Source organism: Lotus japonicus, chromosome 5, assembly GCF_012489685.1.
Source record: "Lotus japonicus ecotype B-129 chromosome 5, LjGifu_v1.2".
In the NCBI taxonomy this organism is placed as follows: domain Eukaryota; kingdom Viridiplantae; phylum Streptophyta; class Magnoliopsida; order Fabales; family Fabaceae; genus Lotus; species Lotus japonicus.
The window spans coordinates 3,038,329-3,103,208 of record NC_080045.1 but is presented as its reverse complement, the minus strand read 5'-3'; the positions used below and the strand labels follow the sequence as shown (position 1 = coordinate 3,103,208).

The following is a 64,880-nucleotide window of genomic DNA, read 5'->3' as shown; positions in this document are numbered from 1 at the left end:
TATTCAGCAATCTGTCCACTAGCTATTGCTCCAAGCATGGCACCCACATTGGACAGAGAACCAAACAAAGAGAACTGAGAGAACAAAAAAATTCCATTGTTAATATATAAAAAGCAATGAAACAGATCAAAATGGGAAAAAAATCAACAAAGAGAGAGTCATTATTCTCATTGATGATTCAAACCTCAGAAACTGAGAGTCCCAGATCAGAGATGATAGCAGCTTGGGTAGGTGATGTATAACCCGCCTGCAACAAATGGTGAAAATCACAATGAAGCTCTGTTTGAACTCTGAATGAGTAGAAGAAGTAGAAAATAGAAGAATTTGATTACAGTGAAACCAAACTGAATAGGACCCAGAGCAACAATGAGAACACATGCAAAGACAGAGATGGAAGAGTCACGAATGGCTTCATGGGCAGATGCAAACAAATTGGATTGTTGTTTGCCACTCATACGATACCAGCTTCCTGTGTGGAGGAATGGTTTCTTGAGATCCCTTCCTTCTTCATTCTCTTCCCTGTAACTCATTATTTCTTCTGCTTCTTCTTCTGCTATGATTATGATTATGATTATGATTTCCTTAAACTCTCTCTTTGTTCATTCGATCACTGAAACCTGCTATAACTATGGAAGGAAAGAAATAAAGAGTGAGTTGACTTCCATGGATAGCCAGCTTGGCATGAAGTTCTGAATAAGCAGATGAAACATACTATATTACAGCACGAGCTTGTAAGAAAAATGTTTTAAATCTACTACTAAATGTGTCCACAATCCACATGTCCTTGTCCACACTACGATTTTATTTGATTAATTAAGTAATGTAATTTGATTTTTATGTGTCAAAATATTGCTTCAAGATTATCTCTTTGATTTGCATATATATACTTTAATTTATTGGATTATGATTCATTCATACATTACTTTTTTCATCTCATTTTCATTTTCAAATTATTTCTTCTTTTCAAATTACTTCTTATTATTAGTTTTTAAAACTAAAATCTCAAATCAGCTTAAAAAGGTTTTCTAACTATTTTTATTTTTTAAATTATAATTTCCTTAACGTTTGAAAATACTTCATCCAAATAGTATGGGTTGAGGAGGGAAAGGTCCAGGGATCAAGAGATCATCAATCCTTGGAGGTTATAATTCATATTTTCAGTGTAAAAAAAATTCACTAAAACTAACTAAAATAAAATGCATAAGGGCTATTTCACAGTACAGTAAAAAGTACGACGCCTTACGATTAAGTGTATTTAATGACAAATCATATTTTAAAAAATATAATAAAAGAAAGAGAAAATAATTAGCCCAAAACCAACACATAACATGTTGATTGTGCCTTTCAGCATTATCCAATAAAATGTGACATTTTAACAAGGCTAAAATGCATTTTTGGCCTCTGATGTTTCAAGTTTGTGCAAATTCTGCCCCTATCTATTTTTGTCGATGTTTCTACCCCTCATGTTTTCAAACAGTGCAGAGACGATGCACTGTTTGAAAACATGAGGGGTAGAAAGATCGACAAAAATAGAGTAGGGGCAGAATTTGCACAAACTTAAAACATCAGAGGCCAAAAGTGCTTTTTAGCCTTTTAACAACTAATAACTTGTCATGGCTAGCATTTTTTATGTTGATGTTTGCTTTCCGAAATACAAGGTCTCCTTTTTGTGGTAAGCAATACTGTAAAATATAAAATACAAGGTCTCCTACGACAAGCTTACTTGGGTCTAGTCATGTGTTATATTGTATTTTTTTTCACATTTGCTAATTGAGAGATATTGGCATGAATAACTAACCCAAAAGAAAAATGAAAGGTAAAAGGCATAATTAGCAGTTTCCAATTCCTCCAAAAAAAAGTTTTTTGGCTAAGAATGGTCAATTAATGTAAAAATGGTTCAAAAATAATGTAAAAAATAATTAAGAAAAGCAAGAAGAGGTTGAATTACATTATTGTTTAGTTGTTAGACTGAGTCTAATCCAGAAGGTAGCCTCCATTATCATATTCACAAAGCTGTCAGATTTAATAGCATCAGCATCACATTAGATGCCACATATTTCGGATTTTGTTGAATTAAAATATTTATAAAATAATACACGGCGTGCCACACACACTAATTATTTTTTTTGAAAACGTGTTTCACATATAATAAATATACCTTTGAAATACACATAGAAATCTATCTATCTATCTATCTATCTATATCTATACTTGAAATTTGTATATGGGTATTTTAGTAAACATACTAATTATTTCACTCAGAATCAATCTCAGCCGTTCATTCCCTTTCTTTGAGCATGTGAAATCATAGATCTACATGCTCTTTGCACTTCCAATAGTCTTGGCGGCTTTTATTCTTCCTATCCTATTCAAAACGCACATTGCATCTGGTGAGAAGTGAGAACGTTCTTCTCCTCCTCTGTTTAACTTTTAACAACCCGTTTTTGTATCCGAAAGGAGAATGAATAGCGAAAGAGATGTAGGGTTTGGAATCAGAAGATGGTAAGACTCTTACTACCTCATTTTATCTTCTCTGTTTCTTTTAATTTACCTCCCTCTTTTTGTTTTCCCAGTTGAGATTGGGGGTTTTTCCTTTTTGCTCTATGTCAATTCATTTTTGTTCTTCCATTCAAAAGCCTTTTATGGTTTCCACTGTTCACCATTTCGCATCTCCATTCGCTTTCTAACTCCATATGTGTTTCTCTTATGGTGTGCTGTGCTTTATTGTTACTTTTATGAGCTTCATTAACATGCCATTTCAGACCCTTACATTATGTTTTCCTCGCAGTGTACATTCCAAGTTCCAACGTTCTGCATATTTTTGCATTCGGGTTTTGCTCGCAAATTCCATCTGATGGTGATTACGATGAAGACTTTGTTTCCTTATTCCCACATTCTGTTCCTCACCAATCTTATTGAATGTTTTAGGGATCCAATCTCTATCAGTTAAGGTATTCCATACTTAAACTTTCATTTAATTTATTTACTCATTTGATTTTCCTTTTATGTGTTATGCATAATTGATACTGCATTGCGACTTAGGCTGCCATTTGCTCTCCTCCAATGTCAAGGTAACATCTTTTTACTATTTATCCATTTGGTTAGTGTTAATTCCTTCCAACATTGCCTTCTATGTCATGAGATGGCTTTTTTGTTTTTTAGATGTGAAAGAATATCATAGGTCATAGCTCTCCCACTAAGTCATGTAATGATTGTGATATACTGAATGATTATTAGAGTGATTTTTATAGATGTAGTGTCATTGTTTAATTTTATTTAATTTGATTCGTTGATAATCAAGCATGAGCTGTTTGATTAAATGTTTCAGCAACTGACCTTTGTTTAGAGACTCAAATTCACCTAACAGTATGTGTATTTGAAATTACCAAATTTCTCTAAATTTCGAGGAAAGGCCCAAGTAGCTGTAAACTTTTCATTCAAAGGTATAGCTTAGTACCTATAAATACAATAACTATGATACATGCACATTATGTTCTTTCAGGTTGAGAATGAGTATGGGAAATAAAATAAGTTACTTGGAGCTCCTGGCTAAGATTATGGGAACTAGGCTGCAAAAATTGCTGGTGAAGTGGGGTCTGGGCTTCCACACGTAATGTGCATGGAACATGATGCGTCAGTGTGAGAATAGCAGATCCTGTATTTTTTTCCATAGTGCTTTTTAATACAATTTTATTAAATCAATGCTCTTTGGAATGGCTTCACAAACACTCTTCTATTTTATTCCTAAAAGTATCAAGAAAGAGTGTAATTTTAAAAGGGTTTTACTGGGTTTTGCTTGTAAGACAAAGTGTAGCTGGCTTTTAATTAGGGCTTCTTCTTTGCCTACTTCTTATCCAAAGAGTGTAATTTGTATGATTTAATTTTCTTTCTCTTTATTGTTGGGAGCAAAACCAGGGCATAGGCAATTAATCAGACATGATAAAAAATCCATAAGGTAACTTAAAGAAAAAAAGGGAAAGCGTGGTGGGCATGCGGTCAGGAAAAATAATCCTTATCATATTCTCTATCTTACCTAAAAAGAAATTCAAAATATTTCATACTATTTGGACATTCTTTTAATTGTTATGTTGCTGCCAAATATACTCCCTTCCTCTATGTTTCTCTTATCCATGTTTCTGATCTATTTTATTAATTTTAATGTAGCACCTAGGGCATGTACAACACTTAATTTTGGTAGTACATGCTGGATTAACTTCAGAATCAGATGCAGAGCCACTGAGTAGCTTACAAGGTTTTGAACAACATGGGAGGAGGAAGTTCTAAACCATCAGTGGGAATCTAATTTTACACCTCAAAAAATGATGGTCAGGTAAGAATGGTATGTCTTTGGCTTAATTCGCTTCACCCTTAAATTGCTTCATTTACATTTTATAAATTTCTTTCTTTATTGCAGCAAGGTTTCTTAATGTTTGTTACTTTTCACCGATTGGAAAGGTTAACTTTTGTAGGATTCTAAATTTTCCCCCTTTTCTCTAATGTTTTGGGTCACAAACTCTTCACAGGTTCACCATGGTTCATCTTGATCTGACCCTTTCTAGAATTCTGTATATTTGGTTCGGATAGTTTGCCTCGAACAGTACTGATGTTTTTACCCATGTGAAGTTATCCTAGGAAGGATTCTTTTACTCAGTCACTGGCAACATGTAATTAGGAAATTGTTAATTTTACACATTGCTTGAATCGAAACAAGGTCTTCTTCTCTTCCCTTCTTACAATTCTCATCTTCTCCTGCTACTATTTTATGTATTATTTCAGTTTCTCTTCTTCATTCATCTGCTTCATTAATCAATGAATTATTAGCTTAGGAAACATAATTAGAATTCTCCTCTCTGGCCACGATAAGTTCGTGGCTCACAATTACATATATCTTTAAGAATTAAAAAAACCATAGTTTTTCCTCTTCTTCCATTAAAAATTGTATTGATATTTAATCATCATGACTTGTGTTTTGATTACTAAATTTAACCACTTAAACGAGAGTTACAGTTAGAAATAAAGTCACTTCTTATCATAAAATGAAGGTTTCAGAGTTACAAAAATGATTTGTCATGAGTTATTATGCATTAAAGAGCCATGTTTGATGAAAGCAAACTAGGAATAGAGCCTTATGCAATTCAAGAGTAAGTTCTGAAGACCTTAAGAGCAGTTGAAGGTGAAATAATGGCAACATCAAGTGTACAAATTATTTTAGGTCTTAGTCAGTCAAGGGTCATTTATTCTAAGTAAGCTCTTTACTTTTATTGATCAAATTGTCTTGCAGGTAGGGTACTGCATTGAAGAAGCGGAAGAGAGAAGAGGGACGTACCTTGGTGAAAAAGCACGAGCTTGAAGCTGCTAAGAAGAAAAGAGCCGAGAGTAGTAAGCTGATCTACAACAGGACTAAGCTGTGCGTGAAGGAGTGCAATGAGCAGGAAAGGGAATTGATTCGATTGAAATGTGAGGCAAAGCTGAAAGGTTGATTTTATGCTGATCCTAATGCTAAGCTCTCTCTTATGTATTGTTCGCATCTTTGGTATTAATGTCATGCATCCTAAGACAAGGAGGATTTTGCAGCTATTGAGACTGAGATAGATTTTTAATGGTGTTTTTCTTAAAGTTAACAAATCAACAATGAAAATGTTGCATAATGCATAGTTGAGCCCAAATCTCAAGAGTTTAGGTATAGAAAGTTGAACCAACAGAGAGGATATGGAAAGTTGAACAAGTAGAGAATTGCTATGACTGATAACTTTGTTATTGAGGGGGGCTTGAGTGAGTATGGCATTATGAGACCTTATCCATGAGATCATGATTGGTGGGCCTGATTTTAAGGAGGCAAACAACCTTCCTTTGGCCATTTTAGCTCAAGGCTCCTTTGGCACTTGAAGAAGAAAAGAAACCACTATGTTGAAGGAGGTGATGCCGCAATCAGGGAGATTGAATTAAGCAATAGTGATTAACTAGGGCTAATAAATATTTCGTAGTCTTTAGAACAAGATCAAACAATTTCGTAGTTCAAATTTTTGAAATAGCACTTTTTTGGCTCTCAAAAATCATTTTGCTAAGATTGAATTTGGTTTTCATATTTTTAAGTTTGTGTGATGACTGATGAGTTTTATTTGTTATTATATGTTTATGAGCATTAATAATATAAACATGAAAACTATTGGCTAAAATTTATTTATAAATAGTCAAAATCCAATGATGTAATGACAAATAATCATAAAATTAGAAGAAAAAAACTATGTTGAATGTGTTATATAATGAATAAAAAATAGCAATAGAAATTTCCATAACTAAAATAAGGATTAAAGGTTTGTGCATTGTCATTGTAATTTTTTGTCTATACAAATCTCCAATGGTTTTTGCCAAATTATGAATAAAAACAAAAGTTATGATAATGTTATTAAAATTAGTCTTAAAACTTCATACTATTTCCCCCCTTTTTTATTTCAAGAAAATCACCAGGGACGGGAAAAAACTTACAAATTCATGTTTTCTTATATTTTAAATTAGTTTTGTTCTTTTAATTCATAAATTATTTTTTAATAAACATAACAAAAATAACACAATTTCTTAACAAATCACATGATAAACAAAAATGAACATCACCGTGCATCGCACGGGTCACAATACTAGACAATAACTATAAGACCTTCGTTTGATTCTTAGATCGATTTAAAAAAAATATTCTTAGATCTAAAATAAATTTAGTTCTCTTTTGTCTCAAAAGGTTAGCTCAAGTGATAGGAGGGGGTAAGAGCTGAGAGACAATTAGGGAGAGAAAGGTCTAGGGATCAATATCGGGGGGGTGTAATTTATCTTTTCGATGTAAAAAAAATCAATAAAATATCTTTTAAAAATATGCACAATTTTTTTGAAAAAAAACCACAAAGCTAAAAAATGAATATCCCCGTGCATCGCACGGATCAAAAGTACTAGTATAAAGGCCTAAAAATGCAGATGCTACAGACCTTGCATAAATAGAAAGTCTAACAACCAAGTATTTATATATTCAAAAGAAGTTTCAGCAATCCATTTTCCCTCCAAAATGAAGGTTAACTTGGTAGTAAATCACGAAAAAACCCGGAATAAAACATATTCAGCAGAAATAGAGATATAATGATTATTTTAGCTAATTTCAAAACGATTTCCGCCTAATTCCAAGCACCAATTCAAAAAAACCTGACAATCTTATGAAAGTTGAAACTCCCAAGCAAAACGTCCATGTTGTCCAAAAATTTTTGTAAAGCGGGAAGTAGGGGAATATGTAGAGCATTCAAGAGCGACAAATGACTCTCCGTGTTCTAAAATTTTGGAATGTTGATCCATATTTTTTGCTTCCATAACAATGTTTCAGATCAAAGAAAAAATGACTCAAGTCTTCATAAACAGAAATTTTGGAAACCACAAGTTGCTTTTAGAAAGCACAACCAAACAAGCCGCAAATTCCCAAGCAACTCCAGTACTTTATGTTAATATAATTAATACTAACAAGTTGAGGTTTTCATAACATTAAATCTCACGTCATTAAGCAATAAACCAATATAAGTTTTACTTTTTAATAGAAGCAACAAAGAAAATAAGAACATTGGTCTAACACAAGAAAGTTCCAAAAGCATGATCAAGGCACGAGAGATGTAGTCGCTGACTCGAGCACTCTCAAGTGTCATGTATATGCTCAAAGCATCCTTGAAAAGCTGTTTATTGAAATATCTGGATTCACCTGCAAAACCATGTAAAGCAATTATTCAACTTAGCAGCGTCTGTCTGTTAAAATGCCTCTAAGTAAAATGAATATGATGCACGGATAAGAAGAATATAACATGAACGAACAAACACAGGACAAAATTAAAGAGAACACAGGGCAATCCAGGCTTGTCAATCTGCGACCGTCCCAAAAAACGCTATAGCTGTATAGCAAATAGCAGAATGGCCGCTACACTGAAAAAGAAGGAGGATGCCGGAGAAGTCACCAGAAGATGGCTGGAAGGTGGTCCAAGTGGCAGACGCGCAGGAGTAGGGAGAAGAAAGGTTGAAGGGGGCAGCACCAAACAGACTTTCAGTTCAACTTTCAAGGCCTCTTGAGTATTATAAGATCCGAAAATACCTTAACTAATAGAACCGAAAAGCAAAAATGCCCCCAACTAATAGCCCTAACATTCTAATTTTGAGGGGATTTTTTACTTTCTGGGACCTTCTCTTTCGTTTAAAAGAAATAACCCTATCCCTAAAGCTGCTAAATAGCGCCGCCATGGCTGTGAATCTGGCCAAAAAGCGGCTGCGATGGCTGCGGCTGTAAACGCTCAGCGAGCGGCTGAAGGCCGCTCCGCTGCGCAATGGCGTGATTGGCAAGCCTGGGCCAATCATTAAAGAAGGAATGGATGGATGTGCATCATCGGTGAGAAGAATAGAAAATAAACAAACATGGTATAAACTAATCAAAAGAACACTAGCCAATCATTATTAACAAGCAAATGGTCATTTGCTTACATTATCATATATAGATATAAAAATGAATCACCATCATTATGATTAGTAGAAACCACTCAAACCAGTGTCAATAGGAAAAACATTATAATTGTAAACAATTTCTTTTCCTTGCAGATTATAATTATGAAAACAATTACTATTGTTGACCATCAAACACCAAATATTTTCTATTCAGTGATAATAAAGAGCTGTATTAGCATTAAAAATCATCAGTTCAATAGAAAGAGGTAACAGCAAAATGCACCTTAGGCAGCATAACTTGGTGAGCGTACTCTTCATCAAAGCTTTGCTGGGTTACATAGATAGACAGAACCAACAAAGACTACAATGCAGAAGAATTTTCAGTTTGTTTGTAATTTCATGATATGTAAAAAAAGAGCACCCGAAGAAGCACAATAGAATATAAACTGCCATCTAAGTTTAGCAGTCAGAAGTTTGCAACTAAGTCTATAGAAGAATGAATCTTTCATTTCTTGTTGTAAGTATGTAGGACAAGACAGATTGGTATTAAGTATAAACATGTACAAATATGAAGAAACGTGGGTTCATCAATTCTTAGATCAGAGAAAGATGTGTTTCAATTAATGAAGCTATACTTATGGGAGTATTAGAAAAGATCAAAAGAACACAAAAATCCATCTAACCAGTCTATGAGCTATACTACTGAAAGCAGGTAACGCATCTAGCAGCTAAATTCTATTTTTGAGCTGTTGAGAAAAGCTGAATTGGAAAATAAAATAAAAAGAAATAAAAAGTACATGTATAGATCTGTGTTAGCTCATTAATGAGGACTGACCTTCATTGACGCTAGTTCGTGTTTCTTTGGGAAGCATAATTCTGTTCTTGCCTTTCTGAGTGCAAGCAGATCGCAGGGGAGCTAAAAGGTAAAAAAAAACCAACAAAATGACCAACATAAGCATATGTGAAGAAAGAAAGACCACTATAATAATAGATTTAAACATAAGAGGAAATAGGAGATTTTCACCAGCTGTTGCGAGCAATGTTGCTGAAATTTGTAGTGCCAGAGATTGAAAGATATGAGAACAAGAGAGCAACTCATATCAGAAAGCAATTTTGGGGCAAAGCATCTGAAACAATATTGAAACAAAAAGTTTGAGAAACTCACTGTAAGTTCTTTGAAGTAATTTCTAACAAAACAAGTAAGCACTAAATGTAATGTAAATCCTATGCTTGAAAAGATAAAAGAAAAAATGTAATAAAATTGAAGCTCAGTTCACAAACAAACCTTTCATGCAACACTACAGACAGACGTGGAGGAGGAGCAGCAGCAGCACGTGCAACCACCTCCCATACTGGTGCAGGTATTATGACCTTCCCTTCCTGCACCAGCAGTAGGAAGCATTTCATTGATTGCTATTCAGAATCATATACACCCCCATCATCAGATAAATCATCAAATGTTCTCATATCAAGCTGGTAACGCAAGACACCACCTATCCCACCAAAACCTCTGCAAAACTGTGAACCTTCTTGTGATTTATTGGTGACAAACTCAAGAGTGCAACCAAATCGTCTGTATTCATTTGCAAACCACTCCAACAGAGACAACTTTTCCTGAACCTCATAATCAGCAGAGCTAACAGGATCCCTAAAATTGCTCTGGTTGGCATCCTCTTCCTTGTTATAGTGCTTAATGACAATCTCACCGGTAACACTGTTTTTTAAGACATACCTATTCATATCCAGATTTTCCCACACAATAAGTGTCTCAACAGCTCCCATCTCCAGAGCTTTAAGGGTATCATCAACACCAAAAACATACTTTCCAGTATCTTGGCTGATTTCCTCAAAGTACTTTCCAATCAATTTTTTCTCCTGAATAAACTTTACATTGGCCAGAATTTCAGCAGACAGTTCAATAGCCTGATTAAACCCATTCTCCCCTCCATAAGATACATCCACAACATTGAGTATTTTTGCCTGAAGTCGAGGATCAAACATGTCTGACTGGCTAAGCTCAGTTTTGAAATCAGCTGAACCAGCAAGTATTAATCCTGAAACATTGGGCTGGCTGGTAGCAGGGTTGATATAAAACTGGGTGGCAAGCTCTGCAGTCTTCCTCACATAGTTATGACGCTTCTCCATACGAAGACGGGCAAACCGTAGAGCAGATTGCCCTCCTCGCCCATGTTTCTTTGGGAGATCCACGCTAAACTTATGAAGCACCTCTCTTGTATTACCACTCAAGGTCCCAAACAGAGTGCCATTGCCATCCATGATAATAAATCCAAACTTGTCATCAGATTCCAGGAGCTCGTTCAAAGCTTCGGTGTGAAACTTATTGTCACAAAGATAGAGAGAGGCGTTGATTGGTCTGAATGGCTCAAAATCAAAGGTGACCTTCTTTTCCTTCCCATCTTCAGTGACAATTGTTCCAGTATACAAAACAAGCCCATTAGGAGGAACCTTGTTATAAAGCTTAAGCCTTTGCTGAGCAGAAGTGATTGCACCAAGCACAGACTGTCGATTGACCCTGCTTTTGATGTTTGAAGCCGTTCCAAACTCATCACCAAGCATCTTAGTAACACGAGCAATTTGATCACGTGGAGGCATGATAAGGGAAATCATGCTGGTCCCATTTCCTCTAGCAGCCTCAAGAGCCTTGATCAATTTCTTGATTTTCCATACCTCAATGTTCTTATCAGTGTCATGAGCATCAGCCATATTTATTTAAACGACGATAAGCCAACAACAACCTTTAAATAAAATAAAATAGTGTAAAACATGAAACATCAATACCAGGGGGGAAATAATTCAATTAAAATGAATGCACTTGAACATAAAGATATAGCAATCCAATGAAGTAAGCAACAAAAACATGCAACACACAAGAATGAGCATTAGGTTAAAATATAAAATGCCAACAACAACTACAAGATCCAACCAGCAAGAACAACAGTGAACAATAAGAGAATACTGAATTAGGGTAACTATGCTATGATCAGTATCAGTATCAACCAGCAAGCACCATACTGGAAAAGAGATGCAAACAACACAGCGAGCGAGGAGGAGAGATTACCTGAGAGATACGATACGACGGCGACGCACAATCGGTGATGTCGATCGATCGGAGGGTCGAGTCTTGGAAAACAGCGTAGAAATGGATTGAGGTGGCGTCGGTCAAATTGTTTTTTACTTTAGCATTGGGCCTCTCGCATGCTATGTATGGGCTACGACTGTGCATTCAAATGTTTTTCACATAACATATATAATATTGACAAAAACAAAAACAATAACATATATAATTAATCTCATGTATAAAAATGTGAGATAAAAAGATAGATAATAATAATAATAATAATAATAGATTTACTAGTTAACATATTACAACTAATTAAAAATCTTAAAAGAATTTGACATATTGAGAGGCGTATAATCCTAGTCTCTTATTCTATCCCACATATTCGTTCCATTCATTGTTCGCTTTCCCTCTTCAACTCCAAGATTTGCTAGTCCAAGGTGTTGAGCAATTTGTCTTGGAGCTTCTTATAACTCTCAAATCACTTTCACATAATAGCTTTCCTCTACTTGAATTAGTCCATAGGTTCGTTGTTGAGCAAGTGAGGCCCTCGTGCGCATGAGATTGGGTCTCATTGGCCCAACGCAGTGCAAATCGGAGGCTTTCACCCCTCCCTGCGTGCACTCACATGGGCCTCACTAGTCTAGAAAACCCTTGAATATACAAAAGTTAGTCATATCGATCGCTTGCCCTATTTGCGTCAATCAGACTAAATGAGAAGGTTGGCATGGTGCGTTAAGTGTCATGTTCGATCCTACATGGCTTTGAAATTGAATCACTCCCTCTCAAAAGTTTTGTCTGTCAATATAGTCCCTACATCGGTTTAATTCCCCCCACCTTCTTCCTTCACCCTTCGCCCGCAACAAAACCTAAAGTGGTGGAAAGTAAATTGAAGAAAAGGCTGGGAAGAATTCTTAATGGATTTCGGGGCTAGGTTTGTCTTTATGGATTTGGCAATAGTGGAAAAAAGCCTTCCTTAAAAAGTAATTAGTGTGTGTGATATTTGACAGATAGAATGATAGTGCCGCAAAATGTATACCTTTAAGGAATAAAAACTAAAAAATAGTTTTAGAGACTAAAATCAAAATTTACTATATTTCCGCGATTAAAAATATTTTTTATTATATTGGAAAAGGAAAAAAGACACAAAAGAAAAAAAACTAACAAATCCCTAATCAAGATGAGAGTAAGCTCTTGAGGAGGACGAAGTTGCATTGAAGGTGTGCACCTAATCCGGCAAGACAATCAGCTGCATTATATTAATACATTGGTAAACTGATCATTGACCTTGACCGGTCTAAATCTTTTTTTTTTTGTCAATGGATGATTATCATTAAAAACAGGCCGAAGGCCCAAAGAAACAAAGCTGATAATACACAACCCAAAGAAATATAACAAGAAAATACAAGGCTATGCCAGTAGTGAAATGCAGTGAGGGAACAAAGTTTAACAAGGGACAGCATCTGAACTGGGGAATCTAACAAAGGCAATAAGAGCCATAAAAAATATACAAACAGAGGGTCAAACTTGGTTGGCAACCGAGACAAAAGACAAGAATGCTAAGCCAACCACCACTCTCAGGAAGAAACTCGGTTCTTCACTGTACAACAGGACCACAACCAAGATGCCAAAAAATGTGATCCTGCATCCAGCTTCCAGAAAACTGTCCACTAAGAAAACTAAATCCTCAACAAATGTTCCCTATCCCTTCCATGACATGAATTATTTTCTTGCTATGTATTATTGGCTGCAAAAGCCTTTAAACACGCTTACTGGGCCCGTTAGCACTAAGCACTGTGGTTACCCTTTTATATTCTTCTTCTTGGACTCTTTCTTATGGTAGCTTCCTTTGTTGTCACATTTTCATTTCATATAACTGTTTGGGTGGACGTTTACTTCTTCTGATTAATCATCATTGTTTTATTTAGCCAATCAAATTTGTTTGTTTGGTCTCTTTTTTGTCTTAATATATTTCTCTTTTTCTATTTGTCAAAATTAAATCATATTTAATTTGTTTGAGGATGGTTAATGGTTATTAGCTTTTCACCTGGACTGTTCTGGCGGCCATGTGCAATTTCAGACTTCAGTGCTGAATTGTTTTTCTTGTCTTCTTTCATTTATAGTTTGAGAAATAATTGAAGAAGCAAATAGTGGCAATAGCAGATTTGGCAGCAATATATAGTTCATATGTATAATTTCAATCGGAATGAATGGGGTGAAAGTCAATAGTTTTTGAGAATCCAACTCTTAAAAAATTAAACTTTCAATCTACATATTCAAACAATCACTTTTAACCATTTCAATTGACACCCATAAAATAGTTTTAGTTCCTTATATATGCTAAAATTTGTAAATATAATTACTATAAAAATTCTATAATAAAATAACAAAAATTATTGATGAACATGTTAGTATCACAAAATTGCAAAGTTTATAAATTATGCTGGTAGTGAAAATGTTGGGTGTTTGACACTATTCATATGTTCACTAATCATTGCTAAAAAAAATGACATCAGGTGATTAAATATATTTGTGCACGTTGATATATATCATGACATTTGACCATGGAATTATTTCGTCAAGGTGGTGGAAATGTCTCAATTTTGATTTTTTTTAAATAAGTTTTGGTCCCAGCAAAATACATTATTTTTGTTTTTCGTCCCTAGAAAATATTTTTCTTATCTAACATCCTCCCAAAATTATACGTTTTGTTTTTACTTTTTAATTAGTCATTTCATTCATAATTTTCATTCAAACTAAACAGAATAAACACAATTAATTGAAGAATATAAATGAATAAACACAATAATCATTTAACTCATGCTACGTGTAATTCTGTTTAATTTGGATGGAAAATGTGGCCGCAACGACTAAAAACAAACATGTGATTTTTGGAGATGTTAAATACAAAAAATATTTTACAGGGATGAAAAACAGACATGATGTATTTTGCAGGGACCACAAACTTATTTAAGCCTTTTTTTTTTTGTCTAATTAGGTATTTTTTTGGTGAGACCATTATTTTCAAGTTGAGAATATCTACTCGTGAGACTAGTTCTTCTGATGGAACTCAATGCTCAAACACAAAAAATTTGATTAAGAAGAATAAACATGTATCACTTAATTATCCATTATTCAGTAATTAATGATATTAAAATTCTAGCAACGTCCTCAGTCCTAACTAACACTTCATTTCAATATTTTGTACGATCTACTAAAAAATTTGGGAGTCTCACTAGCCACATAAATTTTTTATCCAATGGAATAGAGAGGATTAAAAAGAGCTGCTAGACTGCTAGTGCTACAAACAATCGATGATTGACAATAACGTGAAAACAGACAGAACCGTGTTCATAGTGAAGTCAAAGACATCTTCAAACAGAACTGCACGATGATGCCTCTTTTCACTGCTCCCCATTGACCTGTCTGTTGATTCAACAAATATATTCACTTTAACTTTGCAAGCTAACCCATTAGTGTGTTTCTTCTTCTTCTCTTCCTTGGTCCATACTCCATTGTTGTCTCTGAGTTCAGATCAAAAGCTATGATGATGACCAAAAACGGTGCTACAACTTTGCAGATTACAATTCCAAGCTATTGTGAAGTTAAGGTACCGTCAAGTCTCTGCTTTAGCCATCAGGAATTAATGACACCATCATCACCAACAAGTTTTGATTTTTAAGTAAAGGGTGTGTCAAAGTTATTGAATTTAGGAGTACCAACATGCTTAAATGGTCTTCTGATCATTCTAAAGTAGCTTTCAGGAATTGATTTTCTAGGCGTAGAACTAGAATAGCAAAATCCAAGGACCATCATTGAATCTCTTTCACAAGAGGAAAAAACTTGGCTCAGACTTTTTGAGTTTGACTTGTGTGTTTTAGTTGAGTTATGATTTATTCATACTCTCACTTGTGCAGGTATACCGATCATTATGCATAGAGCTTCATGGATTCATTGGTAGAATTTTGCACTTATTATTGGATATCGAATCTGCCAGACCAAATTGTGCTTTAGCAATGCAGGCATTGTGCTCATTGCACTTCACTTTGGATAAAGCCAAGTCAGTCATCAAACATTGTTCTGAGTCAAGTCAACTCTACCTGGTACTTTTTTAACTTGAAACTATGACTCTCGTGCTGAGAGATCATTTTTAACTTAGTTTAATATATATAATTGTCAACTATAATCATTGAATAATGACTTATTATGTTGAAACTTTGACTCTAGAGCTGACATGTCAATTTAAACTGTATATAGCGTATTTGCATTTATTTTTCTTTTGTTAGAATCGATTCTTACATTTAGATGCTATCCACAGATGCTTTTTCTAGAATTGATTCTCTCACCAGAGCCAATTGTAGAAGGACATTGAAATATGCACATAATTGTCTACTAAAATCTTTGAATACTGACTTATTGTCTTGTTTCTTAATATTCTTTGGATGGTATCAATTATCAAATATTAATTTGAAGGAACTAACCTTCTAATTTCCAAACTGATTAGGTAATCACATCAAACAAGATACTTTCAAGATGTGAAAAAATAAGAAGTGCTTTTGAGTTGTACTTGGCTCAGATTCAAAATGCAGTTCCAATACCATTGGCTGCTGAGGTTGGTTTATGCTTACTAATTAGCCTTATACACAGAATTGATTTTTTTCTTTTATAGAAACCCATAATTGGAATAGTATTTATTGCACTAAAGCATATTTGGGTCACCTTTTTGGCTTTTTCAACCATGTTTGGATTAGCTTCTCTTCACTCAAAGTCATTATGAAATCTAGAAGTTACTCACAGAAGTATCTTCCCAGAATTGATTCTGACTCCAGATTCAATCATAAAAGAATTTTCAAACATGTATCATAATCTATTTTAAAACTCAAATTCACGGAATCTTTTCCATAGAATTGATTCTGGTTTCAGAATCATTGTAGAAGGATATCCAAAACATGCACAAAATATTCCAAATGCTTGAATTTTTGTGACTTGTCATTTGTGCAACTTGGTAATTGAGTCTTGGGAATTGGTCAACAGATATCTGCAATACTTCGTGATCTGAGGGACACAGAATTTTCCCTGGAATTTGCAGAAGAAGAGGCTAGGAAAGTAGTGTTGTCCATGTTTGAGAAGAATTTTCCTGATTCAGTGTCTATGGAGAATGCAGAACTTGAAGCTATTCAAATTGCAACTTTGAGGTTGAATATCAAATCTTCATCCCATCTCTTAGTAGAGAAAGCAACTCTTAAGAGGCAACTTAAAAATGTCAATGGCACAAACCAAAAGGAGAAGGAACTTCTAGAATACCTTTTGTATTTGTTGATCAAATATGAGAAACTCATTTGCCAGGTTCAAAATGGAAGCCAAACCAGTCCTTGAAACAAGAGTGTCATGACTAATCCTTTGAGCATGAGTTGGTTGTGGATGAAGCAATATGTAACAATCAAGTCAAGGACTCTATTAACACACAAGTTGAAGATTTATGATTATTTAGGACTTGAGAGGTTGTTTTGCTTTTTTACTTATTATTAGAATTTAGAAGTATTTATTTGAATTTGAATTCCTCCAGCCAGGTGTTTTAATTCCAGTGTAAAATATTTGTTACATCCTTGAAGTTTTGGCACATTTTCACTACCCCAAGTCAAACTGGTACATGTTGTTGTGCCAAGGGGCCGTTATGCCCCTTGCTAAAGCATATGACTATTTTTTTTGTATCTATTGAGCAAAAAGTTGCAATTGTATAGTACATATACATAATACATAATTTACACAACAAAACTTCTCCACTTTTCCTTTGTCTTATAAATTTTATTTGTATTGGCTCACCTCTTTACTATAAGAGGAATTATATTTAAAATGTGTTTTCTCCCTTTTTCACAAAAATGAGGATCAAATTTTCTTAGGTTGTGTTTGTAATATAGTTGGTTTTCAACTGAAAGTTCATTCATCCCACTTGCTTTCGTGCTAGTCATTTTTTGAGACCATGTAACAAGCTGCCAACTAAAATACAAACAAGCACTTTATGATTAGGATTTCAAAAAAATATCATAATATAGCATAAAACTTTCATTCCAATTTTTTTTTATCAAGCCTCTCGATCTCTCATTATACCTCTTTGAAATAGAAACAATTACAATATGGAAACCTCAAGAAATTAGAGTGGATAATTTTTTCTTTGTTTAATCAATTTATTTTGGTCCATGAGGGAGTTCATCAAAACTTACCCTAACTAAACAACTACTCTTAATTTTAATTGAAGCAACAAAGGATGGCATAAATTATTAGGCCCCTCATCAAAACTTGCACAAAATTTGGATTCTTTTTGGTGGTCAAAATTTGGACTCAATTTGACAAAAAAAGTAATATTGGGCTCAGCCCAGTACTTTAATGGGCCTATGACAAATATTTTGGGCTCATAGTTTTTCATTTCATTTCCTGCATCATCTTCTTCTTCTTCCTCCTTCGTTACATGACTGTAAACAGTGTCAGCCATAAACCTAAAACCCTAACTCCATTGATGCAGTAGATTCAATTTCCCCAAATCTCAGAAACCATGACTTGGAGAACCTTACTCTCTCGCTGCACTTCAATACACACCATCAACAAGCTCAATGCAATCCCCAAATCCCATTTCCACGCTCGCTCCATCTTCAAACCTCTCCTCATTCCGCCACCCACCGCCACCGCCACTCGCCACCTCCATTCTCAACCCACCTCCAACTCGCTTGTCGACCCGGCGGCGATCCTCGCTCAGCGAAACGACGATGAGGACGACGACAATGGAACCACGAACGAGTTCCTCTCCCGGTTCGCCTGGATGATGCGGAAAAAGGTGAAGGAAGCGTACCCGGAGTCTGATAAAGCCACCATTGACGCCATGCTTCTTGTGATTGTTGACAGGGTTGTGTCGGAGATGGAGAAGGGCGGGTTGGGCGGCGCGGCGGCGTCGTCGGTTCGTCCTTCCGGGGATTTCAGTGAGGATTTGTGGACGACTGTGTGGGAGGTGAGTGGTAAGGTGCTGGAGGATATGAATAAGGAGAGGAAGAAGGAGAAGATGAAGGGCTTTTTGCAGTGTGAGGAGGTGAAGGAGATGTGTAGGTTTGCCGGCGAGGTCGGTATTCGCGGGGATATGCTTAGGGAGCTGAGATTCAAGTGGGCACGTGAGAAGATGGAGGAGCATGATTTCTATGAGGATTTGGAGAGGATGAGGAAAGAGGGAGATGTTGAAGAGACTGATGAACCTGAACATCATGTGAAAGAGGGAACTGAGGAGAAGGGTGAGGGTGAGGGTAAGGTTGCTGAACTTCCAAAGAGGAGGGGGAAGATGAAGTTTAAGCTTTATGGGCTTGATCTCTCTGATCCTAAGTGGGAGCAGGTGGCTGAAAAGGTCCATGAGTCAGGACAAGTGCTTTGGCCAGAGGAGCCAAAGGAAATAACTGGGAAATGCAAACTTGTTACTGAGAGAATCATGTCATTGAAGGAGGAGGAGGAGGAGGAGGATAACTTGACAACCCTGTTGGCTGATTGGGTGGAGCTTCTACAGCCTAAGAGGGTGGATTGGATCAATTTACTTGAACGATTGAAAGAGCAGAATCGTCCTTTGTATTTCAAGGTAGGCCGGTGGTTTGCTATTATTTAGAGGAAAAGAAAAAAAAATTGAAGATCTTGATATGATTTCGGTTTCTCTAATAAGTTGAAATCACACCCTTCAACTTTTGCAGAAGCTCTCTAATCTAATTTGTCAATAAATGCCTATAAACTTCTAACTGTTTTTCCTTAGTTAGAAAGTAAATACTTTTAGCTATCTCTAATGAAAAGTCCCCCATAGGGTAGAAGTTAATCCAAACCGGGCCTTTAGATAGATCACCTTACTATGTGTGTGTTTGGATACCAGTTGAGTGCACTATGAACAAACTTTTATATTTTTGAATTGTAGTGCCTGCTAACATTGTTTGCACTAGTACCACTAGATATCGAAACATACCCCACGTTGCATATTTTCAGTTTTTAACAGTGCTGGGATTTTCCTAGATGAGTTGTGCATATGAATTTGATCTGATATTTTAGCAGATTATTATTATTATCATTATTGTTATTATTATTATTATTATTATTATTATTATTATTATTATTATTATTATTTATTAGGACATGCCAATGTTTGGACCTAAATGCTGAATATCTATTTGGAAATGAAGGTCCGGATGGGGGACATGCATATGCATTAGGGAAATGGCATAACTCCATCCTGTTAGTCTGCCTTTTGATATTTTGGTTGGAGATGTTTGAATTCCCGATATCAGCGTGATTGCGGAATGGATCAATTCTTTCTTGCATTAATTTGCAAAACTGGGTATATGTTGTTCCTTGAGATTTATGTATGATCTGAGGCATCCAGCCTCTTTATTTTTTGTTACCTTTTACTTTCTCTGGATGAGAGCTTAGTTACATATCCATCCTCTTGTCAAAGATAACATGCAAGCTGTTGAGTTGTCTTGTTTTTTCTACATGGTTCTTTGCTTGCATTCTTACACTGTATCTGTATGATATAGTAAGGATATTGTTTAATAGACCCCTAGTCAGTTGACACATGCAAATCATTACCCTGTCACAAAGAAATATTTAAGCAGGAATTGTACAAGGTGATGGTGAATTATTCATTTGATCTAGGATCTGATCCTACTTGTGCACGACATTTTATGGATAGTTTGTTTATGTGCTAATTACTTATTTTAAAACACAGATGATTCTAGGAAGACATTCCAAGAGGCTGGATATGGATTTAGGATTTAATTTTTGAAGTGAATTGCTGATTCAAATTTTTTGAATGAAGTAAGGCCTCTTTGGATTTAGGATTTAATTTTTGTCAAACCGTTTGCTTTTACAGGTGGCAGAAATTATACTGACTGAAGATTCGTTCCAAACAAATATATCTGACTACTATAGGCTTATTGATATCTATGCTAAAGAGAACCGCTTTGATGATACTGAGAGGATCCTTAAGAAGATGAATGAAAACCAAATAGGGCTCGATGCTTCAACAGCCAGTGCATTGGTCCACCTGTACTGCAAGGTAGGCAATCTTGAACGTGCAAAAGAAGCTTTTGAGGTCTTGACTAGAAAGGGCTTTCAACCAGACATTAAAGTCTACAACTCAATGATCATGGGCTATGTAAATGCTGGTGATCCTAAGGCTGGTGAGAGTTTGATGAAGAAGATGGAGGAGAGAGGAGGTATTAAGCCCACAAAGGAAATATATACGGCATTGCTCCGAGCTTACTCTGAGCGTGGTGATGTTATTGGAGCTGGGCGAATTTCAACAGCTATGCAGTTTGCAGGATTCCAGCAGAGTATGGAGACATGCACCCTGCTTATTGAGGCACATTCACGAGCAGGTGACCCAGAACAAGCAAGAAACAACTTTGACTACATGATAAAATTTGGGCATAAGCCTGATGATAGGTGCACTGCTAGCATGATTGCGGCTTATGAAACGAAAAATTTATTGGACAAGGCATTAAATCTTCTTCTTGAGTTAGAGAAGGATGGGTTTCAGCCTGGGGTCGCAACTTATTCTGTTCTTGTGGACTGGCTTTCTAAAATGAATCTTGTTGATGAGGTTGAACAGCTTTTAAACAAAATTGCTCTTCTGGGCGAGGCACCTCCTTTTAGGATTCAAGTGAGTCTCTGTGGTATGTATGCAAGGTGCAAAATGGAGAAAAAGGCCCTTCAAACTCTGGGCGTTCTGGAAGCTAGAAAGGATGAACTAGGACCACAAGAGTTTCAGACAATTATACAAGACCTTATTGAAGGTGGGTTTCAGAAGCATGCACAAAGAATGTGTAAGATCATGGAAGCACAGGGTTTCACTCCATCATATGAGCTTAAGGGGGCCATCCAACATGGCATTATAATGCCAAGAAGGAGATGGTCATGAGAAGTGCCATGCTACTGTTGTTCTGCAAAGTGATCAACAAATGCACCGCCTTATGAAGGAAGCGCTGGTTTGCTGGATTGACCATCCTTAACCAATAAAGGGTTGAGTTTATGCTTGATGATACGTTGTTAGTTTCTCAACTGTACCATCCTTATGAATTTTGCCATGATTACATTTTTGCAAGTGTTCAGATTACTGATTTACTTCTTGGAATAGTTCTTTTGAACTTTATCACTTTGTATAATAGATTAATTAATTTGGATAGGCATTTTTCGTAGTAATAATATACAATCTCTGTGACTCTAGGCATGTTTGTCACTGATGCATGATTTGTTTGCCTTCAGCTCTTGCATGCCTGGGATACAGTTGCATGTTGCGACTTCTGATAACTTTTTTTTAACCTATCTGTCAATGGATTGCAGGTATTCTACATGCTTTCATTTGATATTCTTTTATGTCATTTAACAAAACTATAATAAAGACTGATCGGTATGATACATGCTATAAATATGTGTGTTGATATAAATTGATTTTTATTAAATTTACCCTTTGATTTACTCAAGATAAAAAATATCAGTTTATTCATTTCCTTAAGGAGTACATGAAGAAAGGCACTTTTCGGTTGCTTTTACATGGAATTTTGATTTTAATGGGTTAGACACTTCCTTTCAAAATATGCTAAGTAATTCAATAAAAGGTCATACTCTTATAAATGAGAAACTTGTAGAAGTTCAATTAAATGAAATTAGTTTTCAACAAGTGGATGAATAACTAAAACCAAGAACTAGGTAAAGCATATCCTGGAATTCCTTTTGTGATAGGTAAGAGAAATTTCTTTCCCCTAATTGTGACAATGGAAAACGTTTCATTAGAAGTTTAAGATGATTAAGAAAAGAACCAATGGAGAATTTTTCAAGGGAATCAGCCTGAAATGTTCCAAACGAAGAAATAAGAAAATTTGAGCTCAAGTAAAATTATCCAATGAAAGCCCCATTATGCATCCTAGGTATAAAAGCTTAATCATGTATATATACATAAACAATCATTCCTATCTGCATCATTATATTCAGCCAAAGCACCGGAAAAACACCATTCGTTTGGGTTATCAAATCTTAAAACATCCATGGCACAGAGAAAGCACTCATTTCGTTTTAGGATCCCTTGGCTAGCAGCAACCCCTGAATCATTGTCTCGTAATTTTAACCATAGATCAAATTCTCCAGACACAACAAATGTACCCATTAGGCCTTCTGAGATAACCTCTGCAGAGTCTCCTTCTAGTCCTTCCAAAACTCAGATAACACAAAGAACTGAACCTCAAAAGCAATCACCACTTCATCCAACTCAGCCAGCACCATCTTCTCTGATCACTGAGTCCCCGGTTTCTAAGCCGAAACCCCCTTCTCCATCCAGATCCCCAAAGTCGGTTATCTCTCCACCGCCATCATCTCATACAGGCTCTCCCACTCAGGCTCATAGTGTTCCTTCACCCCCAAAAACTCAACCTCAGTCTCCCTCTCATTTTGCCTCGGACGGTGCCGTGAAGGAGCCAAAGCTTGATGCTGAAGAAAGAACTCATCCTGCATCATCATCTCCCTTTGAACAGGAAAAGGAAAAGATGGTTGTGTCTGAACCAACGCCACAAGAAGCGGAGTTGAAAGTGCACTCACCATTAAGAGCAATCACCAAGTCACCAGAGACCTCTTTTCAACCTGAGAGCTTGTCAACACCGCCTGCAGGCTCTGAACAACAACCTAGTTCCATTCCAGACTCATCCCCAGTCTCTAAAACTGTCCCTTCCTTTCAGCCTCATCCATCGTCTCCTTCAGCCTCAGAGCGAGGCGAGGAGGAGTTAAAGGCTAAACCTGAAGAAAGCACTCCGCCTGCAGCATCTAACTCCCAAGAAGAAAAAGAGAAGATGACAGTGGCAGTTTCTGAACTTGTGCCACAAGAAGCTGAACCAAAGATGAAGTCACCACTGAAAACTATCCCCAAGTCACCAGAAACCTCTTCCCAACCTGAGAATCTGTTTACACAGCCTACAGCAACAACTTCAGGCGATGAGGAAAGATCAATCTCCCAAAGCAAGTTCCTTCAATCTAAAGAAAAGGAAAAAGCGGTACACAAAACCAAAAAGGAAGGAAAAGCCAAAGACACAACTATTAGCCAACATTCTAGGCATACCACAGCATCTGCTTCAGGCGCAAAGGCACAATCTGCCAATGCGGTTCATTCAGATAAGAAGCTACATGCGGTTCGAGAAACTGTAGAGAGAAAGGTAATGTTTTCCACATCCAACTCCAGTGAGAAAGACACTAGAGTTTTGAGCTCCACAGGTCCAGAAAGAACTGTTTCATCCAGCATGGAAAAGGCACCACTGCAAAAAGGTATTAAAGAAGATATTTCAAAGTTGGTTGACAAACTAGCCTCTGTGCACCCAACACAAGACATGGACGACATTGACAAACAATTCAGTGTCATAACACTGGCTGGTGACAACAGAGGAGCTACAATGCATGTTGGTCCCGAGCCAGAGAAGAGAGAGGGGTCAATCCACATACACCGCGCCTACAAGACTGATCCGGAAGAGAGCCCTGAGGTGACCACAGATGGAGAGGAAAATACCAACACTGAAGAAGACTCTGACAGTTCAATGGAGCATAGTAAAGTGGGGAAGGCATATGTCAACAGCAACATACAAAGCATCAACAATTCACTCATGTTTCATGGTTCAATCACTGAAAGGGACCCTGGAGTTCAAGTGAGTCTTCCACAAAAGCCTGCAGAGCCTATCAAGCCAGATGATAAGGACACTCACAAGACTGAGTTCAACATTAGCAGGGCCCAGAAGTCAACCTTTCAGGCAACAGTTAGAAGAAGATACCCCAGAGGCCTTCTCCGGGAACCAAATGACCTTGACCCGGATAACCTTGACAATCCTCGCCGTCATGGTTGCAAGTTCAGTTGTGACAACAACATTGAAGACATTGAGATTCTGTGACAGAACAAACAACCACAGCTTCCCTTCAACACTCAAAGTAACCCTGTATAAAGTATTGCAATACTCATTTTAAAGAAAATAAGGAGCTAGTTTCATTTGCTTTAGACGTATGTGATGTAGTACTTCCATCATGCAAGCGTTGACCGGATCCCTGGATTAGAATCCTCTTATGTCATGTGACAATGTCAAGTGAAACTTTGTGTCTATCTCTATCTTCATAAATATTCAGAGTCCCACCTATTTAACCCGAGAGACATAGACACAAAACTTGAAACATGATAATGACACGTGGAGTTTCCACATGAGAGATTCTGATCAGTGTCAACAACATCCACAGCAATATGTATTATGAAATGCAACTTTTTATTCTTATTTTTATGTGCAATGTAATTTTTTAATTTTAATTGTTCATTTACATTATAAGATAATATTCTTGGCAATGAGGAACTTAGAATCTGTCTGTCAAAACTACAAAACTATAAAGTGGTTCTCTCATGTGATGTGATTCGTGGTTGGGGAAATTAACAGAAAAAAAACTTGTTTACATTAGACAAACAGATTTCCCATTAAACATCAATGCTAACAGCTAGCACCACACAAACTTGTGCCTGCAGAATGAAAGCACTCAATATGATGAGTTATTTTGCCCCAGCTTCTCTCATTTCTTACGAAAATATGTACATTTTATATCAAAGATTTGTGACAGTGGAGGAAAGGCACTATCATTCACAAGCTGGTTTTGTGTCAAAACTGCTCAAGCAGATTGCAAAGGCTTGGAAAGCGGAGAGGGGATATCGGTAATCCATGGTGAATATGTCCTTCCCAATTTTCCCAAACTGTAGTATCACTTTCTCTTGTTCTGCTGCTGAAACATTCAAGCAAGGTTCTACAGCTGCTACAAGCTGGAAGTTCTTAACAGAGGCCACTGTAACCCTTCCCTTGAAATTCAAGCACCAACATTGCAGCTGTTCATGCCATCTAGGAGCTTTGTTTTTCAAAACCAGTGGCTCCACTGAACTCTGGGTTGATTCTGGAGTGTTGCTTGTGCCAGTTGAGCCAAACTCAACTACAGTTTCTGCTTTCTTTCCCTTTGGAATTTGCATGGTAGATGCATGCTCATTAAGAAAATTGGTAAACTTCAAAGGAGTAGGGGCAGTCCCTCCTTCTTGGATTGCAGACATGGGAATTAAGTGCATCGCGCACCGCATTCGCCTTGGACCTCTTGTTCGGAGAACATTAAGTTCATAAGATACTGTGGCCACTTTATAGTTAGCACTAGCAGCAGTAGCAGCCCTTGGAAGTACCTGTTTCACATGAACTCTTTGCTGCAACTTGTAATTCAATGGAAGTGAAGAATCATGTGGAGTATGACCATCCAAGGTCACAAACTTGGTGCCCAGAAAATTAGACCTGTTAATTGCTCACAGATCAAATCAACACTAGAATAATGACCCTGTTATAGAAGGTTAAGAACAATAGAGAGAGAAGGAACTAACCTCAGCTTTCCAATGTAAGTATTGTTTGCTCTAGAGAAATCATCAGCAACCAATGATATTAAAAATTCTGTGCATGTTGCCCTTCTGATCTTCTTTGCTGCCAATAGCAGCTTGCTCATATCACCAGAAAGAGCTGCAATTATCACAAGGATTCAGTAATCCACTTCTGAGGTGATTGGAATTTGAAAGAGAATATGAAACACAAAATAAGTAGAACTGCTTTACAACTAGAAAAACACAAGATAAGTCTTTCTATGAGCTAAAGCAGTGGATCAAACCCATAATCTTCAATAGAAAGTTCCATAAATAGAAACATAGGGAAGTCATGCTTCACTAGAAAACAGAATGATTAAAGAACTTATTAAGGAAGAGACTCTAAAAACCAAAATTCCTCAAGGAGGGTGCTTAAACAACCATATACTGATTTCAGATTCAAAGAAAAACCTTAATGTATTACTGAATTTCTAACAAATCTATTTCGAAATGGAGAATAAATTTTGTGAGCACAGCAATCTTACCGGGGCTTAGACCGAGATATAAACGATATGTTGAAGTCATCCTTTCTCTCTTAATGAAACACTGGATTGGATTGTCTCTTGGACCAGGCTGATAAACACAGATAAAAAACTACACATTAGTACCATTGCCATGTGCTTCCAAGCTTGAAGCTAATAAGAGCCTGTTTGGAAGCAGGCCAAAGATCACTTACCGGAGCTTATCTAGTGTTTTTTTAGTAGATGAGCTCAAATAAATGCTCTTTGGTATGCATTGATATCATTTATATAATGAGTAAAGGTTACCTGCTTAAGTGATATAGGGAAAGTGAGCCAACCACACTGTTCTGGTGTCTTGATCACATCCATTGTTATCTCTCTCCACAACCTACAAACTGATGCACACGCTACAAGCGCTCGGCGTGCAGGCCAGGAAGTTTCACTGGCTTCCACCCTTTGAATTATGTCTAGTAGCAACTCAGGGGGTAAGCTAGCCCACCGGCTCTGTGATGATGATGATGAAGGTGAAGGTGAAGGTGCTGGTGCTGGTGAGGAACATTCTGGTGCAATATGAGATTTTCCATGGCGATGTACATGCTTGGCTTCTGCCCCTCTTCTATACATGTTTCCAATGCCCTCTCCTATCTCCTTTAGCTCTTGCAAAATACTCTTGAATGACATTGTGATAGGTGTTGTTGTAGGACGAATTCAAATCCTCTATTGCCTCTCCAGCCTCTACAGAAATATAAATCACCATCAACTATCTAATTTGATAAATTATTCTTTATTGAAATTAATCTTAGCCATTGATTATAAAAATCAACGGTGGTTGCCGGAGAGGATCCAAATTCATTGTGGAACTAGCACAACCATTGTGTTTGAAAAGAAAAATCAAACTTTGCATAACATTTTTGTGCCTAAGTTCAACAGATTTATTGTATATAACAATGATGGAATGAGAATATATATTGAAATTAGTGGGATGAGAGGTTTAACTTGAAAACATAAAAAGTTGCTACTACCTACAAGATTCAAATCCTCTTTATTCAATACAAACTCACTTATTGCTACAACCAACAAGATTGAAATCCTTTATCCAACACAGACTCATACACATTAAGATTTTATTTGAAGAAACAAAAAGAGAAATGAAAGGAAAAGCTCAAAGATTTAGAGTTAGGTGCATGTACCATGAGACAAGGTCCTAGAAAGTGAGGAAACCTTGCAGAGAACTTGGAAGACACGAAGGATGGTGCCTCAAACTCCAAAGCCAATGTCTTGGATAAAACAAATAGGTGAGAGTGGGAAATGAGGAAGAAACTATGGTTGTGGGTTTATAGGTTACAAAGTTGTGTTGTGAGTTACTACAAAACAAAGGTTGTGGAGAAAACTAAAACTAGACCAATGGGGGCATCACATCATCGTGCCTTTAGTTTTTTGTTTTTTACAAGCATCAAGCAAAGCATCCCTTCTTCACAACCACAAAGACAAAAATAACTCTGCCCTTTGCAGCTAGTGGCAGCACCAGACCTGAAAATGAATGTGCTAGCGGTTCAATTAAATAAACATGGAAACCAGTTTTATACTATAATTGGTTGCAAGATAAATGCTCTAAAGTCACTCCTGATTAAAAGTTACAAGCCTTAACTTAAGACAAAACAAATTTTGATTCCTTGCAAATTATGAAACAAAATATAGTTCCACAATAGAAATTCTTACTTTTTTATGGATAAAAAAAGTTTTTCGTAAGGAAATGGTATCGGCAATTTGCTTGATACAAGACTCTATCATGCCCCACCGGACTAACTCTTAGCGTTGATTCTTAGTTGTTTTTGTTTTACCATTAAATGAAGAGGACTTCACCTACTCTTTGGTGATATTTTTTTTTGACTTTCATGGAAAACTTTTCCACGCCTCCTCTTGATTGTTATCCTTCCATCTTTGATCAATAAGTGATTGCATGGTGTAATAAAATGTCATGTCATAACAGAAAGTAATGAAGTTTAAAATTTACATCTTAGTGGTTAATAAAGAGAGAGCAGCACAAGTCTTTGAATTAAAAAGCTTATACTACACCTCAAGGGTACCTAAAAATTTCTGGAACCAAAATGATTATTTAAAATGGGACCCACATGGATAATAATATTGCTAAGCACAGTTGGTAAATAGGGCCAGTGATAAACTCGACCACCAATTCAATGTACTTAGTACTGCATCCAAACAAAAAACCATAACCATCAATGCAAGATTGCAAGTCCTTAGCCTTTCACTGGGAGTTGGGTTTGGCACCCCACTTATGGGGCTTGGCACCCCACTTTATCAAATACGGAATTTAAAATTCCGTATTCTCCCTATTGAATACGGAACTTAAAATTCCGTACTGTATTTAAGCATGCGTGTCACATTTTCAACCACTCATTATATACTAAAACAGATACGAAATTTTATTTTCCGTATTGATACGGAACTTTAAATTCCGTATTTAATAAAGTGGGGTGCAAAGCCTAAGGGGTGGGGCACCAAACTCAATTCCCCCTTTCACTCAATGTTAACTTAGTTTCATGTTATTTTCCCAATGGAAACTTCTTAGAACTTCCCCACCTTTATGGTCAAAAAAGCAAATATTGACCACTAAGATGTTTGTATGTGAAAAAAGTTGGGTGTGGAAAAGGATGGAGGGATACATAGACCATAATTGATGTCCCTTTCCTCTCTAACCTCTCCACTTATTCATTGATCTCGAAATTTCTTCTTCCTCCTGGATTTAGGTAAAGGTCAGTTATTGTTGGTAGCTGATCTCATGGCTACAGATACACACTGCTCCCTGGAGATGACACATTATCCACATCTCCTCAAGAGACTTTCTTAACATTGGTCACTTGATTAATATTTGATACACATTATCCGTTGTGCATATAGAAAAATGTTTTGTAGAGACTCTCTACGCCCAGATTTTAATTAGAAAGCAAGAGAAGCGAAATAAATAATTTATGTACTTATATGATGTATTGTGATTGTAAAATAAAAATAGAGAGAAAAATTAGGTGTATGTAAACAAATATGAGTTCATTGCACGTAAAATATGGTGTAATTTTGCACTCAGAAAATCAGAGTCGTTGAATGAATATCAAATGGTTTAAATTTCAATCTCAACAAAACAAAAACAAAATCAAAATCAAAACATGAATGGGAATTTGAGCGTTCGATTTTTATTCAACTGTTATCTAATGACCGTAGTGATCGCACTAAATCAAAATCCGCATGGGGGATATTGCTTTGTGTGTCTAGAAATATACATTTTGTTTCAGTTGGCCACAAAGGTTACCATGTCCAATTTTGTCCGAGGTAATTCAAATGATTCACAGTCAAGTGAACTTTAATTTATACTAGCTAGTCGAGATGATCATGAGCGAGTTTCATCTCAGCCAACTTACAACCGAGTCGAAAGAAGTCTACACATTCATAATAGTATTACAAAGTTGCTTAGAGGCAATCATCATCCCAGAAGTTTTAGATAAAGACTTCATGGTTTAATACCTCAAATCTCTTATCATGCATATGAATACAAGTTTATTGTTCATTTATGTAAACATTGTAAGATAATTGGAATTGGTGATTTTCATTGATAAAATGCACTGTATATATAGATACAAGAGAGTTGACCTAGGCTAGTAATTACAGAGGAATCTAAGCCTAATTACAGGGAAATAATTATGACATAAATAAATGACACAATATTTATTTATTCTATCACACCCCCGCAGTCGAAGCGGGAGGTTCACTGACGCTGAGACTGGAGCGAAAATCATCAAATAGGACTCGAGGAAGGCCTTTAGTGAAGATGTCCGCAATCTGGTGACGAGAAGGAATATGAAGAATGCGTGCCTGACCACGGGCGACCTTCTCGCGAACAAAATGAATGTCCATCTCAATGTGTTTAGTGCGCTGATGCTGAACAGGATTGCCGGATAGGTAGATGGCACTAACATTATCACAATAAACCAAAGTAGCCTGAGAAAGAGGAAAGTGAAGCTCCAAAAGCAGATTGCGGAGCCAACATGATTCGGAAACCACATTAGCTACGCCACGGTACTCAGCCTCAGCACTGGAACGGGAAAGCGTGGGTTGGCGCTTGGATGACCATGAAATGAGATTGTCACCGAGAAACACACAGTAACCAGAAGTCGACCGACGAGTGTCGGGACATCCACCCCAATCTGCATCGGTGTATGAAAGAAGCTTCTCGATAGGAGAAGGATAGAGATGCAAGCCAAACTGTAAGGTGCCCTGAACATAACGCAGGATGCGCTTCAGTGCAAGCATATGCTCTGTGCGGGGGGCGTGCATGTGAAGACACACCTGCTGAACAGCATAAGAGATGTCAGGACGGGTGAATGTGAGATACTGCAAAGCCCCAGCAAGACTCCGATATAAAGTAGGATCATCACACGGAGTACCAGCAGAAGTACTGAGTTTCGGCTTGGTGTCAACTGGAGTGGCACAAGGATTGCACGATGCCATACCGGCTCAAGCAATAATGTCACGGGCATAAGTACTCTGACTAAGAAAAAGGCCACCTGTATGTCTGGTGACGGCAATGCCCAAAAAATAGCTCAACGGACCCAGATCCTTCATAGCAAACTCAGAGGCAAGAAGAACCATGATAGATTTGCGAAGGTCATGAGAAGAGCTGATGAGGAGGATGTCATCAACATAAAGCAGGAGGTAAGCCATGTCAGATCCGCGTCGGTAAATGAAAAGAGAGTGATCAGATGTGCTATGCTGAAACCCAATGGTGGAGACATAGTCTGCAAAATGCTGGTACCAGGCACGAGGCGCTTGCTTCAAGCCATAGAGAGATTTCCGCAAGCGACACACATAATCAGGATGAGTACGGTCACGGAAACCCAGGGGCTGATGCATGTAGACTGTCTCATGCAGATCACCATGGAGGAATGCATTCTGAACATCTAACTGGTGAATAGGCCAAGACCTGGAGAGAGCAATGGTGAGAACTGTGCGAATGGTCGCAGGTTTCACCACAGGACTAAAGGTCTCATCACAATCAACACCGGCAATCTGGGACCTGCCATCACCTACAAGACGAGCTTTGTAACGCTCAAAACAACCATTAGCTTTCGTCTTATGACGAAAAATCCACATGCAGCGAATGATATTAACATCACGAGGACGAGGAACCAAATCCCACGTTTCATTTCTAATTAAAGCATCAAATTCAGACTGCATTGCGGATTTCCAATTTGGGTCTGAAAGAGCTAGTTTTGGGTTTCTGGGAAGAGGTGATATGGTGGGATCATCAATGGTTAGAGAAAGGTTGAAGAGCTTTCGGGGTTTGTAGATACCACGCATGCTGCGAGTGGCCATGGTACGGACAGGAGGTACAGGCTGAGGCGGCGAAGGAGGGGAAGGGGTAGGTGGTAGTGAGTCAGAGGAGGAGGAAGAGGGCGTAGGGAGTTGTGGGGAAGGCACAACAGGAGGCACTATAGGAGTAGGGATAGGGTCAGGTATGACGGACGGACTAGTCCACTGGTGGATGAGAGAGGGATGTATAGGATCTGAGAAACAGTCATATGTGGAGATAGGAGGGGTAGGCATGGTGGCAAAGGGAAACTGAGTCTCATCAAAAATGACATGGCGGGAAATAAAGATCTTTCTGTGCGACAAATCAAAACACTTATAACCTCTGTGATGAAGTGGGTACCCGAGGAAGACACACGGGGAGGAGCGTGGTTGTAATTTGTTAATGGTGGTGGAGGGAACCAAAGGGTAACAAAGACAACCAAAGACGCGAAGATGGGTGTAAGACGGATCACGATGATATAGAAGTTGAGTGGGAGAGAAATTAGACATAGCTTGTCGGGGAATGATATTAAGCAGATATGTAGCCATTTGAAGAGCATGATGCCAAAAGGACGGAGGAACAGACGCATGAGCGAGAAGAGTGCGAATCATGTTGTTAATGGTGCGTATTTTGCGCTCCGCCTTGCCATTTTGAGATGATGTATGTGGGCAGGAGAAGCGAAAAAGAAGACCATTAGCAGCACAAAACGCATGAAAAGATTTGTTGTCAAATTCTCGCCCATTATCACATTGAAGACATTTTACTATTTGGGAAAAATGCGTGCGGATTTGATTGGATAGAGTAGTGAACATTTCAAAAACTTGAGATTTATGACTTAAAGGAAACGTCCACAAGAAATCAGTAAAATCATCTAAGAATAATACATAATAACGATGGCCAGCAGAAGATAAAACAGGTGAAGTCCACAAATCACTGTGTAAAATGTCAAAAGGCATCACAGTTACATTATTGGAAGAAACAAAGGGCAACCGAATATGTTTGCCCAACACACAAGACTGACAAACGGTGCTAGAATTCAAATGCTCATAATGAATGAACTTATTACGACGAAGAGACTGCAAAGCAGATAGACTGGGATGACCAAGGCGGCTGTGCCAGAGACTCGGAGCTAGACCAGCAAATGGAAAGGATGGAGTGACTGGATATTGATCGCCAGGACTATTACATCTCATGAGTGGAATCCCCGTCTGAAAATCATGAACCGAGAAGCCATAAGGGTCAAAACAAACAGAAACATTGTTATCAGTGGTGAGTTGTCGCACAGAAATCAAGTTTTTAACAATATTAGGAGTGTGCAAGACATGGGAAAGGGTCAAGGGCTTGTGTTTATGGGAGGTGGTGAGGGTGGTATGTCCAGAACCCTGAATTGGAATACCCTGTCCGCTACCAACATACGGTTTCTGATTAAGATGACTCAAATTAGAATAAGACGTGAGATTACCTGGTGATGCTGCCACATGAGATGATGCTCCAGTGTCCATGTACCAGGTGCTGTCCGGAGGAGCAAGTGTCATGGTGTGCATGGCAGTGGCAATGTCAGTCGGCACGGGTGAGGCTGAAGCCGCATAAGCCTGAGGTCGCTGGCCCAGAATGCCAGGCTGCTGAGGAGGAGCAGACGGACGGGTCCACTGGGACGTAGGGTATGGGCACGGAGGCATGGCCCATGGAGGTGGGGCCCATCCCCAATGCTGGTACGGAAAGTACTGAGGCCGAGGAGGCATCGGAGGAGAGGAGCCCTGAGATGTGCCACTGCGGGAGCCACCACTGTTGCCACGATTCCCACGACCCTTAGAGTGGTGGGATCGAGAACGGTTGGAGGACCGACGATCGGAACGCTGAGAAGAGGCATCAGAAGAACGCGGCTGAGTAGCAACATATGCAGCTGGAGGTTCAGTAGGTGGCATCTTAGCCATGCCGGCTTCCTCCAAGGTAAGCATGGAGCGAGCCTGATGAAAGGAGGGGAGTGGATTGCTCTGACGAATCAAAGTAGCAACACCCTTATAAGCTTCAGAGAGGCCGGAGATGAGCTGCAAAACTAGACGGTGATTGTTCACAGGAGCACTGACATCACGGAGCTGGTCAGAAAGCGTCTTCAGACGCTGACAGTAGGAGGCGACAGTCGGAAATGCTTCCATGCGAACATTAGAGAACTCCTGCTCTAGAGTGACAGCACGAGCGTTCTGATTATCCCAGAAAAGATCAGCCAAACGAGTCCAAGCAGTGAGAGCGGTGGAGTCAGGCTCCATGATGGTAGTCATCAGGTCAATGGAGATGGTGGCATAAATCCACTGAAGGACAGTGGAATCCAAAGTGATCCACAACTCGTAGGTAGGGTCGGTGACAGGCGGAGGAGGCTTGTCCGCAGCAGGGACAATGTGGTGCAAAACCCGGTGAGAACGGGCATGGATGCGGAAAAGCTCCGCCCAGGTGCCATAGCGATCAGTCTCCACGTCAAGCATAATAGGAATGTGATTCTTGATGTTCGTGACAGCAAGCGCCGGGTGGAAATCAGGTTTAGCCGGCGGAGCAGGAGGGGCCACGGTGGTGACTGCCGGAGAACTGGTGGCGGGCACGGAGGTGCTGTCCGAGGAGGCTTGAGAAGACATGACTGCGAGATATCGGGCCAAGAGGAAAGAACAATAGGTTTTTTTTTTTTTTTTTTAAACCTGTGGCTGAACCGGTCGAGTGGAGCCGGCCGGTCTGGTCGAACCGGGAAAAGTTGACCCAGTCAAGAGAAAACGGGTCACGGGCAAGCCAAACGGATCCGTTTGGCTGTAGACGGATCAGCACGGATCCGCGGCAGAGGAGGGGATCCCGGGCTGCACGGCGAGAGCGGCGGCGATGCGAGGTGGCGGCCCAGTCAAGGAGGAGCGCCGACGGTGCAGAAAGCCGTGAAGGAAGCGCGGCTGAGGCTCGCGGTTGGGAAGGACGAGCGCGACTGTTTAAGGGCAGAAACGGGTCGGGGACGCTCAGAGAGGAGGCACGGGATGGTGCGACGTGCGGCGGCGCGACGGAGGGCGCCGGTGTTGAGGCTGGTGGCGGCGGGCAGCGTGAAACGTGGCCGGCGGCGGGCGCAAGAGCCAAACAGAGAGGCGGAAGGAAAGGAAAATAAAGGAATAATAATGAAAAGAAAAATTAGGTCAGAATAGGGATCTGAACCTGCTCAATGATACCATGTAAGATAATTGGAATTGGTGATTTTCATTGATAAAATGCACTGTATATATAGATACAAGAGAGTTGACCTAGGCTAGTAATTACAGAGGAATCTAAGCCTAATTACAGGGAAATAATTATGACATAAATAAATGACACAATATTTATTTATTCTATCAAACATTACTCATTTTTTTATCTCATTATCCTTCTATGACTTTTAATTTTTCTCTTAACTCTCTCATATTGACTTAAATGTGAGAGTCTCTTGCAGTTACCTCCATGTGTCCTGTTCCACTGAAACAAAAAAAAGATGCATGTAGTAACTCAGATTATGGAAGAACACATTTAACTTCTATATATAATCTATATATTTGGTACATATTATTTTGGAGGGGCTTTAAAATATATTGAAGCATGTGTGTCACTGTCATGGCTTCTAATTTTTTTGAAGCAAACGTCCCTAGTACACGTGCTCGTGCCATGTCCCCCTTCATTATTATTATTTTCTGTTGTTGGGATTTGGTGGAAACTCAATGAAGAGCAGTGGATTCTTCAAAGTAAACAAATATTTTTCATTCTTTTGCAATGGCCAGAGCTATCATTATGGATGAGTTTGCAAAGGCAGCTGACAGATAGATAAATCAGTGTTAGCGTAATTGCACCGCGTGGTCCACTTACCTACTTGCTCACTATACAATAATGTATGCAACTCAAACTCATTGATGCTCAAGTACTTGTTTTGACTTCTAATCACTATATAGTTAATAGCATATCCATGACTCTTTTGTTGGGCCAAAAGAAAATAATAAAATTTAAAATTTCTGTTAGCCCGCAGATTAAAAATAAAGAGTTGTTAAAATATAGATGTGTCTAAATGACCTTAAAAAAATTGATTAAAAAGAATTAAAATTTTTGTGGGAGCATGGCATCTATCAAGAAACTTTAGATACACCTCTAACTATGGCTTTATGGCTAAGTTTGGACATAATTAGTACCATTGTAAATGGTTAAATATATATATGCACTTTAAAATAATAATAAAAGAACAGTTATTTTATGGATTGAGATAAATCTTCAGTCATGTTTCACCGATATTCAATCACACAATATTAAAAATTGTCATAAACTAATTAAAACATGCTTGGTTGCGAGCTACAAATATGAATAGACTTTCAACTCAATTTAAAAAAAAAATTATTTACTTTTATATTAAATGTGGATATCCATTTACACTAAACAAATGACTTGAATAACTAAATACACTAAACCTAGAAATTAAACCCGTGCGTTGCACGAGTTCGTTTTTAATTTGTATTTTTTAATTGTAATATTTAAATTTGCAGAAAAGTAAGAAAGCTATTATTTAGAAGAATATTTAGAATATATGTATAATTAAATACAATTGAGTTATGATATTTTCACACTTTCTTTCTCTAATAAGGGAAAAAAGGATCAAACAGGTAGATTTCTTTTTTTTTTTTGCTTCATCGGAAGAAAAAATAGGTAGATTTCTATTGAGATTGAAATGAGAGTAGTTTTTTTTTAATATAAAATAAATTTAATTACTTAATTAGATTAGTATTGAAATGAACGTGGTAGTCTACTATTTTTTTTTCTAATATTGATTTAGTCGTTGCAATGATGTTATCAGCTGTGCTAATTTTTTTTTATCAAGATTGATGTGGTTGTTTACCATTGCTGGTGGCATAGAAGTTATTTTAAAATCACTTTCACGAACATAAAAATAGATTCTATCTAACTGCAGGATGGACGTCATTTGTTCCCTTTGAATGATTAAGCTGCTATTTTTTTTCCATAATATGACAATATTGAGGAGTGAAAGATTCCTATTTCTTATCAAGAATATAGTGAGTACTACATTTTACACTTATCTTTCTAGTGCAGTATATAAATTTATGTGGCTCACACTTTATTACTGATTTGTGTCATATAAATATAGAAATGATGATATATTTGTATGATTTCAATTGAATGAGAAGAATTGTGTAGTAAATTACCATATATGTGAAACTCACAGTTTTATTTTCCAATCATCTGCAACGGGGATATATCACTAAGTAATGTGTGTTTCTTGTTGTTGTTGATGATCTTTCTCCTACAATAAAGAAATAAGAATGAGTAATTTAAAAAAGCAATTTTGAAATTAACTAAAATAATTAAAAATTACATACTTGTTGAAGTAGTTAGAGACAATTGTCATTTTTTTTTCTCACCAGCAGCTGAAGTCTAAAAAATATGAATAATTTGAGTTTGTGAGTGATTTCACTGGTTTGTTTATATAGAGATATAATAGATGCATGATTCAATATAATACATTTCATTTTTTATTTATTTAATGTAGATAGTTGAATAGCCTCCTGACATTAACAATTTTATTCAGTTTTTGACACTGGTATTGCCATCATGCTACTATTTTTAATTTAATGTTAGTTTTTCTTCGGAGTTACTATGTTAAGGAATTATAAGAGTTTGTGAGTTTAAGAAAAATAGACATATATTCGTGTAGAAAATTGGACAGCAAACTAAGACCATTGCATATCAAGATTAATTTTGGCAGAAGTATACTTTATTGTTAATAGTTTTTTTTTTCTTGGACTAAATTGATATTAGTTTAAAATTAACATTAAATTTGATTTTAATTTAAGGTACTGTGCTAAAACCATTTGCAGATATAACTTTGTGGTATGTTACACTTTTGGCATGGATGTTACTCTTTTGCTTATACATTTGATATTTATTAAGTTTAAAACTGAAATCATTAGTGCACAAGTTTCCACTACCCGTTCATTCACTCACTAAGCTATCTCATTAAAACACCAATTTTTTTACTAATGTATGTAGGTTCTCACGTGTATTTGTGCTTAATACTTAGCTCAAGTGAGCTTTACTAATATATATAAATAGATAGATATTTTTTTTTTGGAAAAACCAAATATATATATATATATATATATAAATAATTACTTTGGGAAATAAGAGCCCCAAGTACAATATAGATAGATATATTGATAGAAATTTTTTTATTTTAAAAGTATTTTATCTAAATTATTTATTAATAAATATTATTTTGTTTTTTATTTTGATTTTTTAAATTTGTCAAATGCAAAGCTCAAGTCAATTTTAAGTCTATGAATGTTGTTATTTAATATAAGTAGTTGAATAGGTTTTTCTAATACAATTTTTTTCCGTTTTTAGTTTATTAAATTTTTTATTTTTTAATGTATTTAATATAAAGGTATATGAGCTTTTATGGTTTAATACATATGTGTATTTATACTTAATACTTAACTCAAGTGATCTTTACTAATATATATAGATTTTATTTATTTGTACCTCTTGATCATACAATCAATTATTGCTTTCATGCTATTTCTTTCCTCTTTCATTTCTCATGTTCGCCTACCTCCACCCCCAATTATTTTCATCTTTTCCCTGTTAAATACCATTTCCTAGCCTAAAGATAAGTGGAGCTCGATGGGCATTTTAATTACAATTAACCAGATTGATGTGAAGAGAAACAGAGATTACAGTCCACCAACCAACGATCGATCACCTGTCAGTTCTGCATGTAAGTGAATTTATCCAAAAATGGATCAATCAATCAGTCAAAAACATTATCTAATTTTAGCAAATGGTTTTGTTCCCTCCTTTTCTTTCCTATAAAACTTAATGAGTAATTTTGGTAAGTATTATCAATATTTCAAGTAATTTTGGTATGTTTAGTTGCACATTTAAAATTCACTTTTAGACCATAAAATCACATTAACCTATAACCTATGATTCTCTCCTAACATGTGTTAGAGTGGCGTTCAACACACATCTAATAAACATGTTAATTCTTTCATAGTTTTACACTCTCTCACTAACTTGGTTGAGCTCTGGTTATTTCTGATGTAATGACTCGGTTGCCGAATGGCTTTTAATTGATTTTCAGTTTACTTTATATAAAAAAAAAGCTAATGTGGAGCAAAAATTCCTGGATAGAAGGTATCACATCCCAATTAATAAACAAAGCCCAATATGTTGAGTTTCCGAGGCTGAAACCAAGTCCAAATAAAAGGGGTCCACGATACATGAAGGCAATCTTGGGCCCATTGAAAATACAAAATAAAATTTATGAAGGCTACATAAACACAACCTGTAACAATACCAAGTGTATGACTTTATAGAGGCCTTTTGACAAAAAAAAAAAGACTTTATAGGCTGCGCTTACGGTGGGTCCTCTTTAATTTTGGACCACGGTGGTCCAAAAAAAATATTACTTTCAACTACAATAATACCCTTTTTTTTCCAATTTCCTTTTTATGCCACTACTATCTCCAGATCCCAGATGGAGCTCCTCTGTCATCATCCTTGCAACATCATTGTAAGTTTGTAACACCATCACGTACAGGAAAGAGCACTGGCTTTTATTCTCAAATCTCGTTAGCATACATACAATTGACTCACTTAGCACACGTACAGAAAACGAATCGGAAAATGCAGGCCACGTGATTGGAAAGAGAAAATTATCACAATTTGCTGAGTCGCCAAGGAGAGCCATCGCAAAGACATCATTGCTCCTCTCTCCCTCCACCGATCTCGTTTCTCCACTCTCTCCTTGACGGCGACCCTTCTTCACCGGCATTGGGTTCGGATCTGGGTTTTTGATGGAAAAGGGGTTGGGTCCTTGAGGTGGGGGTTACAGTGGGTGAGGGTCTGAGGGATGAGGAAGATTTGATGAAGTGATGATTTTCTGGGTAATTTTTTTTGTGGGTAATTTGGTTGTATGTTGAGTTCTTTTGATTTTTTGTTTCTATTATTGAATTCTTTCATTAAATGAGATTGTTTGTCCAATTTTCTGAGTTTGTTCATGATGGTGAGGTGAAGAATATAAAGATGAATGAAGGAAGGGTGATTTAGTAAAGTAATATATACTTAATAAATATATTTATTTATTGTTAATTAATCTGAACCGTTAATATTAAAAAGTTTGTATCAAACGGTGAAAAATAAATTGGCCCACGGTGGGCCAGTTTCAAAACTGTCCCACCGTAGGCGAAACCCTTTATAGATTAGCAATTAGCAATACAATCAATAAAATGATATACTTGTAACAATAAAATGATACTCTACAATGGAGTAGGATGCTCAATTTTGTTGAGACCAAAGTATTCATGGGTTAAATCAACCTCCTTATCATAGTTGTTCAGAGGTCAAGTTTTTTTTTTTTTTTTTTTTTGAAAACAAGGCATTTAAAGATTGAATATGGTTATTCCCACTCATGGAGTTCGAAGACCAAAGTGATAGATATAGATTGGGTTAGACTAGTCTCTGCATAAATTAGTATGATCTCCTGAAAAAATTTAAGTTTTGAGCCCGATCGCGACTTATTACCAAAGCTATAAGCGATAAGACCAGTAGCTCGGGCTCTTTTCCCCTTTCTTCCCCAACGACCCCGGTTCACCTCTCTAGCTCTTTCAGACCTCCTTCATACTTTCCTGTCATAAGTTATTTCCATGCTAGTCAGATCTTCTTGAAAGTCTGATATAACTTGATAGTCTATTTAAAGATTTGTTTCATGATAAAAAAACTACTTTAGAAAGACAAGCCTATGTGTAAGTAGGCCAACTTACTTATAGGGCTAATGAGAGTTAGAGAACAGACTGAACCGAGATCACTACTTCTCTTGAAACACCTTCACTAAGTTTTGACCTTTAGCTTGGTGTCTCGTACTAGAAAGCAAGCCACTCAATAGTGAAAGCAAGCCACTCAATAGTGACATAAACTTCCTATATATAAGATTTCCAGTAAATTCAGCATGATAAAATTATGTTTTTTTAATCCATGTTATCTAAACACATAGTAAATGTAAATTTCTTCATTGATAATTTGAAATACGTACATAATCATATTAGCATTTGCACTAAGATCAAGCCAAAGCGAATGCAGTACGTGAAAACAACAGTGAGGTTTGGTGGAGATATTTTCTTGAAGATAAGAATCTCTGAAGAAAATGGATCCATCCCACTCCCAAATGGACAAAGACAACTCATCATTTATCATGAGGCGTCACGCGAGCGTTGGACTCATGCTACTACTTGATAGAGAAATTATATTTCAACTACATATCGTGTCAACTTTTTTTTAGTGTATATCCTGTCAATTTTAGAACAATGTTACGGTATAATTAATGCACACTGGTTGTGTAATCATGATGCAATCAAGCTTGTTCATATATATTTGAAGGAAATACAAAAGGAATAATAAAAAGAAATATTCAATGTTTCGTAGTGGGTGGAAGTAGTGTTGTAATTCTAATGGAGTGAGGATTATTCAAATATGTATGAATTTATTTATGATATTTCATTTCATAATTTGTATGATTCATACAGAATTAAAATGCATTCATCCAATAGGTTCCGATCGCATCGCAGTAGTAAAGATTTAATTTTATAAATATATTTCACAATACTATCCAATTAATTCTTGTTATAAATAAATTCAAACATAAACATAACTCATTTTATGTTTGATTCGTTTTTACCATGATTCATTTTGTTAAAATCAACTGCATTCACAATCAATTCAAACAACACTAATGCAAGCATTCACTTTATGTTCCACAACATATATAACATGTAAAATTATAATAGGTTGTTGGCGATGATATTGGCACCTTGCTTTCTAAGTCCGTGGGCTACAATATTCAATTACTTACCCATCATCGAAGTAATAGGATCACCCTTACTATGTTTAGTAGGACCCATTCCATCCACTCATCAAGCACATATATATGAATGAAAGTCCACAATGGATAAGACCAGAAGAAAAAAGAAAGCACACACTAACAGCACTAGCTTACAAACATTATATAATAAGGTACTTGCTTTGATTACAAAGTAAGATATCTCTCTATCGATTTAAGAAAGTAAAGCTGAGCAACAACAATGGGTTCTCTTATGGCAGGATGGGACTCTCGACACTTTGATCCTAAATCAGGTACCACATCAATACAACATGTTAAATTTTGTGCTTAAGTTGTAGCCATATTAATAAGAACTAGTGATTTCTGATCACTATCTCAGTCACACTTAAAAGGAATCGCTCACTTACCAAAGATGAAATTGATGCTTATTGGAAAACAAAGAAGAAGATAGAGGAAGAGCACCTTAAAGCCATTTCCAATCTACCAGAGACTATTCAGGTTTGATAATATTATTGGAAATTGAAATCTTTATGTTTAATTTTGTGTTATGTTATTTTGTGAAAATCTGAAATTTGCAATTAATTTTTGTGATGCACCCTTGTTTGATAGGGTAACAAATACAAGGAGCCTGAGAAGAAGCTTCAGAAGTCAATTACCATGCCCGTGGCCCATGTACAAGGCTCCTTTGACATCGATGTTGACACAAGTTTGGAGCATATTATTAAGAAAAATGGCTGGTAATTTTAATTTTTGTGCATTTTTGAAAAATCTGAAAATCCTTTTACAAATGAAACTTTTGTGAGTAGTTTTTATCTCAGAATTGACTTGAAAAAAGTGAATTCAAGTTGATGTGGTGTGTTTGCATCATGGTATGTCCTAATGAATGTTAGTAAAATTGATTTTGGTAATATTGATCATAGTAAAAATGAGTTGAAAGTAAAATAATTTATGTTTGAAGATATTTTTGGAAAATTGATTTTTGTTAAGTAATATTGTAACATTCTGCTGTAAAATTTCACAATTGATTATGATCTAGAATTAATTTTAGATCTGAAACAAATTCCTCTCAGATGACTCCTATACATCAATATTTCCATCCAGAATTGAGTATGGAGTTTCCCAATAGGAAACCAAACAAAAGCTTAATTTTCCCATTAAAGGTGTTAATTAATTCCCATGTGACACTCTTTTAATGCTATTTTTGAAAGTCGTGTCCTCTGCTGTGGATCATGTATGTGAATTTAATAATTAAATTTTGGATATGGTTGAATGCAGTTGGACCAAGAGTAGCTGGGCATTTCTGAATGAGCCTCCAGTGATTGAAGCTGCGACAAACAAGTACACATCACAGTTTCATGTTGCAAACTTGGGATCTTAAAAATTCAACCCTGGATAAGATGGAATCAGTGCTTGATATGAATCTGAACTATACTACTTAACCTTGTGATTATATTATACATTGTATGTATTAATCAGTAGTGGTGTCTGAATTCAAAAAAAAAAATTAGTAGTGGAGTATATGAGTAATGTTGAACCGATAGTGGGCTTTGTTCTTTGAGCCCATGGTACTATGTGAGAAATTAAACTTGTATAGTATCATAGATCTGGGTGATGGACCGGGAAAAGAAGAGAGATCTTGGTGTAGCTCTTTTTTGTTGGTTGTACTTGTAGCTTTGCAAATCAACAATGTTCTGCGGTTGTAACTCCGGTAGAGTCAGATGAATCGTAAAAGATGGAGCTATTAGATAAAATGAAAAAAATACGTACTAACAACTTGGTTCAGAGTTGTTTGCAGAAATTTAGGGCTTGGTATCATTTTTGAATGTTAGCTGCTTGTATCATCATGAATGAGCATGTTTTATCTACTTACATTGCATTATCACACATTGGAATTTTAGTCCTACTGATGTGAGTGTCACAAAATGATCCTTTGGATACATTAATCCGAGTTCCTTATAAAAAAAGTTTTCCCGTTTGTTTGGAAGAGGGTAATGGAAAAAAGTGACTATGATTTAATGCGCTATTTTTTTAAAACAGATTTAATGTGCTGATTAATTACAAGCATTACTTGTTATGCGCTAATTAACTCCAATAATGCAAGTGGAAGATGAATTTGAATCCCCTCATGTGTTAATCTTACATGACTATATCATGTGAAAAATCCAAACCTTTAAGGACCCAGATTTCATTAAAACAAAATTAATGGCTCAGATCTTCACTTGGTCATGTCATGTGAGAATTAACACATGAGGGCATCCAAATCCGTGAAAGATTGATTCTTGAAGTTATGTTTTTTCTTGCTGATTTTAATCTCCTTTATAATTCCGTCTTTATACAAAACAACCAACCAACCACCCCCTATTTACTTGCTTGCTTTGTTTTTGTTCACTCTTAGGCGTTTGATATAAGGTTGGGAAATACATTCCCAGGAATGTGGAGGTTCCGTCATTTGATTCCCATGAAATGGGTTGGGAATCTTGCATTTCCATGAGAAAGTGAATGTAACTTCCCACTATTCACAAATTTCATCATATTTTTTTATCATTTTGAATTTTTAATTAAATAAAATTTAAAAATATTCCCGAGAATCCTAAATCCTAACCAAACACAATTTAAGTCTTACCCAGGAATGATATTCCCAACAATCACACTCCAAGGAATATTATTCCGGGAATGTTTTTCCGAACCTTCTACCAAATTAAACGCCCTAACAGTAATCTTCCACCGAGTCCTTGTGAGGACGATTTTAGTGTCTTGATTCCTTGTGCTGCATTACTTGCAAAAAAGTATTTTGACTCGCTGCGACAATGTGATTGTCATGGCCTCCCCGCTTGGCTCCTCGTTGTGAATTACGTAAATAATACCCTATTATAAGGAAATTATTGGTATACAAAGTAGAGTTAACAAAAACTATGTGGAATAAAACCTTGCATATAATTCTTATACCGCAAATATTTACAGTACTTGAAAACTTTATCAAATACATTGATAATAATATAATAAAACCTTTGAACATATAAAAATAATGACTCAGTAAAAATGTGTAGACCCACATGAAGTTAGAAATAAAATAGATAATGTGATGGGAAAAGAAAGAGAAAATAAAAAATAAAAGAAAGTGAATTTGGGATAAAAAAGAAAAAGAGTGTAAATATATGAAAGTTGTTTGCTAAAAAGCCCCATTGACATCATCATAGATAAAATATTTACAATTTAATAAATTGAACATGTAGTCAGCAATTACCCTTGCGCTTCAAGAGGCTTGTCAAGATTATCATGTACAAGTCTATCTGATATTTGTTTGCTTGACTTTGACGTGTTATTTGGAAGCAATAGAGTGAGCTTGTGATCTGTTCTATTGCTTCTAAGTGTTTGATTATGAAATGATCTTGTAGGAGCACATCTTGTTTTAGTTATTGGAGATGGAGTTGGTGTTGCTGCAACCGTCATGAATGGTGGTGGTGGTGATGGTGGTCTTCTGATATGATTTTGCATGCAACCCCCCATTCTTCTGGCCTTCATCACCATGGTTGAGTTTCCTAAAAAGTTAGAAATGAAGTAAAAGAACAGTAAAGTTACACACAGTTCTTACGATAACAAAGCAACAAAGAAGCAAAGTTATCTAATAGCAAGCTTGGAAATCCTTCTATAGTTTATTCTGTAGCCAAAGTCAATTTGTGGAGAAGCTTATGTGTGTAATTTCTTGGTGTCAAAATAGATTCTTGAGAATAAAATAAGCTAATCCAAACATGCTATATACCATTTGACTCAATGTGGGCTTTGGAATTCTCAGACAAGAGAATTAGTGTTGGTGTGAGGAGAGCCCACAAGAAAAATATTGGAACTAAAGTTCTCTCACTCATTTGTAAAGGAAAACTAGAGCAGCTTCATGAGCATTGATTTGTGTAATTAAGGTTTGTCATCATATAAAGACTTGCCTGTCAGAAAGAGAGAGAAGAGGGGTGGTAGAGTCGTGGAAGATGTTCTTGACTTCTAGACATTAGCTGGCCATGTTTAAAGATCATTGCTATTAGAAATTTGAAGCTACTACTCAAGTTGATAGTTTTGTTGTTATTATTATAAATAAAAGCCTAAAGTCAAGTTTTGACAACTTGAGTGAGCTTTGTCGTAATTTATTTTGGATAAAATTGATTATAATCAAAGTGAGTTAACAGAGTTTAAAATGAAGTAATCTATATTTAAGTACATTGATGAAAAATGTGATTTTTGTAGGGTAATGTTATGAAATACAATTGTACAATATCAGTATGTTCAACACACAAGCTGCTGTCTCTTGAGGCTGAAATTAATTATTTGAGATGATTGGCAAAACATCTATATTTCACCCAAAAATGATTTTATTCTATGAGAATTGATTCTGGGGTTCCCCAATGGGAAACCAAACACAAGCTTTTGTCGATAATTGATTTTGGTGTTAGAATCGGTTATGGAATGATAGTTGGATATGTGATTTTGGTTTCTTTAGTTGTTGGATAATTGTAATAGTCATAGCTGGATAAGCCACTGATCTAGCTGGTTTACCAAGTGAGGAACTTGTAAGTGTTATGGCTGCATAGTGCATACCACTAGCACTGATTGTACTAATGCCCACTTGTTAATTATGCTCTTGTTTAAAGACAATATTTGCAACTAGTTACTCTAATCAATTATTCAATTACTTCAAGCCTTCACATTTCCATATCACTACTTATTGTTAATTAACTTGAATGTAGAAATGAAGATTAGATTCAAACATGACAGTTATGACATTATTTAAGTTTTACCACATGCACAATATTTGTTGGCTAAGTTCCACAAAATTAAGAGAATAATTCTGAGTGTTTCTTAGACCAAGAAAATTATGAGAAGCAAAAAATAATAATAATAAAAACTGTTCACATCAATTACTTAAGGTGAGGCAAAGGTTTGCACCTCTGAGATTTTTCATCTGATTAAGCTAAGATCTTGGTGATGGTTGAGGGCAAGGAAAAAACACTTCTTTACTCTGTTTCTCTACCAGGAATCGCTTCCATTTGGTTGTTTATAGTTCCAAAAAGTTGGTGTTTGCATCAAAGGTAGAGAGAGTAAGGTGCTCAGAAGAACTTCATGACTCTTGACTTGGTTGTAACATCAATTTGTCAACTTTTTCTTTTGTAATTTAATTCTGTATCTCGGTTTTGGTTACATCTTGTGCTCAAACATGTTCTTTTCCCTTAAAATAATTCTCTTGCTCATAGAAAAAAACAACAAAGTGAGGGGTAGCATCCTCAAGTTGGGTCATTCACCCTGTCAAATGCCAAAAATATGTCACAACATTTCTGTGACATGTTCATACTTATTCTTCCCTAGCCATGTAAACTAATTTTATACAAATCTGCACATTCCTTTGACTAGGATCTTTATGAAACTGGCCTTTGTACCATCATAGTAAGATCACAATCACCATGAGTAAGTTTTAACTATTTCCTCTGGTCTCTGCAATTGAACTTTTCTATTTGGATGCCAAGAAGCTCATGCACATTGGGGGACGAACCTTGAACAAAGCAAGAACAGAAGAAGGAAGAATCCACAACCCATCTCCACAAATCAAACCAGAAGCAACTGCTGGAATCATCAAACCAGCTTCTTTCCTTTTCAAAGCACCCCAAACATACACAATCAAACTCCCCATACACATGTCAATTGCAAAGTAAGCACCGACCACAAATGGCACAGCCATTGCCATTGGAAGTGGAATCCACCTCCCAATGTTTTTTGGATTCAAATCTCTCACCAAGTTGGTCACCACAGCGAATGCAAAAAAACCACAACATAGCTCCAAGCAATGTTGGGGGAGAGCTGAGAACCCTTCAACACCGAGAATTGCCATGTTTCTATATATGATTGCATATGGAGCTTTGTACTCACCATCTGGGTTCCCCACATCAAAAGCCTTGTAGAAAAGAAAGAATGTGAGTGGAGCAACAACACAACCTATTACTGTCCCGATAGCTTGAGCTACAAGCATTGATCTCGGTGACGTGAAGGTTAGATGGCCAGTCTTGAAATCATGCATCAAATCAGATGAGGTGGAAACTAGGGATTTGATCACACCACACCCTACAAGTCCAGCAACTACACCATTAGTTTCCCCACCTAAGGCTGCAAGCACAAAGAGGGCCACTTTGCCGTAGTTGTAGGCCATGTTCATGTCGGTTAAGCCGGAGCCGTAGGCGTTGCAGAAGCCGAGAAAGGGTGCAAGAACATAGGCAACTACCACATAGTACCACTTCACCTGAGGGAAGATGAAAGGGATCACAATGATGGAAATGACGGAGAGGAGAATGTACCCTACACATGCCAACCACATTGGAATGCTTTCTTTCATGAACACTTCATCATTGAGTCTAAGAAAATCATTAGGCTGCTTCTGGTTATCTGATAATGAAACTGCACATCACAAAAAAACATTATTAGAGTTCACAAAGAAATATGAAACTCATTGATACCATAAACTACTGTTCAGCTTAGAACACTTTTGATAGGCTAAACACCAAATGCAGGTACAGTAACTAAGTTATCTCTATTAGGCCATTGTTGAATTAGCTTATTTTATGTTCTTGACAGAAACAAAATATAAAACAATTCATATATCAGAGCCTCTATGACCAAGACGTTCAGAGTTCGATCACTGTTTCCCTTATTATTCTAATAAAATGTTGAATTTCAACATGTGGTAGGTGGGTATGTGCATTGTCCACGTTTTATGCCCGACGGGCTCTTGCGTGAGATGACTTGTTACAAATATAATATAAAACCATTCATATGTGTCCACCCAACAGTTTAAGCTTTTCTGATAGCTGGTTGGCCAACAGTTAAAAAAGTGCTGCAGAGATAAATTCTGGCTGCGATGTTATTTTGTTACAAGTTGAGCAAGCAAAACAGAACATACATTGAATGATTACCTCATACAAACAGAACACTAGGAGCTTAGAATAGATAATGTGTTTGATTTTGCATTTGGGCCTCCTGAAACCATGCTTTTTGGTAAAAGATATTATTGTTACTTTTGTCAAAACCATGATTGTGAGGGTTCTCAACTAAAAGCCAAATATATTTTGTGATTCCAATGGTCTCTTTCATAGGGAAAGTGTAAGCTTTTAGAATAGTTGGTTTATGACAACAATATATTAATCACTTGTCCCGTTGATATGGTTTGCTTCTTCTATTTTAGGGAAAGGATTAAATGAAGAGGTAACTGAAAAATAAGCATCTGAAAACCTAAACTTAAGATTTACATAACCCATGAACTGAAAAAAATGATAAAAGGGAAAGTTGTTTACATGTTTTGTGATTCCTCTTTTTCATGGTGGCATGGATATTTGCAGCAGCAAAATAGACTATTTTGACAATATTGTAGGATCCATCACCAAGGATTAAGGCAATGGAAATAAAAATCTGCATCAAGGAAATGAAAGAAAGTTAACACTTGAAAAGGGAAGATCTTAAATTAAACTAGTCCGTTGATTTTTGCTCAGACCTTATAACCATTAAGACTCTTCATACTACTCTCAGATAAATTGTCAGGGAACCATTTTCCATGTAGTCCTCTGATCAATGGCCACATAACACCCCATGAGAGCACAGCACCAAAAAGCAAGGATAAATTGACAAGATGGGAACAAATCATTCCGGCTCCAACATAAGTCATGCTGAAATCAAAGAAAAATCTGCAAAATTCAAAGCATTTGATAAATGATAATGGACAATTTTTTCATGGTTCAGACTCATTGAAGTTAATGGAAGATGGAATCGAAGAACACACGTGTTTTTCCATGCTTTCAACCCAAAAGTAGGAAACTGAGCAAATCCACATTTATCTCCACCAGCATAGAACCATTGGAAGAAAGACCAAAGAAAACTGAATGAGAAGAACCTCATGAAACCATGAACCTGCTTCCTGTGAAAAAAGTTGAACTAGTTTTATATTGAATACAGATTCACTATGTTTAACATAAAAAGAAAAAATAACACAAACCAAAATCAGATTCATACTTGGCCATTCCATCTCCTTTAGAAGTATGGAATCCATTAATCAGAACGCCTGTAGCAGTTCCACTTGGATAAGTTAATTTGTAGTCTATTATCATCATCTGTTAAATAACATAAGTTGCATCAGCAACACCGTTCCAGTTACTCCAAACCCAATTTATCTATGTGCATATTCGGGGAACACGTTGTATAATCTTATCTGAAGTCTAAATCAATTCTGATTGCCTTGGAAAAGTCTAAATCATGAACAATCTCTGAATAACCAAATGTATTCAATTAAGCAAGAGAAAGTGTCATAGAAGGATAAGAAATACAAATACCTTTCTAAGGGGAACTAATGATGCTAACCCAACAAAGTATGTCACAAAGAGAAAGCCCATCATCCAGCCAATTCCAGGCTCCTTGGTCATAGGAGTATTCCCCGGTGTATCAACCCCCCCTACTTGCTCATATGTCCTCCTATTCAAACCCAAGAGGTGAGACCCAAAACCACCTACAAATAAACAAGTAAAATTTTAACACATTACAGATATATACACCCATCATTGATTATACAAATACTAATTAAGTGCGTGTTTGGAAACCCTTCTACAGTTGATTCTGAAGGCAAAATCAATTATGGATAGATGTTTATGTGCGTAGTATATAGGTTTCAGAGTTGATTCTGATGAAAGATAAGCTAATCAAATTAAGAAAAAACCGACCTCCAAAAGACGCGCTATAGCATGCAACAGCACAAGTCTGAATTATGGTGTTCTCCTGTCTAGTGAAAGGTGTTGAAACAATCTTTGCTTTCTCAAGCAGAGTAGTCCAAGCTCGAATCAACACAAAGCCAAGTAAAGCAGCTGAAACATTGAGATTAGGAACTAAACCAGTTGTGAGGTTCAGCTTCATCACAATGACACTATACATGATGCCAATTAGGAAGCTTGTTATTAGTCCTCTCATTGTGATTTGTTCTCTCCATGGTGCTATTTTGCTCACATCCTCTGCTTCAACCACAATCTTTTCAATGTCATCTCTTTCGTAACTCTCAATCTCTTTGAGTTCTTCATTGTTTATATTGCTCATTGCATTCATCATATATCCTACAAAAGGAACTGGAATCCAAATTGGATAACAAGTTAGCAAGTGAAAAATTTGTCTCACCCATTATTAACAAAAGGAATGAGAATCCCATCATGCTAGGGAAAAGTTCTTTCCATGTTATGCCCCCCACGTGACATTGCTACGTTGCGCATGTTTGGAAATTCTTGTATAATTGATTCTGAAGCGCGAGAATAATGAAACCCCAACAAATTAAACATCGTACCTCTGCGGCAATGAACAAGAATTTGATGAGTCGAAGAAACTCAAATGGGGTGAGACAAGAATCTCACAAACACACACCAGAATCTCTCAAAAGTTTTGTCAGAACTCAGAAACCAATCTAGAAAACTAGACTGAAGGCGGAAAGATTTGCATGCAGCACAATAATCCGATGTTAATGTCTCAGGCTTTAAAGGGACCAAAAAGATCAACACCAACCCCCGCATTGTAGTACAATATATGCAAGTGTGCAACGGATCGGAGTAGTGTTGTCATATGTTGTACTACAAAGTGCCAAAAAAGGAAAAAGTAAAATTAAATAGCTTTTATTGTACTACACCTCCAAATGAATAATAATTCTTTGTACTACAGTCTGTAGTTTGTTAACTTTGTTACTCATAATCCTCTTAAGCATAAAAATAAAAAATGTTAAAAACGTTTTTATATTTCTAAAATAGTAAATACATTCACTTTTTCATTTAATAGTTTTCTTTATAAAGTAGGAAAATATTTATAATAATTTTTCATAGATAGGAGTATAAAATTAGGCCGTGTTTGACATTTAAACTTTTTTTAAAACAGTGTTTGACACTTAAACTTATTTTATAATTTAATTATTTATACATCGAAAAAACTTATAAAAAATAGTTTATAACTTATTTATGAATGTTTTTAACTTATTTTTAAAAAAGATTATTTAAATTAACTTATGAATAACTACGTTTCTCCGATAAATCGCTTATTTTCTGATGAGCACATCCTTACTCTATTTAATTTTGTTTCAAAGAAAAGCTCCATGAATTTTGACACAAGATCGGCTGGGAATTCGGGATCAAAACCTCTTTCTCTTTGACTAACACATAAAAGAGGAAGAGATGTTATTGTTGTTTTCGAATTTAGCAGGTGGCTTGAAAATGGTGTGACGAGTAAATGAGTGATCAGAAAAAAATAAATGTGAATGGTAGGTCAACTAGCCTCATGAAGCAAAATGACGAGCAAGGGTAAGAAGGATTTTGCTCCTCCACTCACTCTAAACAGCAAAGTAAGCATCATAATTATTACTTCCTCTATCCCTAGCTAATTACTCCCTCCGGTCCTATTTATAAGTAACAAAAAAAAAATTCACATAGTTTAAGAAATGTAGTTAAACTAGGTAAAATGCATTAAATATGTCTTGAATCAAAATAAACTTCCAAAATTACCCTTTGTTATTAATGTTGGAAAGTGAGAAAGAGAGAGAATAATTAATGAGACACATTTTACAAGTTAGAATTAATAAGGGCATCATTGGAAAAAAATAATTAATATAGCTCAAACTTTCATTTGGTTCTTATAAAAAGGACCAAGATTTTTCTTATCTTTCATGCTTATAAATAGGACCGGAGGGAGTACAAGATCTTTAAAAAAAAATAGTGTCCTTAATACAACACCCCTACTAATTTCAAGAAAAAGTTAACTTCCATTGCATTTATTAAGAGAGAGTGAAATAACATTAAAGAAATATAGTGGGATACAATTAATACTATGATGAAAATGATAAGGGTAAATATGGAAGATTGTATTTTTTAAAAAAACCAATACATTTATTAGTCTCATTACATGTTTTCTTAATAAGTGTAATTGTCCCCAAAGGGCCTTATAATCATATAATGATGTATCTAGTTATTATTAATGACTAGATACATCATCAAATGAATGAACCTAAAAAAATGGCTTATATATGTGACCGGAGGGAATACTATAAAATAGTTCAAATAATTATTCTAATATTTTTTATAAGCCAAATAATTCTCATACTTAATTTACCCTCTAACTTACTTCCATTTGTAACCAAAAAAAATTTACCATCTAACTTTAGAGGATTCGGTAAAAAAGGAGAAACAAAAATATTTTTATTGAGTTCTTTTATAGACTGACATGTAAAATTTATACTTTCAACATACCATTTAGTGACATTTTTTAACCGCTACTAATATTTGCGATGGTTAAAAATCACCATAAAGTATTATGTCGGAAGTATCTACATGGAATTTGTATACCCATTAAACATTAGCGTATTAATATTAAGGTAATTTATAAGAAGATATCTAATTGCAATGATATAAAATAAGTAGAAATTTATGTTTTCCTCTTGTAAAAAAATAGAAATTTTTAAATAAAAAATGGGGTGTCTAAATGACCTATGATAAAGTTTGGGTTAAATAACTCATCATCCAATCACATTTGAGATAAGTGAGTTGGAAATAAATTAATAAATAAAATATATAAATTTCATCTCACTTATCTTCAATATGATTGGATGATGGGTTATTTAACCCAAACTTTATCATGGGTCATTTAGACAACCCTATAAAAAATTAGTATTTCCTTGATTTTATTGAGCAATTCTAATCAATTTTGTTTATTTTTATTGAGTAGTTAATATTTAAATAGTTTTTTCTTGGTCAATGAAGAAATTATAAGCTAGATACATAAAATTAAGAAATAAATTGCACTGGACACTCCTGCATTTTGTTGAAATGGTTAAATGCAAATATATTCATGAAACTCGAATGGCGGAGGGATAGACGGTGCACTGTTTGAAAACATGAGGGGTAGAAACGTCGACAAAAATAAAGTAGGGGCAGAATTTGCACAAACTTGAAACATCAGGGGCCAAAAATGCTTTTAAACCTAAAAAAAAATTACCAATAATGATTTCGTTGTTATTATATTGCCATTTATTTTCTACTAGATTCTACCGACAGTAGCTTGACAATATCGAAATTTCCAAACCAAACCCTCAAGTTCTGTATTCATCCACAACCTTGAGCTTCGGAACACCGCTTATTGATCAAGACAATTGAAAGGCTTCTTAAACTAAGAGACAGCCCATGCTGAAATAAAAGACAATAATTGTGAGAAGAGATAGAAAAAGCTTCCACTAAAAAATATAGAAAAGATAATTAAGTATTATGGAAAATCTCAAAAAGAAAGTTCAATCTAGTTGAGAAACTATGGTATGCGGCATGCAGTTCAGCATTTCATTAAATGTTTTCATTGTAACCTCAACATCCTCATTTCAATCCACTTAGAAATTTATGAGTAATGTTCACACATCTCTTTGTATGGACCACCGTTTGAGTGCTTGATGGCGCAATTATCACGCCTCTAGAATGCATATCATTGAACATAGTGTGTCACAATATGTCTTGATTAGCTAGCTAGGAGTATTAACCAACGATTGCAACCTCGGAAGGACTGGTTCTATATCGCTTTAGAGTTCGCACTGGAATGAGTGGTTCTAACGACCAACAAAAACAAGGTGATGAAAAAGCATCAAAGGCTCAAAGAATGTATGGAATCTGAAATTACTCATTTTGGTGTCAAACTTTGAGGAGGTGGAGAAAACCCTCTACAGCTACATCACCTCCTCAAGCAATAAGAACGGGTACGGTCATGCAAAAGCTCTGAAAATGAAAATTTTACAAAAATGAGAATGATTAAGAGAGTAACCGGCCTGCTAAGGTGGAATAAAATATGTTCCGGGGATCAACCTCTCTTGGTACAAGAACACCTCTAAGCTCAAACGTTTCCTCTCGATGACAATCAGAGTTTGGGGATTACCATTCTAGGGATCACTCTCTAACCCTGGAATTCTAGGTACAAGAACACCTCTTAGCTAGCTTGGTTGTTCAGTGACAGCCAGAATTAGGGGATTACTTTTCTAGAGACCACCCTCTAAGATTGGATGTCTCGGTACAAGAACACCTCTTAGCTTGATTCATTACAAGAAAATTATTTTTTACCAACGACTAAAAGTCTTTAGTTAGCAAAAAAAACTGTCGGTAATGCTTAATTACTGACAGCCAAAAAGTCGTCGTTATTTGACTCGTCACTAAATTTTTATGACGGCTTTCAAAAATCAGTCGATATTTATGAAGGCTTTCTTCGTCGCTAACTTAGCGACAACTTTTACAATCACCTATTACCCATGGTTTTTCCGTCGCTATCTAACATACGGCTTTTTCTATCGCCATTTACCGATGGTTTTTCCATCGCTAAATTACCGATAGCTTTTTCCATGGTAATTAATTTGGTATGCACACAAAAAAAACTTCTTTTGTTGCGAATAAAAATGTCGAGGTGACCAAGAACAAGAATAACAAGGTAAAGAAGGAGATTTAAGTGTGAGTAAGATGGTATGCTAACTCGTATTTATAGTTTACCACGGTTTTATCCATCGGTAGCTTACCGACGATTTTTTTAGGATATTTATACGTTTTGTCAGTAAATGATTTTTGGATTTTTTAAAGTCCACCAAGATGTTGGTAGGCGGCATTTTCAAATTTTGAAATTATTTCGACAGTAAAACCGTCAGTAATCAATTTTCAAATTTTTTAAAGCCCGTCAAATTATTGGCAGTAGAAATTTTGAATTTTGAAAGTGCCGACCTTTTTTTTTTTTTTTTTTTCTGTTGATAGTAAATTTAAAAAAAAAACATGTTACCAAATAGCAAGATTTTGCGACGGTTTTGGGACCACGTAAAAAGTCGTCAACAATTCAGTATTTTTTTTGTAGAGACTGTTACCTCCCGGTAACGGCCAAAGCTAGGAGAAGAGATTATTGTTCCATGGACCAACCCATGACTCCCACATATATCAAGACAACCTTCGAGCTCGATCGTTACCTCTTGGTGGTAGCAAGAGATAGGGGACTGATTTCTTCGCACAAGAACCACTCGACGACTTGGTAAACGATGTTGTAACACAGACACCTGTGCCAAGACATATTTGAGAGGGATCGGACGCCGAGATACGAGCATGGAAAGCCGAGGAATGGAGGGACATAACCATCAGCCGAGTGGAGGACCAATGTAGTCGATGCACGAAGAAGAGGACCATCAAACGAGAAAAAGACAAAGGGGTGATAAGACATAGGCAAGTCATCAGCACACAAGGACGCGAAGTATGTAACTTATCAAGAACGCCTCTCAAATAAACTTCATTCCTACACTCCGACAAGATTTCAAAGATCCAGTCCAACCTCGAATATAGAGCCAGAAAATAACCCACCTGACATCAGAATCAATCCCCATAGTGTATTGCGGCTGAAGGAACCAACACGTGATCAAAGGAGCTACGCGATGTGCGCTACCTTTGAAACAGATTGATAGTGACCAACATTAGCAAACCTCAACAGGACAGGCACATAATTTTACGACATTGACGCATACTCTGAAAAGCATGCCAACCCCAAAACCTAGGCATCCTGGACCACACGATGACTGGGGAATCACAAAAATCCAACGTTCCGGAACTACGAGTGGAGCGGAAAAGGACTGTGACTCAACCTTGGATCTTCTCAAATAAATATAAGTCATCTAAACCTAGGAGATAGTAAGTTCTTAATTCATCACATCACAGGTAGCACCGACGGGAGCCCTCAGAGTTCACCTCATATTTCAAAGCTACAACATGTTCCTCTCACTATCGTTCTCAACCTTATATAAGAGTTATCTTCATTATATTTTTTTTTTGTTCAATTACCGTTTTTTTTTTGTCAATTACCGTATTTTCTTAAACGTGGGTCTTCTCATGTGAAAAAAAAAACGTGGGTCTTCTCAACCCCTAATTGGCCCATTCCATGTAAAAGAGAAAGAAAAAAAAAAGTGAAGTAGAAGACAAACTACGTATAAATACAATGAGCAAATGAAACAAATGCACGCCGCATGAGGAATATAAAAACACACAACCAAAAGCTAAAGCAGCACCGCAATATTCGGAGTTGCTGCGGCGCCATCATCGTGTGGCGACTGTAGCAGCAGCTTTGTTGTTGTTGTGTGTGTTTCTTCTGCAATCTGCATACATATATAATATATTGGAATCAGAAATCACTGTGTGTTTGTGATCGTGAGAAGTGAGAGCAGCGGAAATGGGAGCAGAACCCCTGTCCACCACCACCACAGACCACCAAGTGGTACCATTGGTTCTCGGGCTTGCACCTTCAGCCCTCGTCGATCACGTCGCTCGCGTCGGTGGGGCCTTCCTCGAGCAAATTCCTGGTGAACAAGGTGGCTCCATTCCTGTATGTATTCTTTTCTTTCACCCCCGTCACTTTGTTTTTGTTTCTGTTCAATTTTCATACTCCTTAAACTTTCATTTCATCACTTACTTCACTTTTGTGCTCTTTTCCTTTGTACTAATATATTTGCACAAAATTCAAGATAGGTTTACTTAGAAGTTAAGACTAGTAGCTTTTGATCAGGAGTGATTATACCACCTTTCAATGTGGATACATGGATTGTTGTTTTATTTACCTTTTCGACTTTGCGACAAACTATTATTCGTGTAAGGGTGAAGATACAAGTTCGACCCCCGGAAACTCTTTTGTTAGGAGGGATTGACACGGTTTCATAACAAGAAAAAAATGACAACCACTTCCTCCTTTTTTTTTTTTTTAATATCACATTCACATCACAACCACATCTCTCATCTCTCACTTGACATGTTGAATTATGTATGAAAAATCAGTTTCTTGCTTGTAGGTTGCGCTTGAAGAGCTTGAACATATACTGAGGGAGGTCAAAGCTCATGTTCTCTCATGCCCTGATGAGACTTCTACCGTCAAGACCATGGCTGGAGGCAGTGTTACGAATACAATTAGAGGGCTGAGTGGTGGATTTGGGATTTCAAGTGGAGTCATTGGGGCGTGTGGGGATGATGAGCAGGGGCAGCTATTTGTCCATAACATGGTCTTCAATGGAGTGGAACTCTCAAGGCTCAGGAAGAAGAAAGGACACACAGCACAGGTTTGCTCCATTAATTAATCAATGACATAAAATTGGAGTTTCGATTTGGATACAGGCTTATTGGAGCTTATCTACTGGAAAATGCACTAAATGAGCTCCAATAAGTGCTTTTTGGTTTGCATCCAAATAGATACTTAATAACTTAGTTATCTGCTACAGTGTGTGTGCTTGGTTGATGCCTTGGGAAACCGTACCATGCGACCCTGTCTCTCAAGTGCTGTCAAAGTTCAGGTACATGACTCTATTGTCTCAAATATAAGCATATATATTTTTATTTGATCTTAGACCCCTCCCCCCCAAATCTGTAAGTCATGTGAGGCTTCAACCAAGAGTGTGTTTGATTCTGTTGTTAGGAGCCCCATAATCAATTATAAGGAGAAGTTATGAAGGGTAGCTTCAGGAGTTGCGGTGTTTTGGATTGTGTGCGCATCGCACCAGGCAAAGCTTATATGCATATAGTAGGGATTAGAATATAAATAGGCATGGGTTAAATTTTGGTAAGTTTGTCTAACAATTACTCTGTTTTGTGCAGGCAGAAGAATTGACCTCAGAGGATTTCAAGGGCTCTAAGGTTATTGTCTGTAACAATTAAATATGGTGGATATTTTGGTGTTTGGTATCTTGTCCTTTATGTTTCGTTCTTATAACTGTTTTCTAGTTTTTCATGTCATGGTGATAGGGATTATATACATTTTATTCATGGACTGAATTAATTGTTCATGCATATTCCACCAAATATATCATAGGATGAAACTGGTCTTGCCTTTTTACTCAGTACTCCAATTTCATACTAACAAGGTTGCTGATAACATTTCAGTGGTTGGTGTTGAGATTTTCAGCATTTAATTTGGAAGTTACTCAAAAAGCCATTCTTTTAGCCAAACAGGAAGGTCTTCTTGTTTCCTTGGATTTGGCCAGTTTTGAGGTATTCTATTGCAACTTAGCTTAATCTATCCCCAATTAGTTATGATATCATGTTTGTGTAAGAAAAATGTACATACCAATATTGATGTTACTGTCGGAGTTTTTTCGTTTTGTAGACATTTGATACCTTTGTAATTACATCAGCTATATATATGTTATGTCACTAGTCTTATGTGGTGTCTTTATTTTGGCAAGATGGTTAGGAATTTTAAACAACCACTGCTGAAGCTACTTGAGTCTGGAAACATAGATCTTTGCTTTGCCAATGAAGATGAGGCAACTGAGCTTCTAAGGTAACCGTTTGTTAATTATGTTTACTTAACCCTGCTTTGTATCAAGATATGCATTTTTGCAAGCTATACATTGGCCTTAGTTTCATTTAATAAGTAATCTGTTGATTGTTTATTATATGTAATGATACTTAGACGTACAAATAGTGCAGACACGCAACAGACACCTTATTTTTTCTCTCTATCTCTCTACTCTTGTCACATTCGTCATATATCACATCCATTATGTCTCTCTCTCTCTCTTCTCTCCCTTTCTCTATTTGGGTATCTGTTGGATGTCTGTACTATGCGGATGTCTACGGTCATTTTCCCTTTTTGATACATGATGCCAATATGCTTTACATTGGCTTCAGGGGAGAACAGAATGCTGATCCTGTAGCTGCTGTAGAATATCTAGCCAAATACTGCAAATGGGCTGTAGTAACATTAGGTTCTAATGGATGCATTGCTAAACATGGAAACGAGGTGTGTTGTTTTCCATCTTTTCTTGTGAAGATAGTATTGTATGATTGTTAGCTAAGTGAAGCCATTTGATGTTTAGAACCCTTTTGTTATTGTTCATGTTTGGAAACTCGATAGATTTCTGTGCTGAAGGATAAGTGATTCTGAAAAAAAAAAGCTACTTCTAGTAATTTTTTGTGGGAAAAAACTAAAAGTGATTTAGTAAGATTTAAATGTGAAACATGTTGTCAGCTAGCGTGTTAAGTATGGTTGGGTTACAGTTGAAATGAAAAGTAAAAACACATTTAGTTTATCCAAGAGTCAAGTTCCATTCACTATGAGAACATTTTGTGCATAAAAAACTATGTTTTTCTGCATTCGAACTCGTGCTGACTGTTAAAAACAATAAAACAAGAACACCTTTAGTGTAATAGCATAGATTTTTAAATGATTTAACATGTTTCTTTTGAAAATGTAAGGTTGTACAAGTCCCTGCCATAGGAGAATCAAAGGCAAGTGATGCTACAGGAGCTGGGGATCTTTTTGCAAGTGGATTCTTGTATGGGGTGATTAAAGGTCTGTCACTTGAAGAATGCTGCAAAGTAGGCTCATGCAGTGGTGGGGCTGTGATTCGCTCTCTTGGTGGTGAAGTGACATTAGAGAATCGGCAGTGGATGTACAAGCACATGCAGTTAAAGGGTCTTCTCACGCCTGATACATCCAAATGAGTAAATCTTATTGATAGATACTCTTGATTTCTTACTTTACAATTTATCACCTACCATCAAATGGTAGCTCTTGTTCAAATCTTGGTTTGGTTTAACTAATATATGGATGACATGGAAATTCAATTTGACATCAAAATTCATTGGTAGGATTTGCTAGTCCTGCTTAATTTGAACCATCACCAATAATCATGGTTGCTTCAATTTTCTGAGTTTTATTTTTTTTAAAGAATTTTCTTTTGAGTTAATTCAACTGATGATAGGTAAAATATATATATGAGTTGCTATAGTTTTCATCAGTTAATATCATTTTGATACTTGTATGAGTTTATTAGGAAAATTCATTTTTCATTTAAGCATTTTTTTTTGGTACATAGGAAAATTATTTTTCATTTAAGCATTGATAAAATATAATCAATTTTAAAGTCTTGATATTTTTTAAGATAGCTCGGTTCTACTTGGACCCTCCAATGTGACTCTACCTCATAAAATCTTGAAACCAGTAATATACTCCTGAGAATTGCTACGAGTGTGTTTGTTTTAGATATTTAAATAATCATTATTTAGAAAAAGCTGAAAACAGGTTATGTGGAAAAGCTTTGGTTAGCTTATTAGAAAAATATATTAGGATAGATGAGAGATAAGATAAAAAAATGTGATTTTAATTAGGGTAATCAAACACAAGTCAGATTATTATTTTCTGAAAATCACTAAAAAATTATCTCTTTTTTTAGACAGCAAAAAATTAATCTAAAACTAACTTACTCATATGAGACAAAGAAATGATTTAAGAATCCAAAATGAAACACATGTGGCACTGTTTTAGTTTTGGCTTAATTGCACATTTGCTCCCTCATCTTTCACCGTTTTGCGAAGTCCCTCCCCCATATTTAAAACGAGCAAATTCCCTCCCTCATGTTTCAAATTGTGCTGCCGTTAACTTTCCATCCAATTGTTAACGGCGGTTACTATTTTCACTCCATCCATTTACTAACCACACCCCTCAATCAATAATAAAAATAAAGGAAAATATAAATGAAATAAGTTAAATACAATTAATAGAAAAACAGAATTTTTTTTTATAAAATCAAAGAAAAAAAAACTAAATCAGTCAAAAAAGTGAAAAACAATAACGATTTCTGCACGTGAGGTTCCCTTCATCTTTCCCATTTCTCCTTGCGAATTCATCCTTTGTTCATCTGCATCCCCCTTCATCATCATCATCGTCATCTCATTCTCTTTTCATTTCTCTTAAAAATCGAAATCCTTCAACTCAAAATCGCAACACTGATTTATCTCTTCTCTTCTCTACCAAGACCAAATTCACAAAACCCATCTTCTCAAAACCAGAAACAAACCCATTCAATTTCAGATCTTGCAGTTCAAAATCGAGAGCCAGTAAAGGGAGAGCATCATTTCAATTTCATCACCGAAACTCTTCCCAGATCTCGCAGCTCTCTCTCTCTTTCCCGATCTTGGGGGTGGTTGTGGTTATGGGTCGGAGAAGGTTATGGGGCTCGGTGGATGTTTGGCATGGTTTACATTTATCTGGGTAGTGGTAATTGTAAATTTTCTGGTTATTTGTCTTGAATGTTTCGTGTGTGTGTTGTAATTTTGCTTGGTGAATTCTTGTGTGTAATGTACTAATGTTACTTTACTTGTTTCAGTTAAATACATGCATTCAACCATGTATGTTTTATCCTTTTCACTGATAATTGATATTAGTTTTAGCTAATTGATAATTGATATTGATGATATCTATTGGTTGATGACGCACTGAAAAATAAAGACATTATTATGGGTTCATAGAATTTAAATCTCCTACGGTAGTTGTTGTTTCCACTGAACAGATTGATGAAAACCCAGGTCAAATTTTGAAGCTTTTTAAGATAGCTCTTTTAAAGGGAGAGATCGAGAGGGAGAAGTGAGAGAGTGAGAAGGAGAGAACCTTGTTGTGAGGGAAAGAACAAGAGAGCGAGAGCGAGAGAGACAAAGCTGGGTGATGTGATTTTGAGCTGAATGGTGAAGAAGAAAAAGGATGCAGATGAAGAAGGTTAAGGCCTTAAGGGAGATGGAGAAAGGGAAAAGTCCGATTAAGCTAAGATAGAAATTTAAAAATATTTTTTTTTTAATTTAGTGTAGGTGGTGCATATAGTAAAAAGGGGGGTGAAAATAGCAACCACCGTTAGCAATTGGATGGAAAGCTAACAGCAGCACAATTTGAAACATGAGGGAGGGAATCTGCTCATTTTAAATATGGGGGAGGGACTTCGCACAACGGTGAAAGATGAGGGAGCAAATGTGCAACTAAGCCTTTATTTTTTTTAAGGTTAATAAAATTTAAAATCAAATGAAAGTGATGTTCATCTACGGATAATATTCATTCATTGGAATCTATAAGACAAGTTTCCGTAGCATTTATCCTCTCTCTCTATAATAACATTCTTCTTCGCACCCTATTTCCAAAACCCACTTTCACCAAAAGAGTTTGGATATGCGTAGCATCGCTGCAAATTCAGTTCACTCACATTTCACAGCTTCGAACTCAACATTAATTTACTTTATTTTATAATTGACAATCAAACATACTTTTAGTACTTAAAATTCATGTGAAGTAATCAAAATCAATGGAATACACCCTCAATTTGGTGAGTCTCACTTTTTATTTGGTGGAACCAAACTAATTTTTAACCGAAAAAATGAGGTGTGATGCACAAAATGTGTTAGAAAATGTGTTGCTAGCGATACTCTTAAGAGAATGCCCTCAATCAAGTAGTTTATTTTAGAAAATCCAAATTCAAAGATAACACGCTGACAAAAAAGTGAGTCGATTATTCCCATACTCCCAAAAAGACAAAGGAGTTGATTAATCATAAAAAATTAAAAAAATGTTTCCTTGAATAAGAATTTGTAGGCAACACTATTCGTTAGCATTATTTTTAGAACCAAAGACCTTTTTCTGAGTAAAGCCAGTCCATAATATAGTTCAAAATTTAGAGGATTACTTGACAAGGACTCACGCAAAAAATTTGACTAAAAATATCCTTAAATAAAGTCAATTAAGAGCACTGTCATGCTACCCATGATCCTGAATAAAATTCGGCTATTACCATTGTTATCTATACAACTGCATTCAAACCCCCCAAAAACCTTAATCTCTGTCATTCCCTTTCAAGTGATGAACTTCTCTCCCTAGACTCGTCTCAATAACGAACTCAAACCAATCCAGATAAATAAATAAATAAAACCAATATAACAAAATTTAAATAATGAAATACGGTGTACCCAAACTTAACAAATTTTTCAGGTTAAGAAACAATGTCAAGCATAAAAACAATCAAGCTTAAACCATTGGCCCAACATTTTTCACCATGAACTTCAGTAAATTGTATCTCAGGAGCATATGAGAAATTGAGCGTTCAAGTCCATCAAAGGCAGCCATTAAATCGTTTACAATGATTTACCAAAGATGAATTGCAAAAACAAACAAGATTAAGAAAAGAAATCCATCAAAGATAAATCTTCTCCCATGACACACTCAACAAAGAACCTATTCATCTGTAAATATCTGTTTTTAACACCTCTAGTACATGACCTTAAATTATCAAATGTCCATAGGAGAACCACCTTGGTTTTCAGCACTACCTTGACCTGCACCCGTACCCTGATCTGCGGCAGCTCCCTGCTCAGCTGCTTGCTCAGGTTCAGCAGGTGGAGCTTCATCCTCCTTCACAATCTCAAAAGCATCAATCATCTGTTGAACAGTTTCCTGATCCAAAATGTGGAATGGCTCACCAACTCCAACCACAGCAATAGTACAAACAGAACTCCTGAGCTTTTCACCTTGCAGGGACTCCCTGGTTGCAATGAGTGCATCTTTGATAAGATCTTCCCGTGAGGAGCTCACAAAGTTCTCAAACCTGCGTTCCAAATATGTCTTTGCAGCTTGTGAGCGAGACCCAATTGCAAAAGCCTGATATTCGAAGTAGTTTCCACTCGGACAGTTGTAATAGAGGTGAGCTCCTGATTCATCTAATCCACCTACTAGGAGACCAACCCCATAAGGACGTTTCCATGATCGCTGGGTGCACACCTGCCACTCAAAATTGCATCACAAATACTGATGAGAAAGAGATATTTTCAGTTCTAAATTTCTTTCTTTTTCTGCCAAGCAACTTTCAAGATATAAACACAAGAGTCACTCCTATACCACATCTATCCAACTTTCGACAACTAAAATATGTGTAGATGTATATCATAAAATAATGCAGATTAGGCTGATTGTTTAACCCATTGCTTTTGTTAATTGTAAATTGCACAGTTCAGTTTCATATAAGGTAACTACTACAGTCAAGAAACTAAAAAAGGTTCAGGTGTTACTTTTAATTAAAAGTGTAGTTCAGCATAATTTCTGTGCATTTTTATAAATCCTAGTAAGGTTTTGAGTCAGATGCAGATTTCTTATTTCTGTCCAGTGTTGTTAATGGCGGATGACAGATTATGGCGGAAAGCCCAAAACAGGCCCATATTTTACAAATACTGATGGCGGATGACAGATTATGACGGAATATAGGCCATGGCGGCTTGCTGGAATTCTGACATGGCCGATATTTGACAACACTGTTTCTTCCATTAACTCAAACCATAAGAGAACTTGAACCT

General features: G+C 36.4%; 10 protein-coding genes and 2 pseudogenes across 11 annotated transcripts in view; 6 read left to right on the top strand and 6 right to left on the bottom strand.

Moving 5' to 3' along the window:
* Positions 1-724, bottom strand: part of LOC130717038 (sugar transporter ERD6-like 6) — a 4,523-nt gene extending 3,799 nt beyond the window's left edge. The window contains exons 1-3 of the mRNA XM_057567130.1: positions 333-724; positions 185-247; positions 1-74 (exon numbers count right to left, since the gene is read on the bottom strand). The exon at positions 1-74 is cut by the window's left edge and continues 16 nt beyond it. Of these exons, the coding sequence (XP_057423113.1) occupies positions 1-74; positions 185-247; positions 333-530 (335 nt within the window). The 5' untranslated portion in view covers positions 531-724. The remainder of the gene's footprint in view (positions 75-184; positions 248-332) is intronic.
* Positions 725-4,322: 3,598 nt separating this feature from the next.
* LOC130717430 (60S ribosomal protein L7-4-like) lies at positions 4,323-6,028 on the top strand (annotated as a pseudogene).
* A 1,503-nt stretch (positions 6,029-7,531) lies between these two features.
* LOC130717786 (eukaryotic peptide chain release factor subunit 1-3-like) lies at positions 7,532-11,680 on the bottom strand (annotated as a pseudogene).
* Positions 11,681-14,791: 3,111 nt separating this feature from the next.
* Positions 14,792-17,302, top strand: LOC130716615 (U-box domain-containing protein 5-like). Of its 2 annotated transcripts, XM_057566587.1 has the most exons (4): positions 14,801-15,143; positions 15,451-15,636; positions 16,038-16,145; positions 16,568-17,302. In XM_057566587.1, exons 1-4 carry the CDS (start codon positions 15,078-15,080, stop codon positions 16,907-16,909), a joined length of 702 nt encoding a protein of 233 aa, XP_057422570.1. In that variant the 5' UTR covers positions 14,801-15,077; the 3' UTR covers positions 16,910-17,302. The 2 variants fall into 2 exon arrangements, with proteins under 2 accessions (XP_057422571.1, XP_057422570.1); XM_057566588.1 differs by lacking the exon at positions 16,038-16,145 and having other exon boundaries at positions 14,792-15,143.
* Positions 17,303-17,932: 630 nt separating this feature from the next.
* Positions 17,933-21,912, top strand: LOC130718801 (pentatricopeptide repeat-containing protein At5g39980, chloroplastic). The gene is made up of 2 exons (XM_057569425.1): positions 17,933-19,142; positions 20,418-21,912. Exons 1-2 carry the CDS (start codon positions 18,084-18,086, stop codon positions 21,465-21,467), a joined length of 2,109 nt encoding a protein of 702 aa, XP_057425408.1. The 5' UTR covers positions 17,933-18,083; the 3' UTR covers positions 21,468-21,912.
* A 678-nt stretch (positions 21,913-22,590) lies between these two features.
* LOC130717427 (flocculation protein FLO11-like) lies at positions 22,591-24,468 on the top strand. The gene has a single exon (XM_057567645.1). It carries the CDS (start codon positions 22,591-22,593, stop codon positions 24,466-24,468), a length of 1,878 nt encoding a protein of 625 aa, XP_057423628.1.
* A 527-nt stretch (positions 24,469-24,995) lies between these two features.
* LOC130718800 (tubby-like F-box protein 5) lies at positions 24,996-28,018 on the bottom strand. The gene is made up of 5 exons (XM_057569424.1): positions 27,649-28,018; positions 26,765-27,193; positions 26,483-26,570; positions 25,965-26,097; positions 24,996-25,878 (listed from the first exon to the last, which is right to left on the bottom strand). Exons 2-5 carry the CDS (start codon positions 27,137-27,139, stop codon positions 25,191-25,193), a joined length of 1,284 nt encoding a protein of 427 aa, XP_057425407.1. The 5' UTR covers positions 27,140-27,193; positions 27,649-28,018; the 3' UTR covers positions 24,996-25,190.
* Positions 28,019-41,830: 13,812 nt separating this feature from the next.
* Positions 41,831-43,593, top strand: LOC130720450 (uncharacterized). The gene is made up of 4 exons (XM_057571094.1): positions 41,831-42,002; positions 42,089-42,207; positions 42,319-42,446; positions 42,985-43,593. Exons 1-4 carry the CDS (start codon positions 41,951-41,953, stop codon positions 43,085-43,087), a joined length of 402 nt encoding a protein of 133 aa, XP_057427077.1. The 5' UTR covers positions 41,831-41,950; the 3' UTR covers positions 43,088-43,593.
* Positions 43,594-44,297: 704 nt separating this feature from the next.
* Positions 44,298-45,618, bottom strand: LOC130720449 (uncharacterized). Its single transcript, XM_057571093.1, has 3 exons — positions 45,470-45,618; positions 44,954-45,248; positions 44,298-44,574 (listed from the first exon to the last, which is right to left on the bottom strand). Exons 1-3 carry the CDS (start codon positions 45,570-45,572, stop codon positions 44,559-44,561), a joined length of 414 nt encoding a protein of 137 aa, XP_057427076.1. The 5' UTR covers positions 45,573-45,618; the 3' UTR covers positions 44,298-44,558.
* Positions 45,619-46,827: 1,209 nt separating this feature from the next.
* Positions 46,828-51,268, bottom strand: LOC130720392 (metal-nicotianamine transporter YSL3-like). The gene is made up of 8 exons (XM_057571028.1): positions 51,053-51,268; positions 50,445-50,840; positions 50,061-50,233; positions 49,744-49,841; positions 49,514-49,648; positions 49,229-49,418; positions 49,032-49,146; positions 46,828-48,138 (listed from the first exon to the last, which is right to left on the bottom strand). The coding sequence occupies exons 2-8, from the start codon at positions 50,821-50,823 to the stop codon at positions 47,201-47,203; spliced, it is 2,028 nt and encodes a 675-aa protein (XP_057427011.1). The 5' UTR covers positions 50,824-50,840; positions 51,053-51,268; the 3' UTR covers positions 46,828-47,200.
* A 5,478-nt stretch (positions 51,269-56,746) lies between these two features.
* LOC130720812 (uncharacterized) lies at positions 56,747-60,422 on the top strand. Its single transcript, XM_057571515.1, has 8 exons — positions 56,747-57,114; positions 57,575-57,838; positions 57,998-58,069; positions 58,371-58,409; positions 58,656-58,763; positions 58,958-59,055; positions 59,406-59,517; positions 59,973-60,422. Exons 1-8 carry the CDS (start codon positions 56,962-56,964, stop codon positions 60,219-60,221), a joined length of 1,095 nt encoding a protein of 364 aa, XP_057427498.1. The 5' UTR covers positions 56,747-56,961; the 3' UTR covers positions 60,222-60,422.
* Positions 60,423-63,580: 3,158 nt separating this feature from the next.
* LOC130720813 (proteasome subunit alpha type-1-B-like) overlaps positions 63,581-64,880 on the bottom strand; it is a 3,352-nt gene continuing 2,052 nt past the window's right edge. Inside the window, exon 2 of the mRNA XM_057571516.1 lies at positions 63,581-64,311. Coding sequence (XP_057427499.1) covers positions 63,823-64,311 — 489 coding nt within the window. The 3' untranslated portion in view covers positions 63,581-63,822. The remainder of the gene's footprint in view (positions 64,312-64,880) is intronic.

What these genes read in the sequence shown, in the direction of transcription:
- LOC130720392 (XM_057571028.1), bottom strand. Translation starts at nt 50,823, where the DNA reads ATGATGAATGCAATGAGCAATATAAACAATGAAGAACTCAAAGAGATT. An exon ending in CATTAGTTCCCCTTAGAAAG is followed by an intron (nt 49,842 to 50,060) that starts GTATTTGTATTT and finishes GTTATTTAACAG; the next exon opens with ATGATGATAATAGACTACAA. An exon ending in TTGAAAGCATGGAAAAACAC is followed by an intron (nt 49,419 to 49,513) that starts GTGTGTTCTTCG and finishes TGAATTTTGCAG; the next exon opens with ATTTTTCTTTGATTTCAGCA.
- LOC130720812 (XM_057571515.1), top strand. Translation starts at nt 56,962, where the DNA reads ATGGGAGCAGAACCCCTGTCCACCACCACCACAGACCACCAAGTGGTA. An exon ending in CAAGTGCTGTCAAAGTTCAG is followed by an intron (nt 58,070 to 58,370) that starts GTACATGACTCT and finishes TGTTTTGTGCAG; the next exon opens with GCAGAAGAATTGACCTCAGA. An exon ending in TGGATTTGGCCAGTTTTGAG is followed by an intron (nt 58,764 to 58,957) that starts GTATTCTATTGC and finishes TATTTTGGCAAG; the next exon opens with ATGGTTAGGAATTTTAAACA.
- LOC130718801 (XM_057569425.1), top strand. Translation starts at nt 18,084, where the DNA reads ATGACTTGGAGAACCTTACTCTCTCGCTGCACTTCAATACACACCATC. An exon ending in ATCGTCCTTTGTATTTCAAG is followed by an intron (nt 19,143 to 20,417) that starts GTAGGCCGGTGG and finishes TTGCTTTTACAG; the next exon opens with GTGGCAGAAATTATACTGAC.
- LOC130717427 (XM_057567645.1), top strand. Translation starts at nt 22,591, where the DNA reads ATGGCACAGAGAAAGCACTCATTTCGTTTTAGGATCCCTTGGCTAGCA.
- LOC130720449 (XM_057571093.1), bottom strand. Translation starts at nt 45,572, where the DNA reads ATGAGTGAGAGAACTTTAGTTCCAATATTTTTCTTGTGGGCTCTCCTC. An exon ending in AGCCCACATTGAGTCAAATG is followed by an intron (nt 45,249 to 45,469) that starts GTATATAGCATG and finishes CTAACTTTTTAG; the next exon opens with GAAACTCAACCATGGTGATG.
- LOC130720450 (XM_057571094.1), top strand. Translation starts at nt 41,951, where the DNA reads ATGGGTTCTCTTATGGCAGGATGGGACTCTCGACACTTTGATCCTAAA. An exon ending in ACACTTTGATCCTAAATCAG is followed by an intron (nt 42,003 to 42,088) that starts GTACCACATCAA and finishes TCACTATCTCAG; the next exon opens with TCACACTTAAAAGGAATCGC. An exon ending in ATTATTAAGAAAAATGGCTG is followed by an intron (nt 42,447 to 42,984) that starts GTAATTTTAATT and finishes GGTTGAATGCAG; the next exon opens with TTGGACCAAGAGTAGCTGGG.
- LOC130716615 (XM_057566587.1), top strand. Translation starts at nt 15,078, where the DNA reads ATGATGATGACCAAAAACGGTGCTACAACTTTGCAGATTACAATTCCA. An exon ending in CAAGCTATTGTGAAGTTAAG is followed by an intron (nt 15,144 to 15,450) that starts GTACCGTCAAGT and finishes TCACTTGTGCAG; the next exon opens with GTATACCGATCATTATGCAT. An exon ending in CAATACCATTGGCTGCTGAG is followed by an intron (nt 16,146 to 16,567) that starts GTTGGTTTATGC and finishes ATTGGTCAACAG; the next exon opens with ATATCTGCAATACTTCGTGA.
- LOC130718800 (XM_057569424.1), bottom strand. Translation starts at nt 27,139, where the DNA reads ATGTCATTCAAGAGTATTTTGCAAGAGCTAAAGGAGATAGGAGAGGGC. An exon ending in TCCCTATATCACTTAAGCAG is followed by an intron (nt 26,571 to 26,764) that starts GTAACCTTTACT and finishes TGTGTTTATCAG; the next exon opens with CCTGGTCCAAGAGACAATCC. An exon ending in ACTTACATTGGAAAGCTGAG is followed by an intron (nt 25,879 to 25,964) that starts GTTAGTTCCTTC and finishes AGCAATTAACAG; the next exon opens with GTCTAATTTTCTGGGCACCA.